This window comes from Delphinus delphis, chromosome 11, assembly GCF_949987515.2.
Source record: "Delphinus delphis chromosome 11, mDelDel1.2, whole genome shotgun sequence".
In the NCBI taxonomy this organism is placed as follows: domain Eukaryota; kingdom Metazoa; phylum Chordata; class Mammalia; order Artiodactyla; family Delphinidae; genus Delphinus; species Delphinus delphis.
Window position 1 is genome coordinate 43,603,321 of NC_082693.1, and position 67,792 is coordinate 43,671,112.

Consider the following 67,792-nt stretch of genomic DNA (forward strand, 5'->3'; position numbering starts at 1 on the left):
ATGAAGCTGAAGTGGAGCTCTGGAGAAGATAGAACGGAGTAGCTGTTCTTTCAAGTCTGGGGCTTGATCCTTGGCGCTCCAATTCCCATTCAGAGGAAAAGACACCTCTGATGTTTTGCTCTGTATAAAGTCACTGTGTCTTAAAAAAACATGCATCTTGAGCAAAATTCACTGTTTTTAGTCAACAGCAATTGGTTGATATGTGTGGGGAGATTTTTGAGTTTGGAAGAGCTGCTGGCCACTTAATGGTTCATCTAGGCATGTGGTGAAATTACTCTTCCAAACTATAACACAAAAAGAGAAGTAAGCGGTAAGCTGGAGTGTAAGATTAGGTCAGCAGGTAGAATTTGGGATTGGCTGATGTCAACTTATTCTGACCGGTATCACATGTGGGTTAGCAGCTAGAGAGAAAGGAAAAAAGTGATTTCATGTGTCATTCAAGGACCAGGGAGTCAGGACAGAGAGTAAGCCTGTGCTCATTACTTTTTGCTGAGACAACCTCTCATTATCTCTATTTCAATTTTTAAAACAACTAAAATACTTCACCGCTGTGGAAAGTACTGAAAACAGTGTAATATATGGCCATCTAGGAACTTCCTCAATTTAGCAAATTTAACATTTTCTGTTTTTGCTTCAAAGCTCTCTGGGTTTTTTTTGGGGGGGGGGGTTGTTGTTGTTGTTTTGCGGTACGCGGGCCTCTCACTGTTGTGGCCTCTCGCGTTGCGGAGCACAGGTTCCGGACGCACAGGCTCAGCGGCCATGGCTCACGGTCCTAGCCGCTCCGCAGGATGTGGGATCTTCCCAGACCGGGGCACGAACCACTGTCCCCTGCATCGGCAGGCAGACTCTCAACCGCTGCACCACCGGGGAAGCCCCACATGTAGATGTATTTTTGATGTATTTGTGGGGAGGAAGGTGATCTCCACATCTTACTCCTCTGCCATCTTGAAGGTCCCTCAGGTATCTTTATGTTAATGAGCTATCCTAGAATCTCTGTGAAAACAAAGCTGGATTTATAGTGATTTAACAAGTGTACACCTCTTAAATTAATTAATAGATCTTCATAAACCTTTAAGGAGGCATTACCAAGCAATCTTGAAGTATTTCTGTTCAAAAATTATTTCAATGAGCACCTAGAAGGCAGCCAAGAACATTTTCTATATGATTAAAATACATTTTTCTTGAATTTCAAAATGTGCTGTGCCACGAGTGAAATATTATCGAGATAAGAGTAAAGCCTGATAATTCAGATTTCATTGCTTTAAGAAAGATCATGGTTAAATCAGACTGGTAATATGATAACTGATGTTTAAAATAGTACTAATGATGTATATTGTATGATCTCTTTTTTCTCTCTTGTTCCACTTCTTAGAAGAATTCAAAATTATAAAAATGCTCCATTGTCTCTATTTTTATTATTTCTTGCCTAATATGGACTCTTTATAATTCTATGAACAGAGGTGAATCTTTTCTTAGTTTATATTCTATACTTTTGTACAAAAGCAATATAAATGATATTACTCTATTATATTATCCTAGGTTAGGTTATCCTTGAAATATTAATATGTTACTTTTATTGCTATAGCATCAAAAAAGTAACATTTGACTTGGCTTAAGAACAAAATTTCTTCTCCTTCTCCATCTTCTGCTCCTCCTTCTTCCTCTTCTCCTCCTCCTCCTTTTTAAATAGAAGCAAAGTGCAAGCCCTATTAGTCTTGTGTCTCTTTGCAGAAAGAAGTTTTGTGAAATGATTTTAGCATGTTTCAGAAGTGCTTTCTATTCTAAATCTTCTTTTCCTGATTGCAAACCAACACATGATGGCTGAAACTGCTCCCTTCAGCTTTATGCCTAAAAAGAGTCATTCTATTAGTTCTAGAATAAAAGATAATTGTCTTCATGTATGTTAACCTGTAAACTTAATTCATTCCCTCATCCTCTAATAAAACCAAATTGCTATACAATTATTTGAACGTATTTCAAATATGTAGTAGAGCAGTGGAGTGAGGATGGAGACTGAGAATAGTATTATTTTGTTCCCCCCTTGATTTGAATTTATATGAATTAACTTTATGTCATTTGGCGGGGGGGCACGCAGTGCGTGGCCTGTGAGATCTTAGTTCCCTGACCAGGGATCAAACCCAGGCTCTCGGCAGTGAAAGCGTGAAGTCTTAACCACTGGACTGCCAGGGAATTCCCTCATGTCCTTTTTTGAGAAAGTCATTGGGAGAAACAAGTGAAAGAAGCAGAGAAGATCATGAAGGCTTTAGGATCCAAGGGATTTTTGCAGACCAGACAAAAACAAAAAATAAAAGCTCTTACAATTGAGGGAATTTTGAGAGTCAAAAAGAAACTCAGCATACTCTCTCATTTTGATTGTTACTATGTCATTCATTTTAATTTGGTAAAGACATTTTGTGGATCGTTTGTGGATCCACTCTCTGGAAGGATACATGACATTTGGTTTAAATGCCACCTAGAAGAAAAGATGTCTAAGATTATCCCTAATTGCTAGACGACTTAATTGACAATGAATGTGTTGCTTCATAGAGAAATAACAGAAATATTTCAAATTAACCGAAGTTGTCTTGGTTACTTAACAGGTCACCCAAATGCAAACAGGTTAATTTGGATGCTCCTGGGAAATCAATATTTATTTGTTCTTAAAACTACTGAGCTCTAACCATCATATTAAGAGTTCAGTAAAATTTGCTACCTAATCTAATATATTCTTTTACACAGTTAACATTTTTGATTGGTTCCTTATAATGAAACTTCAACTTTTTTTCTCTTATTTAGAAAAGTTTGAGATGACATGGATGTCTTGACAGATTTATGTAGAGAAAACTAGGATCAATAAACGTCACAGGGGCTTCCCTGGTGGCGCAGTGGTTGAGAGTCCGCCTGCCGATGCTGGGGACACTGGTTCGTGCCCCGGTCCAGGAAGATCCCACATGCCGCGGAGCGGCTGGGCCCGTGAGGCATGGCCGCTGAGTCTGCGCGTCCGGAGCCTGTGCTCCGCAACGGGAGAGGCCAGTGAGAGGCCTGCCTACCGCAAAAAAAAAAAAAAAAAAGGCACTGGGAGAAAGGTCCATTTGCATCCGCATTCACTGGTCCACCAGGCCCAGCCCCTGCGAGGGACTGCCTGGAATACAGATGGGCCACCTCCCGCCACAGCCACTTAGGGCTTTCAGGGCACCTCAAGAGGGGACTACAGGGTCACTGTTCCCCGGACCACGAGCAGGTGCAGCTAGACACTGGCTTGGTTGCAAACCGAAGCAAGTTGTCTGTCTAAACCGCAAACTGAGTTTCAAAGACAACACTGCTGTCTGTTTGGCAAACCCCCAAGAGGTCCTTATCTTTCTTTGTGAGGAAGCTTGGAAGGAATATGGATGACAGATTCTGACAACTGTTGAGTCCGACTGTGTGCAGATCCTGACCTCCCTAGACCTTGCATGGATAAAGGGGGCACTACGGGTTTTGCCCCACTTTACAGAAGAACAGAGAGAGGCTCAGGGAAGTGAAGTAACTTGCCCAAGAGGAGAGGAAGAGTAGAGATTTGAACACAAGACAGCCTGACCCCTCTGGGTAATGGGGTTATCAAGCATCTTGCTCAGTGGTCACCAATAATGAAGTGACACTTCCCAGGATGGGAGAAGGAGGGCAAACCTCCGTCAGGAATCAAGAAATGGGGAGTGACCAGTGTCTGCTGATTAATATTATCCGCCAAAATGACAGTGAGCCAGAGATGCAAGCCAGCCCATGGCCTGAGCAGTAGCGGACCCCTGGGAGCCGCCCCCAGGCAGCTGGAACTGAGACATTTCAATCTCAGTTTTTTTCCAGGAAATGCTCAGGACCTCTCTGAGTCTCCACGTGTTTGGCTGTGAAACAGAAATACTACTGCCTTCCAGAGTTCCCGTGAGGATGAGCTGAGAGAAAGCACGTAAGGCACCAGCCTGGTATTTGACGCCAGCTTTGCCGGCACCCAGACAGAGGCTTGTCCGCTTTCTCATCTCCAGCTTGCTCTCCACTCACCTTAAAACTACAGGTCCAAGTACAGAAAAGTGGTTTCTAAGAGAAGGGCCTCTCCTTGTTTCCAGGCTTCCTACTCATATTGTTGGGAAAACATCTCAAGGTCACACAGGACTTTAAGAAACAAAACTAAATGACAGCAGTCCCACCTGTAACTGAAATTTGTGGTAATAATGCTGAATTTTTATTTCAACACACAAAATCTGCGGCAGCCTTGTTCCGAGCGCGCGTGGGACTTGGGGGAGCACGTATTCTGCAGGAAAACCCAGAGCTCCACCCCGCCCACTGCCTAGTGGGGTGGGAAACCTCAAGTGCAGCCCAGTCCTCGACTCCTGCACCAATGACCGTGGCAGCAAAACCCTGAGCCAGACAGGGTCTGTGTCTCCTTGTCCAAAACATGACAGAACTTCCCTGCAAATATGCTCTGACACTCCGGCACTTCGGTGGCCTGCAGAGAATCACTCTCGCCAGTGTTATCGATGACACAGCTGAAAACCAGAAAGAGTTCCTTTCCTAGCCACAGGACTACTGCAATCCCCTGCTTCATACTGTACCTGGGGAAACCGAGGCCCAGAAATCTGAACCTCACAAGGCCCCCCAGAAGGTGAGGCCAGAGAGGCTGGGGCAGGGACTCCTCACTCCCCAGACCATGCAACCCTAACAAATTAAACCACTTCACTTTGAGCTACTCCCACTGGCCTTAAGGAGCCCACGCTGGGAGCTTGGGGTGTACACAGAGTTATAAAGAGAAACCCAAGTTGGAGCCTCAGATTGCTAATCAGTAGCAAAATATCCCGCGGACCCTAGTCCTGCCCTGAACTCACAGACTGAGAAGGTAAAGGAAGAACTGCCGGGCTAGCACCCGACCTTCCCGGGCACAGACCCCCGCCCCCACGGCAAGGCACCTGCACAGGCCACTTGGCCATCGAACCAAACAGAGAGGGTCCGGTCCCCACCCCATCCCCAGGCTGTCTCTCTGGGGAAGAACAGTCATTTAAGATGACGAGATACATTTTCTCTGAACTAGGAAAGCCTTCAAAGAGAACCAGAAAGGGCTGTTTCATCTCCACCTTCAGGCACATATCCAGGCAGCAGCAATTACCACCAGAAGCAGGAGCCAATCCACCAAAAATGTGGAAGGACACGGAGGCAGGAGAGGGGCGAGGCAACAGGGAGGAGTTACTGATCAGAGGGCTGGCAACTGGGGCCCGGCTGCTCCGCCCCTACAGAGCCCTCTGCCCTGGGTCGGACAGTCACACGGGTGTGGGAGACGGTCGCCATGCTTTCCTGAGGCCAAAGGTCCTCCCACACACAGCCTGGCCGCCCACAACCGTGGCGCTTCCCGTAACGTAACCAACAGTTTACAAATCCCTTCAGAGGCTTTTATCCACCTCAAATCCAGGTGGTAGGGATCATCGTCTCCATTCTACAGAGAAGGAAACTGAGGCACGCGGAGATGAAAAGCCAGGATCCATTCCAAGCACATACTCCTCTGCGAAGTCTTACAGTCTCGGCTGAGAAAGGTCCCCGGACCCTGAGAAGCGCAGGATTAAGAGCCAACCAGGAAGGCTCTTAGCCCTGGTCCTCTGGCCCAGCTGCCTGTGCCCGTTCCCAGCGGGCAGGCAGCACGGAGAAGCCCGGGAGGCATTCCAGCCCCAGCACACACGTGAACGCTGCTCACGTTTGGAGCTGCCTGTTGTCCTAAATAAGAGGGGAAATTTCACTTTTGCGCAAAAGGCCTTTCGGGGTTTTGTTTTGTTTGTTTGTTTTTCCATGAAAAACTTCCCGCTCCCGGACAAGGGTTTCCAGGCTGGGATGCGGCGCCTCCAGCCAGCCCCACAGTTCCAGCCTCTAATACTCATAACTCCGCCGGAGAGAAACTTTTCTGGGGTCTGGCGGGTCCCGGGCCCACTGCTGATTCCACGCCTCCATCTTTTAACCAGAAAATCACCACCCAAAGCCCCACTGCAGGTGGGCTTGGGATCTCCCTGCCCAGAGCCGGACGCCAGCTGGAGGAGGGCTCTAGAGTGGCGGCCACCTGTGGGGGAAGGGGTTGTGCGCCCGAGACCCGCGCTGCCCGGCCAGTGCCTTCCTTACCGTGCAGGCCGTTGGGGATGCTTCGGTGGTGAGATGGCGCCAACAGGTCGTCCAGGGACATGCAAGTGGCGACGGCCTTGTTTGCGGGCCCTGTGCGGTCCGGGGGGCAGCAGCGGGGCCGGGAAGTGCTGGTGGGCGTCTGGGCTGTTGCAGTCGCCCGTGTCTCCCGCCGCGTCGCCCGCCATTGGCCCGCTCAAGCCGGCCTGGCTATCGATGGAGCTGCAGGAGCCGCCGCCCGCGCCCCGCGCTCCCGGTCCAGCAGCAGCAGCTGCTCGGTGAGCTCCAGGTTCCCGCGCAGCAGGGCGTCCGGGTGCGCCTCGCGTTCGCGCAGCTTCCGCGGTCGCGGGCCACCTCGTGCCACACGGCGCCGTCTGCGCGGCGCCCCAAGGACTGCCACAGGGCGCAGGCCTGCGCTCCTTCTGCAGGTCGTCATCCAGGAAGCAGCAGGCTCGCGCAGCCGCCGGTTCACGTCGAGCGTCAGGCCGCCGCGCTCCAGCACGAGGCCCACCTCCTCGGGCGCTGGGCGCCAGCTCCTCCTCGCTCCAGGCGGTGTCGCAAGAGCTGAGCCAGGTGCCGGACCAGGAGCCCTTCTAGTTTTCCAAAGACCGGGTGAGTTTACTAATTAATAATTTTATCTCTTATTTTTCTTTTTGCATTATGATAGAAAACACATTACTGGTCAGAGAGACATTTAGGTCCCTTGCAGAGGGAATGGCCACTACTTCGGTTTTCCTCCCCAGGAGAGAATTTCTCTCAGGACCCATCACGGGTATGCTTGCTTGTTGGTCTAGTCACTAAAAAAGTACAGAGAACTAAAGAGAGAGAGAGAGAGAGAGAAGCTACATAATTTTCCCTAGTACTTGTTCATTTTAACAAATTTAACTCATGATCTAAACAGTGAAGAAATGCAATCCACGTTGCAAAATTACTTCCTGTTAAACAAATATTTGCTTCTTTTCATACTTTTGTTTATTCATGAATTACTTGATTTCATAGTTGGTAGAGGGTTTACTCTACTGTAAGGAGTACAAGGAATCATATCCAGTCATGAGACTGTCTCATATTTTCCAAACTCTTTACTTTTAGATGGTTTTAGTTACATTTCTGTCTTTTAAAAGAAAAATGTTTCTGTTGAAACCAGAAATGTGTTTATGTAACAAATGAAGTGGCTTTGAGTTTCATTTCTGGAGAATTGTCATTTTAATTTCGTGCTACTGTGTTACTGTGGTTTTTCATGGTGTTTGATGAGTTGTTTCTCTGCTGGTACATTTGAAGTAGTGAACACCTTTCTTCTTTAGGAAAAGCTGCTTTAAAAAAAAAAAGATTATAATGATTCAACAGGTTAGTAATTAGCGGTTTTTCTCTTGTTTTCAGTAGGTGGTACTATAACACCAGTTTTCGGTCCCTCTTACCTGAGCTGCCTCTGGTTATATTAGAGATTTGACACTTTCCACCCTCCACTACCTCCGCCAGAGGTAGTTGCCCAGTGCCCTCATTGTTGCTGCTTGTGCATCCAGGGTCACTGGTGCCTTGCTGCTGCTGTGGCGAATGTCACCACCTGGGGTTCTGGGATGGCTGGCATCTCTGCTACCTTCGGGGTCTCCTGGGATGCAGGCTCCACCACCCCAGGGGGAAGGCAAAAGTTTCGGGGAAGCTGTGGTCACGGGTTCCTCTGCTGCATCTGGAGTTGCTGAGTTCACAGGTGCTGCTGCTGTGGGCAAGGGGCCAGAGTCACGAGTGCCTCTCCAGCTATAGAAATGGGGTGGTGGGCTCTGCTGTTGCATGATTTCTTGTGGCTGTGGTCGCTATTGCATCATGCAGGCCTGAGTCATGTGTGCCACCTTCCCTGCAGCCACCGGCTTCCCTGGGACTACAGGCTCAGCTGGGGGTCTGGGACCACATGTGCCAAATCTGCTTATCCCCTGGCTCTGCCTCCTCTGTTTCCCGCCTACCCACCCACCCCCGCTTTAGATGTGCAGATGTGTGGCTTTCTCTGGTGTCCTGGTGTGTTGGGCAGAGGTACCTTTGTTGAATTATGGATGTTTTACTGGTTGTAGATTGAAGGGGAGAAACAAAGAGAACGTCTCACATCACTATGGTGCTGACTTAAAATTTTTTATATGGTGTATCTTATTAAAACTTTGATTTTTAACTTTTTTATGTAGCATTTGATAGCTGTGACTTTTCAAAGCTTCAGCTTTTCCCCCCACTCCCACATATATAGTAGACACCATATTTTGAAACGGGAGGGATTTATCTCATTTACATTGACTGTAAAGATCTGTTATTGTTCTTTACTTTTGCCATTTTAATATCTTTGTTCTATGTTCCTTTTTTTTTGTATTTTGCTTTTAAATAAATAATTACCCATTCACTTTCACCTTTGAGAAATATAAGCTTAAATTATATGCATCACTTATGTTTATATATAGGAATTTACTCTCTGTTTATGTTTGTTTACCCTCTCTTATTTAAAATTGAATTTTCTTAAATATTTGATCTATATATTATACAGTTAGAACTACAGAAGACTGTATTAGAATTTTTCTTCAACCACCAAACATAATTTAGAAAACTCAAGAGAAGTCTATTATATTTACCCACAATGTAGTATATCATCTACAATATATTATATATTATGCTTTGAATTTCAGTTTTTCTATGAAATCTCTTATAGCTGAGATTTTTATAAATCAGATTTCCTTTTCTTTGTCACAAATGTAATTCTCTTAAAATAAAGGTAGTATATCTCATTTACATTCATTGTTAAATCTATTTTACTTCACTTTTGTCATTTTTTATATTTTCTTATTCTATGTATGTTCCTTTTTTGTACGTTGTTTTAGAGAAAATAATACTTCTGCTGTTTCCATCTTTGAGAAGTATAAGCCTATATTACATCACTTGTGTCTATAGTTAGCAAATGTATCACATATTTACCTTTCGACTTTTAAGATTCAACAAATTATTAAAACTCATCTTTTACTTTTAGGAAAAGTATTGTTCTCCGAGCCTTGTAAAATTACACATATCTGTCAGCTGTTCTTATATGTAAACAAATGATTTGGAATGTAACAGATCTTTTTCCAGAAAATATTATTGTATCACTTAACAGATGAGAAATAGAGGTCATTATAATTTTATAGATATTTAACTTATATACTTTACATGCCCATATATAGAAATGTTTAATTTTTATTTTATTTATTTATTTATTTATATTTTTTTTGCGGTATGCGGGCCTCTCACTGCTGTGGCGTCTCCCGTTGCGGAACACAGGCTCCGGACGCACAGGCTCAGTGGCCATGGCTCACGGGCCCAGCCACTCTGCGGCATGTGGGATCTTCCCAGACTGGGGCACGAACCCACGTCCCCTGCATCGGCAGGCGGACTCTCAACCACTGCGCCACCAGGGAAGCCCCCAAATTTTTAAGATGTCTAAAAACCTCAATGAAAGTTTTCACTGAAGTTCACAGAAATGCAAATGGTAGCAGTACCAATCATACTAGTAATCAAAATAAACTATTTAACACTTTACTATTTGCCATGCACTGTGCTGAGCAATTTTTTAATATTTATTTATCTATTCAACAAACATTTCTTGAACATCTACCATGTGCCAGGCACTATTCTAGGCACTAGAATACACTAGTGAACAAGACAGGCAGCATCCTTGCCTTTATAGGACAAGTATTTTAGTGAAAGGAGAGAAACCATAAACTAATAAGTTGATTTCAGATGATGCTAAGTGACCATATAGCAAAGAATGACTGGGAAGGCTACATTTTATCCTCACGACTATCCTGTGAAGCATAGAAATGATGGAAATCATTGTTTTACACATTAGGAAAAATTAAGGTATAAAAATGTTAAGAAACCTCCCAAGATCTCACAGATAGTAAATGGCAGTCAGGATTGGATCTTGGAGCTTTCTAGCACCAAAGCCAAGCTCTAAACCACTGTGCCATAGTGCTATCTGTAACCAGCCTTCTGGTAAACCTTCCTTAGCCAGCTCCATATTCTCCACTCCTAGACTTGCTAATATATTAAGGAACCCTATTCCACTCTTTAATGTCCCTTATTCCCAAGGACAGACATGGACTCCTCCATCCCCAGCCTTCCATATCCTCTTTTGCACTTACAGGAAGACCAGCATTCACGCGAGTACTAAGAGTGAGTTTCTGCTCAAAGGACTCACATCAGAGGAAATTACTTTTTCCCAAGTGGCTTCCTTCTTCCTAAATGGAGATGATCAGAGCTTTCTACTTAGATCCTGACCTCCACCTGCAGTTCCAGCCCTGCTTGAATAGCACCTGGGGATAGAGTTGCCAGATGTAGCAAATAAAAATATAAGACATCTAATCAAATTTGATTTTCTGATGAACAAAGAATAATTTTTTAACGTACGCATGTCCCAAATATTGCTTTCTTGAGAAAGATAAAATGGTGCTAAAAATCCTTCTGGCCAAATATTTCACAGAACACACTTATACCAAAAAATTACTTGTTGTTGGGCTTCCCTGGTGGCGCAGTAGTTGAGAGTCCGCCTGCCAATGCAGGGGACGCGGTTTCGTGCCCTGGTCCGGGAAGATCCCACACGCCACGGAGCGGCTGGGCCCGTGAGCCATGGCCACTGAGCCTGCACGTCCGGAGCCTGTGCTCCGCAACGGGAGGGGCGGCAGCGGTGAGAGGCCCACGTACCGAGAAAAAATACCAAACAAAAAAACACACAAACAAACAAACAAAATTACTTGTTGTTCATCCGAAATTCAAATTTAACAGAACATCCAGTATTGTTTTGGCAACTCTGTATGGGGTTCCTGAAAATAGGGGACCTCAGCCTCCAGAGCTGATGGTCACCACCTCAGGTGAAAGAAGCACGAAGCCACTTAGGGCTGAGCCCGTCCAATTTCAACACATCCTCCTCCTCTTGCCTCCACCCTTAGCTCAGAACATGAGGAAAAAGTCTCTCCCCTTGTCTTGTTCAGATACCAACTCTATCAGGAAGTCATTCCTTGAGTCTAGCTTTGATGCCTCGTGTTGCACTCTCAGTCCAAGTGTGTCTCAGCCAGTCCTTGGTAGACTGAGGGGAGGTGAGTTCATGTCCTTCTCATCAGGTCTTTTCTGCATTACAAGATCCTAGACATCCATTCCTTCCCCACCCTGTTCTTCCCTGGGCTATCTAACCCTTCCTGACCCTTAGTCCATTTCCTTGCCCTGAAGATTGGACTGCCCTCAGTTGGACGGTAAAACAACAAAAATTCTTTTGGACGGCAATTTGGCAGTATGTTTCAAAAGCTCTGAAATTGTGCGTATGTTTTGACTCAGCAATTCCATTTCTAGAAGTTTGTGCTCTGAAAAGCATAAGTATACAAAGATATAACTGCAGTGATATCTATCTCAGCAAAAGCAATAACAAAAATATTTAATTCCAATAATAGAAGATTGCTTTAAATTTTAGTATCCAACTATATAGATATTAAAATAATGCTTTAGAAGCCTATTTATATGGTAAAACATTACAATATATTTTGATAAAGTGGAAAACAAAAGTCGTGAGCAATTCACACAATATAATCCCATTTTTTTAATTTTTAAAAATACGCATATATACATATACAGAGGGAAACCAGACCACAATAAGTTCCCAAGGGCATTATTAACACCAAAGTATTAATAGTTACTGTCTTTTCTTCTGGACGCAAAATTCCCTGCAATTAACAGTGTTACTTTAATAAATGAAAATCAATGCTATTTTAAAGGCCCTCATGTACTGTGCCTTGAGAGTGATTTTCCTGCTTATATTACACTGTCCCTCTTGCAGCTTAGTGCTAAAGGAGAGTTTATAAACAAGCAAGAATGGGCTGCCCAAGAAAAGTAAAATGGTGTTAGATCCTCCCGGCAGGCAAATTAAGGTGGCTTCAAGCACAAATAGTGGACAGTTTACAAGAAACAAAAGCATCATCGTGGGAGTCCAGGAGCCAGACCAGACCTTCTGATCAGAGTCAGAGTCTAGAGATGTATGTGCATTTCTACCCTAGGATCAGAGGAGGTGAAGAGGAAGTCAGTCCATGGGTGAGAAAGAAGCTAAGTAGAGAATATCAACATCTCCGGGATCCCGGGAGAGAACCTGTAAGTCACAACAAAGTAACGAGACAGATGCTTCCAGACCTAAAGCAACACCAAGCAAGACTCGGCACCTGAAGCACCAAAGCCAGGTCAACTATTCCCTGCCCTGTTCCTACCCCAGGTCAGACCTCGCACCTGAAGTAAAGGAGCTCATGTGGTAGCGGAGGTGACTGATGGGAAAGAGAAAGGCTTCCAGTGAGGAGTCTGGGAGAAGGGGGAGAAACACTGTCTACAGGAATCGTAGCCCAGGAAGGCGCCCTGAACCTCATGAAAGACCAGAATTGCTCAATCGTCGCACAAAACGGGCACCTCCTCAACCTCCCCCGAGTGCATATCTCTCCAGCTTTGTACCTACAAACAAGTCAGGTCAAGGCCGTAAGAACAGGCCCCAGAAGCCAAGCTCTGAGCAGCAGGTCAGAGCCCTGGGCCCTCGAGCTGGCACCCACACCACCCAGAGCAGGGACTCCAGCTGAGCCCTCCTCCTTGAAAATCTCCAAGGATCAGGCCCTTATCTCCAAGAACTTGAGGGGGTCAAGGGCTCCAGACATATCTCTTCACGAGCTGCCTCATTACCCCGTGACCTCCTTGTTTCTCAGAGTGTAGACCAAAGGGTTGAACATGGGAGTGACAGCTGTGTAGAAGACGGCAAGGATCTGGTCCCCGTCCTGGGAGGAGCCTGCCCATGGCCTCATGTAGGCAACAGTCCCCATCCCAAAAAAGAGCATGATTGCAAGTAGGTGGGAGGAACAGGTAGAGAAGATTCTTCAACGTCCCTGGGATGTCGCGACCCCAAGGATGATGCTAAGAATACAGGCATAGGAGGCTACAGTCAATGAGAAGGGGGTCAGGATAAAGGCTATCGTGAGGGCAAGATTGCCCACTTCACCCCACAAGGTGCTCAAGCTGGCCAGCCTCAGCACAGGCAGGATGTCACACAGGAAGTGATGGATGGTGTTGGTACCAGGGAAAGGCAAAGTGAAGATGAAGGTGCCGGTGATGATGCCCATGTGGTAGGAGGTGCCCACCATGCGCACACACACTCCCTGGCCCCATCAGGGTGGAGTGATGCAGCTGCCGGCAGACGGCAGCATAGCGGTCACTGGCCATGGCCGTGAGCAGGCCGCGTTCAGCGATGACAGGGAGCGAGAAGTACAGCTGGGTGAAGCAGCCGGTGGGCGGGATGGCGGGGACGGAGGAGAGGAGGTCGGCCAGCATCCTGGGCACGATGGTCTTGGTGTAGAGGAGCCCCGCCACAGAGAAGTGGCGCAGGAAGAAGTGCATATGGGCGAGTGCAGGGCAGCGTCTGCCAGGGTGAGGAGGGATCAGTGAGTTGCCCAGCAGGGTGACCCGGTAGACCAGAAGCACCCCCAAACATGTGTTTTTGATCTGTTGATCACACAATAAGAAAAAATCATATATGAAACATGAAAAGAAAAAGATGGAATTTGTTTTAACATATTTTGGTATTTTTAAATATCTGATTTACTTTCAACCAATTATGCCTACTTGTGCCTTTGGAAATGTTTTTATCAGTAGTTTAATTTTGCAATTTGGTGAATAGCGAATGTTTCTGATTGTCAGTGCACATTTTTGAGACATATGCGTCATAGAAAGGCTGTGAGAAGAGCACTTAGGTTGTTTCCAGGTTTACGATTTGAGCATTTCTACAAGTTCCTGTAAAGTTCTGTAAAATTTTAAGTTCTCTTGCTTGAAGTAAAATTTCTGCAATCAATCTTAACCACAGAATGCATTGCTTCGTTCTCAGAAACTAGATTTTAGGTAGATTGGTGGCTCAGTGGTTGAGAGTCCGCCTGCCGATGCAGGGGACACGGGTTCGTGCCCCGGTCCGGGAAGATCCCACATGCTGCGGAGCGGCTGGGCCCATGAGCCATGGCCGCTGAGCCTGCGCATCCGGAGCCTGTGCTCTGCAACGGGAGAGGCCACAACAGTGAGAGGCCCGCGTACCGGAAAAAAAAAAAAAAAAAACTTCTTTTAAACCTCATTTAACACCAAAGTCCTGGCTGCCTTAGGTATTTTTGCTCTACCACTTTAAAATTTTTAAGTGAAATAAAAGATAGTATTTGAATAAAATAAAATAATAAAATAGTTATAAATAAAAAACAGGAAGGAGGTGGTAGAGAGTCCGGGCAATGGACCCAAAAAGGCAGACTTCTTTCCGGAAGAGCAGTGTAACTCTGGAGGTATTCAAAATGATATCACATCTCCCCCGTGTGGTGAATCTCTGAGTAGCCACATTCCAGGTCATCCCCTCTCTCTGAGCTGTGGGTGAGGAGATGGTAAAAGGAAGGGGACTTGAAAGATCTACTTGTCCAGACTCCAGTCTACAGAGGAGGAAGCTGAGATCTGGAAAAGCTCATCTGGTTCATCCTGGATCATTCAGTGAATTAAGGGCAGAGCCGAGCACGCCTGATAGGGAAGAGCCCACTCTCGCCTCAGGTAGGATGTTTCCATCAGATCCATAGGTAGGTGAGGTGATTTCCGCCAGACCAGATCTCACATTCCTGGAATACACCTGCTTGCCATTCCCCTGCCTGAGAACCTTTCTCCTCTTCAAGTTTGCGTCCTGCCCACCTTTCCAGGCCAAGCACAGACACACACCCTCTAAGAAGTCTCCTCTGCTTCTCCCAGAAAAACCACATCCCCTCCACAGCCTTCCATGCTGTATCATTTCAAAACTTAGTAACTTGAAACAACAAGCATTTATAAACTCAATGTTTCTGAGTCAAAATTCCGAATGTGGGGGGCTTCCCTGGTGGCACAGTGGCTGAGAATCCGCCTGCCAATGCAGGGGACACGGGTTCGAGCCCTGGTCTGGGAAGATCCCACATGCCATGGAGCAACTAAGCCCACGTGCCACAACTACTGAGCCTGTGCTCTAGAGCTCGTGAGCTACAACTACTGAGCCTGCGTGCTGCAACTACTGAAGCCCACGTGTCTAGAGCCCGTGCTCCACAACAAGAAAAGCCACCACAATGAGAAGCCTGAGCACCGCAACAAAGAGTAGCCCCTGCTTGCTGCAACCAGAGAAAGCCTGCGCGCAGCAACGAAGACCCAACGGCAGCCAAATAAATAAAATTTTAAAAAGATATCTGAAGGTTGACAACTGTAAAGTAAAAACATTAAAAAAAAAAAATCCGAGTGTGACTTAGCTGGGTGCCTGTGGCTCTCATAAGACTGCGGTCAAGATGGCAACCAGGATGCCCTTATCCCAAGGCTCCCCTGGGAGAGGGGCTGCTTCCAAGGCTCACTCCTGGGGCTGCTGTCAGGTCTCAGGCGCTCACTGGCTGGGGACACCCATTCCTTGCCATCGGTTCCAGCTTATACCATGGCACAGCTACCTTCCCTCCGAGGGAGTGAGCGAGGGAGAGAGTGAGAGAGCGTGAGTCAGCAAGATGGAAGTCAGAGGCTTTTTGTAACCCAATCTCAAAAGTGGCAGCCCATTACTTTTTTTTTTTTTTTTTTGGCCGCACCTTGCGACAGGTGGAACTTCCCCACCCAGAGATCGAACCCAAGCCTCCTGCAGTGGAAGCGTGGAGTCTTAACCACTGTACCACCAGGGAAGCCCAACAGTCTATTACTTTTGCTGTGCACAATCAGTTAGAAGTAAGCCCCAAAATGTCCAGGTTACAAAAGACCGTGCCTGTGATCTTGATCACTCTCTCTCACGCTCCCTCTCTCGCTCAGAGGAAAGGCATCTGCCACGTTGTGAGCCCCAACGTGTCAAGGACCTGGTGTGTCCGTTTACTCAAGGGCAGGGGATTACATGAGAGCCTGAGCTCCAGGAGGTAGAGTGGCTGGGGGCCAGCTGCGGGGGCTGCCTGCCACACGTGTGCAGCTCTGCTACAGTGGACATTGCCCGAGCATCTGCTGAGTCTAGCCCTAGTTGAATAATCACTTCAGTTAAATCCCATCATCTGTCTAGTGAACCAGGTGTTATTATTATCTCTTTGCAGATGAGAAGGCTGAGGCCAGGACATGTGATAGGTGTGACTTGCCCAAGTCCCATTAGTCAGTAATCGAGCCAGGACCCAAACCCAAGCCTCTGACCCCAAGTCCAATGCCCTTTCTACCTCAGCTGCCTATCACTGATCACTCTCCAGGTTAGACTCCTGGTTTCACCACCAAGCTGTGTGACTCGGACCTCTCAGAGACTCGGTTTTCTCATCTGTAAAACAAAGATAATTCCTACGTCACAGGGTTGTTGTAGGAATTAAATAACATAATGTATGAAAAGCACTTAGCACAGTGTCTGGTATATAATAAAACTCAGCCTTGTGTCACATGAATCGGGAGAGGGAGAAGGTGAGTTCGCCATGTCCATTTCCACCCTGGTCTGGGAAGACAATAAAATTTCAAAACCAAAAAAGAAGCTACCCAAAGGATACCAAGGTTGAAGGAAAAGTACCTTGAAAGTTACAACTTTGAGTAGAGAGGAGCTTCAGGAGGCCCTCCGCTCCCAGCCTCTAGGGCAAGGAGCGGGTTTTCTTCATCATGTCCTGTGACCTTTCTCATAACAACATTTTTATTCAGATGAAAATAGAAATTGGTTGGCTGCAGTATCTGGGGTGTGGGTTGATGGGTGGACATGAGGGGAGCCAAGGAGAGGGAAAAAGAACTGAAGAATAATAAAAAGAGAAACGGGATCCGTGGCTGTGAGCCAAGCCCACAAAGATTAGAAGATGAAACGGGTCTCAAGTTGCAGCTGAAAACATCAGGTTAGACCCAGGGAACTAGAACTATAGTGGCCTCCAGCCTAGAGATCACAAAGACACACGTAAGTCTAGGAAATCCATGTATCCTGAACCCCAGAGCTTCCTGACTCTCCGGGGCTGAGCTTTCACTTCGTGGGGAAAATGGGTAAGTGAAGATCTCACAGGTGCTAAGAGCTCCTGAGAGAGTGAGCTTGGGGCAGGAGACTGGCTCTCCAACCCCCTGAGATCCTTTTAGCTCTGAAAGTCTAAGGAGCGTTTTACGTACATCCACATGTAACTTAATGATTAACAAATACTTTCTCCTCTGGGTTGCTGTGTAAGTTTTAACTAATTCCTCGGGGTCAGCCAGGTCTCCCTCAGGTCTGCCCACCAGCCCCGCAGACCCCAGAGCCTTGGCAGCAGTAATGACCTCAAATGAGAACATCTCCACAAGCACAATGGTAATCACAGCCACAATAACTGAACAATTAATTTTGTCCCTCAACGTTAAAAAAAAAAAAAGAAGAAAGAAAGAAAGAAGAACACAGGGAACTATACCCAATATTTTGTAATAACCTGTAAGAGAAGAGAATCTGAAAAAGAATATATATATATTAAAAAAAGAATATATATATATATATATATACACTCAGTTATATATGTGTGTGTGTGTAACTGAATCACTGTGCTGTACACCTGAAACTAACATGATACTGTAAATCAACTATACTTCAATTTTTATAAATAAATAAAAAGAAAAAGTTTGCAGCCTAGCAATGAATAGAGCAATTCAGCAATGTCATGATCTCATTTGGTCCTCGAATCAACCGTAGAGACAGGCCTAGCAGGTATTACTACCATGTTTTAGTAAAAACAGAAAACTAAGGAGCTACGACGTGACTGCAAAGTCACTTGGCCAACGAGGGTGAAGCTGGGACTTGAAACCTAGAAGCCAAATCTCTGGCTCCCAGTCCAAGACACTCTAATACACTACCCAGTCCTGCCCAGCTGGGAATCCCTCCATTACCAGCTCTGTCCCCACATCTGTGACTTGTCCTCTGAAAGCCCAGCTGCTTCCAACATCAAGAGGCCACAGTGTCTTACACGGCAACCCAGGAACAGCTGACCTCCTCTAAGAATCCCCCTACTTTCTCACATCCTGCCCCCTCAGCATCCAGCCAGGCTTCTGGATCAAGAACGAGGGCATCCTTTGGGGAGGTCATTGGCCCCTGCCCACAGTCCTCACGATGCGTCTGTAACCTACCCACCACTCTGCCCTATGAACTTCCATCCCAGAGCTAAGGGGAGACTCGCTGTTTATATTTGTCGATTCGGTGTTTCGTTTCTTGTTGCCCAGCATAAATAGCTTACAAAGACATAACAAACAAACCAAAAAAAGGGGAAAAGTAGGAGCAAAGGAAATAAAGAGAAAGAAAATAAATTTTTAAAAAAGAAAAAGTTAGGGATATAAAATAGAGCCAAGAATGAAACTTTAAAATGCAAAATATAAGACCTATGCCCTTCCTAAGGTTGGGCCACAAGTTTGGCTCAAAACTGTTTAGCAGCCAACCCAGAAAGGAAAGTGCAGTCAGTTCCAGAGTTCACAGTGTCCATGAGATAAAACCGAGATAGACTACTCAGGGCAGTATAACTGTTCTTGGAGCTAAGACCAGACAGAAGGCTCTCCCAAGGACACCCCTAGAGAGATGATTGTGGTTCACGTCCTTACCATTGCTTTAAAAGGGAGTTTCTTGGGATGGATTCTAACAACTGCTCTCAACACAGGCGATGCCGTTGCACCAAAGGACTTTGGCAGCTGTGGGAGGGACCGGGTGCACCATGTACCCAGCTCTGTCCTCATGGACTTTGATCTAGGGCAGGATTTCTCAATCTTGGTATGATTGACATTTGCGGCCAGGTCGTTCTTGCTTGTGAGGGGCTGTTCTTGCCTTGTAGGATGGCTAGCAGCACCCTTGGCCTCTGTCCACTAGATGCCAGTAACACCCTTTTCCCCAGTTGTGACAAAGTGTCTCCAGACCTAGTCTGACCGCCCCCAGTTGAGAACTACTGACCCAAGGGTAGAAATCATTGCTTCTATTTTCTTTTTAATGTGGAGAGACAAAAGGAACCTGGTTTTATTTTTATTATTTTTTACAGCTTTATTGAGTGCTTATTTACGTAATACAAAATCCACTCATTTAAAGTACGCAATTCTTGGGAATTCCCTGGTGGTCCAGTGATTAGGACTCAGCGCTTTCACTGCTGGGGCCCGGGTTCAATCCCTAGTCAGGGAACTAAGATCCTGCGTACCGCATGGCACAGCCAAATAATTTTAAAATATATAGTTTAAAAAATATAAAGTGCACAATTCAGTGGGTTTTAGTATATTCACAGGGTTATGTAACCACCACCACTACCTAATTTTAGAACATTTTCATCACTTCAAAAAGTTACTCTGTACCCCTTAGCGGTCACTTCCCATTCATCCCTCCCCCAGTGTCTCTCGAATGGATTTGCTTCTTCTGCATATTTCATATAAATAGAATCATGCAACATGTGGAGTTTTGTATCAGGCCTCTTTCACTTAGCGTAACGTTTCCAAGTTTCATCCATGTTGTAGCATGTATCAGTTTATATCCTTTTTATTGCCAAATAATATTCCATTGTATGGATATGTCATATTTTATTTATCCACACATCAGTTTAAGGGCACTTTGGTTGTTTACACTTTGGGGCTACTATGAATAACTCTGCAACAAACCCTCACAATTTTTTTTTTGAATTATAGTTGATTTACGTTGTGTTAGTTTCAGGTGTACAGCAAAGTGATTCAGTTATACATACATATATATCTTTTTTTTCAGATTCTTTTCCCTTATAGGTTATTACAAAATATTGAGTGTAGTTCCCACACGTACAAATTTTTTTTTAATTTATTTATTTTATTGATTTATTTTTGGCTGCGTTGGGTCTTCGTTGCTCTGAGCAGGCTTTCTCTAGCTGCAGCAAGCAGGGCCTACTCTTCCATGCATGGGCTTCTCATTGTGGTGGCTTCTCTTGTTGCAGAGCATGGCGCTCTAGGCGCGTGGGCTTCAGTAGTTGTGGCGCTTGGGCCCAGTAGTTGTGGCTCGCGGGCTTAGTTACTCCAAAGCATGTGGGATCTTCTCGGACCAGGGCTCGAACCCGTGTCCCCTGCATTGGCAGGTGGATTCTTAACCACTGTGCCAGCAGGGAAGCCCATGTACAAATTTTTGAGTGGATATGTTTTCAGTTCTCTTTGGTATATACCTAGGAATGGAATTGTTGGAATGAGCTCTATGTTGTGGTGGTGGTGTTGTTTTAAAAGGAAGATGTATTTATTTATACTCATTTTTTAGATACCACACATAAGTGATATCATATGATATTTGCCTTTCTCTGTCTGACTTCACTTAGTATGATAGTCTCTAGGTCCATCCACACTGGGCAGCTTCAATCTTAAAATATTGTCACTGATTATTTGACCAATGCCCTGATGATAGGGCTTTCCTCACTGACCAGATAAAGACAAGGCCTGTGAGTGGGGCTTTTCCAGGGATCTTCCAGAAAGGTCAAACAGTGACAATTCTCTGGGGTTCTGCTCTTTGGGGAGTGCTTCAGGAGCCCGGCAGGACTGGAGTTGCTTGGGTGTGGAGTGAGGTCACAGCTTTCTGTGATATTAATAAGTTGGCCCATAAGACTGGCACTCACGGTTTTCCATTGTTTTTAGTGCCTTTCTTGAAAGGGGAAATGCAGTTTCTGCACTGTTTCAGAACATAGGAAACCATGAGTTAACTTTCTACAACTGTCATAACTGATTTCACATCCTATCTACAATCTGCATGTGGCAGGCGAGGTCACCCCAAGAGTGAGAGAGGGCTAGTGTTCTTCCATTTTTCAGACTGTGGGTATATTAGAAAATGAATGAGTGCCAGAACAGAGTTACTAAAACATTGGTATTTTTTTAACATCTTTATTGGAGGATAATTGCTTTACAATGTTGTGTTAGTTGCTGCTGTATAGCAAAGTGAATCAGCTATACGTATACATATATCCCCATATCTCCTCCCTCTTGCGTCTCCCTCCCTCCCACCCTCCCTATCCCACCCCTCTAGGTGGACACAAAGCACCGAGCTGATCTCCCTGTGCTATGCGGCTGCTTCCCACTAGCTATCTACTTTACATTTGGTAGTGTAAGTGTATATATAAAACATTGGTCTATTTTTTATGTTTATTTTTAACCAACCAAAACTTCTAATACAATCAATAAATGCAAAGACAATGTGACCTTACTTGGCAATAATAGCAAAATCTATACTTGAGGGCTTTCAGGAATACAAGGCCCAGGCCAAAAAGCTCTCCTGGTTCCCTGCGTGATAACAAGAGCCTTCCTTTCTGTCCTCATGGGAATTTCTCTGCTCCCCATGGGAGGTAGGGAGTGAGAATTCAGATAAGTCAACCTCCAGTTCTCTCTTACCAGGAGAGCACCTGTAGTAGGTCAAAGTGATGCCTCCTCCCAGCAAACCCAAAGAGGTGAGGAGAAGTTCATCCCCCCCATCCACGGCCATATCTCAGCCCCTGGCAGCATCCTTCTGCCTCTCCAGGCTTCCCCAAGTGAAAAAAAAATCGCTCCCAGTGCTATAATGGATATTTACACCATTTCTTTCCTGTCTGGCCAGGGAACTCTGGACAGAGCAGTCCAGAATAAAAGGACTAGACGGCAGCTTTATTTAACTCATCCCTGTATCACACAGCAAAAGAGTTCTTAAAGACCCAGGACTTAAGAAGAAAAAGGTTTCTTCTTCCTCTTTCTCAAACCATGTTCAGATTTTAGCCAAGTGTTGCTAGAAGCTCTCCTCTGTCCAGATTTTACCAGATCCAAAGTGGGGAGGAGCTCTCTGATTGCATGAATGGAGTAGGTTTGCGTGCGGTAGCCAGTTTCCTCACAAGTTATCTAAAAAGCAAGCGCACCTCACTGTAGCAAGGATTAATTTTTCTCTAGCCAGTAAAATCTGGTTTCACATTAAGAATATATTGCGGGCTTCCCTGGTGGCGCAGTGGTTGAGAGTCCGCCTGCCGATGCAGGGGACACGGGTTCGTGCCCCGGTCCGGGTAGGCCTGTGAGCCATGGCCACTGAGCCTGCGCGTCCGGAGCCTGTGCTCCGCAACGGGAGAGGCCGCAACAGTGAGAGGCCCGCGTACCACAAAAAAAAAAATATATATATATATATATATATATATATATATATATATATATATATATATATATATATTGCCCCTCACGTTAAGATTTGGATTCTATTCCTTACAAAATGACAACCTATGCTAGGGAACACATGACTTCTTCCCAAGCCTGCATTAGCTCTGCTAGGTCACACATCCCCTCCTAGGTCAGGTGCAAACTTCAAGTTCCCATCCACAACACTCTTCCCTGAGAGAAGAAAAAAGGAGAGCTCAGTAAAAGCAGCTATCTGGCTTTGATTGAAGCTTTACTCTGATCTTCCACATCTTGATGTTTACTAGGCAAAATAATAATAACCATACAGTGATATCTTAGCTCTGAATGATGCAAGTGGTTTACAAAGCACTCTCACTTGCATTATTTCATTTGAGCCTCATCTGAGAGGTAGGGACAACATATTTTTCCCTTGGAACAAAGGAAGAAACTAAGGCTCAGATAAATGACAGGCTACTTAGCTTGCAAATGGTAGAATGGGAACTAAGTGCAGAATTTCTGACTCACAGTTCAGTGCTTTTTATATAGCATATCACTGTTTACAGAGTGTTACTTCTTTAATATTGTCATGTCGGGCTTCCCTGGTGGCGCAGTGGTTGAGAGTCCGCCTGCCGATGCAGGGGACACGGGTTCGTGCCCCGGTCCGGGAAGATCCCACATGCCACGGAGCGGCTGGGCCCGTGAGCCATGGCCGCTGGGCCTGCGCGACCGGAGCCTGTGCTCCACAATGGGAGAGGCCACAGCAGTGAGAGGCCCGCGTACCGCAAAAAAAAAAAAAAAAAAGAATTATGGGGGTGGATGGCGGTGATGGGTCCACAACAGTGTTAATATATTTAATACCACTGAATTGTACAATTAAAATGGTGAAGATGGTAAATTTTGTTATGTGCATTTTACTACAACCAAAAAAAAAGAAGAAGAAAAAAAAATTAAATGATACCACCAAAACAAAAGAATAATTACACATTTTAAATAAATGAATAGCCATTCCACATGCAGGTATTTACACACAGGAAATGTAAGCATATATCCACACAAAGACATGGACATAAACGTTCATAGCAGTTCTATTTGTAATAGACAAAAACTGGACACAATCCAAATGTCCGTCAACAGCTGGATGGATAAATAATTTATGGTAACTCCATAAAATGGAATACCACTCAACAATAAAATGAATGTTGATTTTCTTTTCTCTAAACAAAACTTCCTTCAGCCACTACGCATGGGCACTCTACAAGAGGGAAAGTCCAATAGCCTCAAGTCTCACGAGGAGCATTTCCCAGGGTCATTGGTGGCCTCTGGGGGAGGACGACTTTAAACAAAGTCCCTGGTTGGGGCGGGTGCTCTGTCCAAGTCCACTGCCTCTGTCCTGCCGGTCAAACCCACTGTGCCCCGGCCAGCGCGGGGCTGAGGGATAAGGTCTGGGACAATTCCTGAGTCAGGCAGGGATGAGCTATTTCAGGAAAGTGTCTCCCACACGGCGCTGCTGGAGGCAGGGCAGCCCCTGTGCAGCTGCCCAGCAGAGAAGTTTTGTGACCGCCCCCCTGGGGTTGACACATCCTTCTCTGTGTTTGGCTTCTATCTGGGGCAGAGGCATGTTACAGTTTACAAAGCCCTGGGGGTGTTCCAGGGGCACCCAACCAGAATTTCCAACTTGCATAAACTGAGCAGAACCTGAGCCCGGAATGAGGCCGGGACGTGCCGCAGGCGTCTGCTCTGCCGGGGCATTTGGCCCCCGTGAAGCTGTGATCTGAGACGTAGCTCCCCTCCCCCTTCCCGCGTCCCTCTGAGATGATCAGCACACACCAGCCTCTTCAACTGGGCACAGCGCTCCAGAACTCAGGACACACCGGCACCACCTGTTTCTTCGCCCCCACGTAATAAAATTGGTTGAAGAGCCTACGGGATTTGGGGACCGGCGCCCTCTGGAGAGATTTCATACATCAACTCCTCCCCGGCAAAGAGGAAACGGCCAAGTAGGAGACAGGGAACAAAGTCCTATCGCTGGGCGAAAGGAGACTCGAGTCTGCAGCGGCGGAGCAGAGAGACAGGCCAGCCACCCAAGGGAAGCTCCACTCAGAGCCAGGCTACCATGGACACCCTGGTCCGACTCCTGCAGCTGCTGGTGCTAATCCTGACCCTGCCCCTGCACCTCATGGCTCTGCTGGGTTTCTGGGAGCCCCTGTGCAAGACCTATTTCCCCTACCTGATGGCCATGCTGACAGTCAAGTGCAACCGCAAGATGGACAGCAAGAAACAGGAGCTCTTCAGCCAGATAAAGGGGCTGGCAGGAGCCTCGGGGAAGGTGGCCCTGCTGGAGCTGGGCTGTGGCACTGGCGCCAACTTCCAGTTCTACCCATGTGGCTGCAGGATCACCTGCCTGGACCCGAACCCTCACTTTGAGAAGTTCCTGACAAAGAGTATGGCCAAGAATAGGCATCTTGAATATGAACGGTTTGTGGTGGCTTTCGGAGAGGACATGAAACAGCTGGCCAGTGGCTCCATGGACGTGGTGGTCAGCACCTTGGTGCTGTGCTCGGTGCAGAGCCCAAAGAGGGTCCTGCAGGAAGTTCGGAGAGTACTGAGGCCGGTGAGCAGAATGGGAAGTGTATGGGCACGGGGCAACAAACGTAGCATCAGCCACCCCGGTGTCCAGGGCACCCAGGATGGGGAATCTCAGACACTAGTGCATTAGACACCCACCCACCGCCACCTGCTGGTGAACAGGAGATATGACCAGGGCCTGGATGGGGCAGGACAGGGTGCTGTGGAATCACACAGGTGATCCGCCTAACAAAGGGGGAAAGAGGGGTGAAGGACACCTAGGGATGTGGTGTTTAAACTGAGATCTGAGGGGTTAAGCAGGGGGTGGAGGGAGTGGCGGAAACAAAAGAGTGTTCTAAGTAGAGGTATTGGGGTAGTGGAATCCATAAAGTTTGGAACTGGGTGTGGACAGAAAGGAGTTTAGGATGATTTCCAGGTTTCTGGCATGAGCGACTGGTGGAGGGAGTGAGGGAGGGTAGAGAGAAGTACCATTTGCAGGACAGAAGAAGCCTGTTTGGGACTTGTTAGGTCTGTGGTCCCATGGAGACAGCCGGGCAGAAAACCCTGAGGCACTTTAAGTCCAGATCTGGAGGTCAGAAAAAGACGTAGCTGGAGATTTAGATCAGCTTGTAGCTGGTAAATTCCAAGCGCGTTGGAATTTGAGACCGAAACAGGAAAGGCCGTAGAATATCTGGCTTGTATCACCTGTTGGACATTTCCTTTTAGATTCATGCTCTCTGGAAGGTTTAAATTCATTAACGTTAAGAGTTACTTGTAACTTTTGGTTGGTTTTTTTGTTTTGGGTGCATGAGATCACCTAGGGAGGGTACAGTGAGGAGGGAAGAGCTGGAGGAACCCCAGCTCACTCAGGAGCCCAGTGCACCCTTCCGTGGGATGCTGGCTGAGATGTCCGGGATGCAGGCGTCTTGGTCTCGGGAGAGGGCTCAGCGCGAGCATCTCTGTATCCAATGAGATCTCTGCTCCTGGTTCCCCACCTCCCCATCTGTCTGCCCTCGGCTACGCTGGCCTTCGGGTCATTGTTTAAAAATCTCTCACCGGTCATGGCCCCTAGGTCACAGGAGGCTCTTCACACTCACTTTGAGTTGGGGGGTAAGAGCCGGGGGATGCAGAGAAGGTCACAGAGCCGGACGGTCTCCCTAAACTCGCAGGCCAGCACCTCCCACTCCACCAAGAGGTTCTGACCAGGCTTGGTCAGCGGGATGGAGGCGAGAGTAGAGGAAGGTTGCGGAATGGAGCAGGTAAGTGACGCTCTCTCTTCTCTCCCAGGGAGGAATGTTTTTTTTCTGGGAGCACGTGGCTGAGCCGCGTGGAAGCTGGGCCTTCCTGTGGCAGCAGGTTTTAGAGCCCACCTGGAAACACATTGGGGACGGCTGCTGCCTCACCAGAGAGACCTGGAAAGATCTGGAGAATGCCCAGTTCTCTGAACTCCAAATGGAACGACAACCCCCTCCCATCAAGTGGTTACCTGTTGGGCCCCATATCATGGGAAAGGCGGTGAAATAAGCCCCTCCTTCTCCCACCTCTCCGCGGGGAGCCCCTCTCCTTCTCTAACTTCAACCCTTCCTTGTGCAGTGAGAAAGCTCTATTCCCACCCTGACTACGGGGCGGAAACAGTTACACCCTGTCATATCCCTAACTGCAAATTCCTCGACTGGGTCTCCCAGTTTTTGCCCACTACCCCTAGGACAGCTCCCCGTCCCTTCCCCGCGTTCCCCCCACTTCTGAGACCACACCCACGTGCCCCCAGGACCTGGTCACAAAAGTCACCAGTATCCCTGCCAGGCGCCCTGCGCTCCCTCCAACCACCACCTTTGTCCTGGGCTGTGGGGATGCAGAGAGAACCAGTCCTCTCTGGAGACCCTGCAGCACTCAGCAAAGAAGCCAGAGGCTTCGTCCTCACATCGTTTTTAATAAATAGACAAAACCCACTGATGGATGCAGCAAACTAAGGTCAGAGGAGAGGGGAAGCCAGGGAGGGAAGAGCCCCTGAGTCAGCGACATAACCTCCTCCCCACCCTCTGGGCTTAAGGCACTTTCAGGGAGATAGGTCCTCGGGGTCTCATTATACAGGGTGAATGGGAGAGGGAAGGATTAGGGTCCCTTCTCCCCACTTTTGCATCAGGACACCACTGCCCTCCTCACCCATCCCTGATTTACCCCCTCTCATCTCACAGCATCCTAAGGGGAGGTTTGGGGGGGGGGGTGTGGTCCTCACGGGGAGAGAGGTCTGTGCCCCTGAGGAAACAGATCCTGCCACATCCTGATGGGACACCGGCAACCCAGCCTGCCCCCTTCATCCCTAGGAGCCATCTCTGGGGAAGGGGTGCAGGGGACCCATGGGCCAGGCTGGGAAGGAGGAGGCTAGGCAGTGCCTGGCACAGGGTGCCCATCGGAGCCCGGCTCCGGGTGCCCATCCGCAGCCAGGATGGGGTGTGCATCGGGCCCTCCGCCCCGGGGGCCGCCCCAGTTATTCCTCAGGATGGTGCCCGTCTTCTCTTCCTTGAACTGTTGCCGGTCTTCCCGTGGGATCTTCACCGCGTGGTACTGGGGCACAGTGGCTTCGGGGTACCGCGCCCGCTTGAAGAATCCCATCTGGAAGAACAGCAGGCCAGACATGAGCAGGCTGCGGGGCTGAGGTCCCTGGAGCAGATGCCCAGCACAGCCCAGCCTCCTGCCTCCACCATCCCTGGGACAGAAAGAACCAACAGCAGCAGAAAGGGGCTGGCTGGGCAGCAACTCGTGCAGGAAGCAGCCCTCACAGGTGCCACCATCAGTGCTGGGTCCCCAGGTTCTCACTGACAGCAAGAGAAAGACCAGGAGGGGCCTGAGGTGCAGGACCAAGGACATCTCCCTTGGTGCCTGAAAGAGGGGGTTGAAGGTAGAACATCAGGACTGCTGACCCCAAAGGTTTCCACACCCCCAAGATTTTTAAGAGACCCAGTAGCATCCCCTAGAACACAAACAAGAGCAGAGGGAAAACGTGGCTTCCTAGAGCCCCGCAAACTCCAGAATGATTCCTCCCAAGCCTCCTACGCACAACCCCTGTGTACTGAGCAGCATCGCCCTTAGGGCGGGCCCTCTCCTCTATGAATACGGTAGCCTGGCCCCTCGCTAAGTCATGAACATGCTGGCCCTTACCTACCAAGACAGAAATGTGCCCCTTGCACACTCACACTCAGGACTTCCCAGGACTCCTACATGCTGGACTGCACAGCACCTCCTTGCACATGTGTCTCTGCACACTCATGCCCACAGAAAAGACATGCACGGCACCTTCCTGCACTCCCCACATGCTCACAACCCCAGGAGCCCACCCAACCCTTGTGCGTGCCCCAGGCCGTGCACACTCACCCTTAGGGCCTCACCCTGACAACCACCTCCCCTCAGTTCCTGGAACTCACACCGCCCTCATGCAATCTCCTTTCTACACCCTGCACATTCCTGGTCGCCTGAATGCTGGGAGCTCGACCCACACTCACATACATACCCACACACGCACACACACGCGCACACACACATGCTCACACACAACGATTACCCCACGGTCCCTGGACCCCCAGCTTCCGCAGCTGAGGGCTGCACGGCCAGACGGGCCCGGTGGAAGTTGGTGGGAAAAGATGAGCTCTGGCTGTCCCGATGGAAGAAGCCACACTGGGACGTAAGGGAGGAAGGGAGCAGAAGAGGTGGAGGATGGGAAGACTGAGGAAGGATGGGCGCCTCTACCTCTGCCTTGTCCCCCTTCCATGGGAGCAGGAAGCAGAGATTCTGGAGCCAGTTTCTCGGAGGCATCAATCCCCCCTAAGAATGGCAAGGTCCCCAACAGTCTGGATGCCCAGAGGCCTGGTCCACTGATGACTCACATTTGCCAGAGGGTGTGCTTGGTCCTGGGGAGGCCCCAAGGGCATGCATGGCTCCACATGGCCCAGATGTGGCATGTGGTTCAGGGGATGACTGCTGGTGATGGACGTGATTCTCTGTACTGACACGCGCATGAACGGGCTTTTAATGTGGAGCCCCAGACGCACACGTGATTCTGGCTACACTCTGTGTGTATGAGAATGGCTCCAGGTAGAGCCTGGTATATGGAGGTTCCGAGTTCAGTCCTGGCAACAGTCCCCTGCAGGCAGTTCTCCACACTGCTTGGCTTTCTTGGCCACAGTTTCCTTCCCAGCCTTACCCACCATGCTCTAGTTAATTCAGACCACACTTCCCTGCCTCCATGGCTTTGCCCCTCATAGTCCTGTAAGGCCCACACCAACCCATCCCTCTCCCCACATCCAGATCCTACCACCCCACCTTCTAAGGCGCAGCTCCAGGGCCACCTGCTCTCAAGCTTTCCCTCACCTGAGCTCCCACTGCACTTTCTTGACTCAGTCCACTGCCTCGTCCTGGACTACTCCCCTCCCCAACTAGACTATAAAACCCCTGAGAACAGGATCTACATCTGACTTATCTCTGAAACATCCAGGGCCTGATAGAGACCCTGGTACACGCAGGGTAAGTGCTCAATGCAGATTTGCTGAATAAATGGGAGACTGGGTGAGAGAACCACACCATGAAAGGCCACCTGCCTGACAGGGGAGCCCTGCTCCCAGCGGCATCACCCTCCCCAAGCCTCACCTTCCACATCAGCAGCACCAGCAGCGCCAGCACCAGCAGCCCGGCCAGTACAGCCAGAAGGATGGCCCACCAGGGGACTCCTTCTGCCACCACAGCCACAGGGTCCAGGTATACCATCACTGGGATCTGGGGAGCAAGGGGTTAAGGGAACAAGGGCTGGAGCAACGGGACAGAAGAGCTTCCCCTGCTTCATGCCCCCAGCCCAGCAGCTCACCACTGTGGAGGCATCTCTGAGCAGCAAGTTCTTGATGGAGGACTTCACGGTGATGTTGGCTTGAACAATCACTTCCAGGGACTTCACAGCTGAGTACTCCTAAGGGAGCAGGGAAGGAGACCCTCCTCCTAAATGCCCCCACGCCCCCACCTCCCCCGAGCTCCTGAAGTTGTAAACGGAATGGTGCCCGACACGGAGGGTGTTTCTGCCTGTCTTGGGTTGAGAGTGTGCTGCATTTGGACAGGAAGGAGGAAGAAGGAGAAGTGAGCCCCAGGGCGGGGGTTGGGGAAGAGGATGCCCAGCCCAGTGCCCCAGCCTGACTCTCACCTCCAGGAAGGTGCTGTTCCAGAGGCGGCCCCAGACATGCAGCACAGCTGCACGGTCAAAGCTGTAGAGAGGGCAGCTGAACACCACGCAGCTGGCCGTGCCCCGGGTGCAGTCCTGTGGACCAGGACCCGCAGGGCTCTGAGCTGCTTGGCCCCAGCACCCTCACAAACGTGGTCACACAGACACTGTCTGCCCAGAGCCTTCCCTCCATCCCTCCATGAGCCCCCATTTTCCCCTGGCTCTTCATTCAATATCTCTCCCATTTTCCTTACCTGGCTTCAAACTCCCCTCCTCCAAGAAGTCTTCCCAAACTAACCCTGTGGTCCAAAAGAGCAGCCTACCCCAAATCTGGGCTATTTGGCTTTGAAATGCATGGGGAGCAGGGAGGAGGTCTCTTGACAGCAGCAGGAAGAGTATCTTCCCCAGTAGATGCTCATGTTACCTAATGACAGTCCCATATATTGAGCATCTATCTGCAAGGTACTTATCTCATTTAAATTCACAACTGTCCTGCAAGGTGCATATTATTATCATCCCCATTTTTCAAACTAGGAAATTAAAGTTCAAAGAGGCCAGGTGACCTGCCTCAGGTCACACAGCTAGCAAAGCTGGGAAGGGGTGGCACGGATACTTGAACCCAGGTCCAGAGTGGGCAAAGCTGCGCTCCTCCGTGAAGCCCAAACTCACTGAATGAGCAGGAGGATGCCCGGAGCTGCTGGGGGGACAGGGGACTTAGGCCCTTCTCCTTCCACGCCTGACCTAAATCCATTTGGCCCAATCCCACCTAATGGCCCATTTGCCTAAAAATTAATGTTCTATCCATCACGCTGCCTATACAGAAGAATGGCCACTTTCGAGCAATTCAAGAATCCTTGGTCAATTTGTCTAAAAGTCATTTTAAGTAAAAGAATCCATTTCAAAGTTCTTAGCAAAAAGGGTGGCCTTTCAGAAGAAATCATTCACCTGGAGAAAGCAGGACTATCCATGTAACGGGGAAACAGCAGTTACACAAGCTCATACCACCCCTGAGGTGACTTCATTTGCTTTCCACCATGCTCTCAGGGGAGCAGGGAAGCTGAGGGCCCCCAGGAAGGATGGGCTGTGGCAGCGGAACTTCCTCCCAGACAGATGCCACCAGAGCTGGCCCAACTGCTGCCTCCCCCTGCCAAGGTCTCTTTGCCTCTTTTTGCCTCTATTGCCCATCCTTTCCGCACCTGGGATTCACCTTCTGCCACCAGGCCAAGCACCCCCCGATCTGTGCCCCCCCCCCCCACTCTCACTGCCAGCGCCATCCTAAAAGGGACGAGTACACAGAGTCTGCGCTAATCCGCTCAGTGAGCCCCGCCAGGAACAAAACCACGTGAAACAAGGAGGAAACGGGGAGGCAAAAGGGCTCGAAAAGGATAGGCTTAATGAATCACATAAATATACTATCGATTCAATTATTAGAACTTTTAAAACCTTCAAGTGTTTTTTGACATTGTGAAAATCAAGCAGGTTTCCTTATGCAAACTGACTTTCTGGCCTAAAAGAATTCAAAAGAATAACAAACAGATCTCAGAGATGGCTCAAACCACCCCCTATAAAATGTGACCTTTCATACACACGCAGGGAGAATCAACCGCGTGGGTAACGGGCTATGGTAAGTGCCCTGCTCTGGAGTGAACACCTGGTGGGCGTGGGGGAGCGGCGGCGGCGGCAGCTGCTTCACAGGTGTGATGTGAAGTGCCCTGTCACCTTGCCCCCGGTGTCTGTGACCATCACAGCTATTGACAGGCCACCCGGCACCCTGAAGCTCCCTGCCCTCCCCTCCCCCCGCCATCCTCTGTCATACCACGTGCCCCACCCCATCCTGCCTGGGCCACGTGTGCCCCGCCCTCACCAGGGTGACGTTTTTCTTCTTCTCAGCAGAGGACACTGGCCACCAGGACGTGCTGGGCTCCGGCTGCTCGTGAGGCTCCCGTGGCTCCGGCTGCCCCAGCTCCCGCCGCCTCCTGTCCCTGCTGTCCACATCCTGAGGTGGGGAGGGGGCCCAGTGAGGGACAGGTGGCACCTCCTCCCCAGCACCCTCCTCCTGGCCCCCGACCGGCCGCAGACCCCCAGCCCCATGGCATCCTTCCCAAAGTCTGACCACGCCCCACCCTGCTTCTGCAGCCCCACCCACCTCGCCTAAGCCTCACCAGGTGGAGGACGTTGGGCCTGGGGGAACAGAGTCCCCTCGTCCCCGGCCCCTGCCCGCCCTCCAGCTCCACCCGCATGGGGTACAGCAGCCACTTCCCGTTGGCAATCTCGTGGGGCCACATGATGTTGAGGAAGGCCGAGCCCAGGGTCTTGAGTGACTGGCCTTGGTTGGAGACCTGTGGGCACAAGAGAGTGCAAAGGACAGGTTCTAAATCCCCAGAGATGGAGGGGACAGGGCTGCGGGGAAGCCTCAGGAAGCATAGCTTCAACAAAGACTCAGGATCCTAGATCCAGGCACCATTCTCTGCCCACCCCAAACCCAGGAAAACCTGGAGATGTCCCCGGGAAATGCGGGGAGGCCCCAGCCAAGCAAGGGCAGGGTTCTAGGGAGAGACATCAGCCCTCCCCCCCTGTCCCCATCCACCAGCAGAGGCCCCTGGGCCCTCATGGCCTCCCCAGACCAGCAGGTGAGATGTCCAGTCAGGAATGAGGAGGAAATGGTCAACTGAGCCCTCAACACAAGCACCTGCACACGGCCAAGGCCCAGGAACTGGGGGAGGCCTCGAACCAGGTGCCAGATGGGAGAAAAGCCACAGCCCTCGGGACATGTCTCAGCTTCTCCTCTGTGCCAAGAAGGGAGGGACCTCACCGGGCCACTTACCGTAACCTCATACTTGACCTTGCTGCCCACGTCCCGCTCAGACTGCATGGCGCTCTCGCCCCGCACCACACCAGAGAAGAAGAGCTGCTGGGGAATGGCCACCCTGGTGAGGAGGGGTCAAAACAGGGGCTGAGGAGGCCTGGGGCCTGATGGAGGGTCAGGAGGGTCAGGCCAGGTGAGGCAGAGCCCAGGCCTGGGTCTGGGGGTAACAATGCCCACCCCTCTGGCGGAGGTGCCCCCCTGGACAGGGCTTACCCCGTGATGGACAGCGGCAGCTCGATGAAGACACGGGCTCGGGCAGAGACCGGCCGCAGCTCCTGCTCGCTGATCCTGGAGTGTGGCAGGGGCAGGCGTGGGTGGCGGGCACAGGCACCGCCCCAAGGGATCAGGTGAGGACAGCAGAGCCCTTTCTAGGTGGACTTCAAGCCACTGCCCCCACCCTCACCCACCCTGCCCCGCCAGCCTTACGTGGCCAACAGCAGCTCCACCTCCAGCTCTGTGGTCTCAATGGTGATCCCTGAGGTGCTAAGGATGAGGTAGAAGGTGGCCTAGGCAAAGGGTGGAGCAAGATTAGAGTCCGGGAGGGCGAGGGGCTTGAGGAGGGGTCAGGGGTGAGAGAGCCACTCGGATAGGGATAAGGGCACATATGCCGACCTGGGCACCTCTCTTCATGGGGTTCCCCAGCTCACACTCAACATGGGAGGCGTTCTCATTGGACAGGCACAGCGGCTTCTCCTGGAGTGGGGAGAGAAGGAGAGATCAGCTTGGGTTACTGGAGCCCCCAAGACCCCACCCCTGCCCTGCCCCGGGCCCTCACCGCAGGGTCCAGGGCCCGGACTCCTGAATAGTGCAGAGAGGCAGGGAGGGTGACCAGGAGCTGGGCTTCATGGGCGTCATCCCCATCAGCCTGGGGCTGGGCTGGGTCCGAAGGCAGATTGGTGACCTTCAGCTCCAGGCCGATGACTGGCTGCCCACTCAGTGCAAACAGGGCTGTCGTCCCATCCGCATCCCTGGGGGGTCAGATCCCGCTCACTCTAAGACCGGAACACCTGCCCCCGCCTCTCCCTTCCTCCTTCCCCCGCCAGTGCATGCTGCCTGCCCCCACTCCCTGAACCTCTCCTCCCACCCTGGCTCTCCCGAATCTCCGCACACGTTGGTCCAAGCCTCAGACTCAAGAGAGTCAAGACTGGGAGTCAGGGGACCTTTGTTTCTGGCCCCAGCTCCAGCACTTACTGACCTTGGGCAAGTAACTTAACCTCTCTAGGCCTCCGTTCTCCATCTCTAAAGTGGGACTAGGAATATTTCCTGCTTCATGGGGTTGTGAAGACTTAACAGTGAGATGTATGTGAACTGTATAATTTTTTTTATATGGTGAAGGCTTGTCACTCCCTGCCAGAGGAGCCCCTGTGGGCACCTCACTGCCCTCATCCTGCAAACTTCTGAGCTCTCGGCAGGTTCTCCCCACCTTCCACCTTCCACCCTCTCCCTGCAGGCTCAGCCCCCGCTCCTGCTGGCCCTCCCAAGGGGACTTCCTTCCGTCCCTTGATCTCCTGCCTTCCCACCCCACCTGCTCCCTCGCTCCCCCTCACATGGGCAGAGGCTGAAACTCCGTGTCGCTGACACGGGTGCAGAACCGGGCGTGGACCAGCTGCAGGTTGCTCTGACACACCTTGTCTTCACCACAGCCTTGCTTCAGAAAGTGGATCTGGGGGGAGATTTGAAGAGGGGGTCATTCCCAGGGGGTGCATGTATCGCCAAGGCGTATGGCGGGGTAGAGGATCACCGGAATAAACAACCTGAGTTCAACCCGCAGATCTGCTGCTTCCTAGCTGTGTGACACCCAGCTGGTCACCTAACCGCTCTGAGCTGTGTCCTCATCAGTAAAATGATGGGAGTATTACGATGCCGTGGTAGAGAGCAGCAGGCTAGTCCACAGCGAGGCCGCATTTCCTTGGCCTTTCTTGCATGTAACTAAGTCCCAGACTTAGAACGTGAAGAGAAGTAAAGAGCATCACTTCCGGACTGGCCGTAAGACCCATACAAGGAAGTCCCCGCCCCCCTCCAACTGATGGGATAGAGGTGACCTAAGGACCTTGGAGGCCACATTTGAACATGGCAGACCCCCAGCACCCTGGGCCCCTGAATGACTGCCTGTCCCCTCTGACTAGGAACGTGTGATAATTTGGGCCATTTTACATCTGTGGCCCGCCTGTTACAGCATCTAGAGATATGAGGAACAACTGGGGTAGCATGAAAGAATTTTGCAAGCTATGAATGTCACTGGCGAGGGATTCACGATCCCTGTCCCTCCCAGCTTCTTTTCCTGGGCTAAACCAGAACGCATGCTCACCTCTGTCCGCTGGGTGCTGGGCTGGTGGGCATTGAGGATGGGGGCCACGGGGGGCAGCCCCTGGGCAGGAGCCTGTCGCCGGAGCCGAGGGGTCTGGAGACTATAGGACAGAGTCACCACGATGGCCCGAAGCTTGTCTTTGACATTCTCCTGGGGAAGGGAAAAGATAGACGTGAATGCAAGAACAACCCCCAGACCCCAGCCCTGCCCAAAGCCCCAGCCAGACCTAGGGCAGATCCTGGAAAGAGGCTCAGGGAGACGAAGGAGAGAGGTGGAGAACTGGGCTAGCGGGGGGAGAGCAACTGGGGTGGAGAAGGGAAGACAGCCAGGATTTAGGGCTTCGGGGACCAGACGAGAAGACGGAACCTGCCGTGGCCATCTCCAGGGCGTATAGAACTTGACAGGAGATGCAAGAAAACGGCAGGTAAAAGAGAGGCCCGAAAGGGAGCCTTCCCAAAAGTCGAGATCTTAGACTGAGGTGTGAGTGTGTTTGGGAAGAAGATGAGAGGAAGCCGGGAAAAGAGACGATGCGATGACAATGGCCCTCAGAGGCCAAGGGGTCAGCGTCCACCTGGAGCTGAAGCATAGTGTCTCCACAGACTCGGTCATGCTGGTGTTTCAGCCACACGGTGCCCGAGGCCTGGTGCTTGGGGTCATCTGGGCCACGGCTCAGGAAGGTTACACGGGGCACCTGTCCCCGGAGCCTCCGGTCCGTGTCCCCGTCTAACGTGTACTCCAGGGCTGTGGCAGGTGGGAGAGGAGGGGCGGGTGAGCTGCAGAGCAGCTCCAATGGGCCCTTCTCTGCACCCCGGAGTGACCCACCCTGACACCCAACGGGGTGAGCGTGGAGGGGCCTCACTCACCCACAGCGGGGCTGTAGCTGCTGGGCGATGCAATGTAGCTGAAACAGACCCTGAGGTCCATGCTGCGGGGACGAAGACAAGGCTGACAGGCCCGAGCCACACCCCAACCCTGCCCACTCCCGCCCCAGCCCCAGCCCCAAACTGGGTAGACAGGGGAGAACTGGACCCTGGAGGCTCCCCTCCACCCTCCCCTCGGACCTCGCCTCACCAGACCGAGTGGCCACTGGCGCAGTTGGGCTGTTCTAGGTCGATGCTTCTTGGAAGAATAGAGACCTCGTGGGAGACGTGGAGGACAGGCCTGGCCCTGGGGAAGGGGGAGTCCAGGGCACAGGAGACATGAGAACATGAGGCTGGGAAAGAGGGGAGGCGGCAGATCTGGCACTGCAGAGCGGCTGGGCCTTGGGGAGGGGGAGGCCAGCAGAGGAGGACGGCTCACCTGAAGAGCACGGCAGTGTCGGCCAGGGAGCCCACCAGCAGGTCCGGGTAGCGGTTCCCATCCACATCCAGGCCGCCCGACAGAGAGTAGCCAAAGCTCCTTATGCCCACAGCCTCGCCCTCCAGCACCTGGGGGACCAGACCATCAGCCTCCCCACCCATCACACCCCAGCCTCTGCCTCCCCCGCCCTCTGCTGCTGTGCCCCCTGGGTCCCCCAGACACCCATCCCCTCATCCCCACCACTCCCCTCACCTGGGAAGGTTTGACGACAAGCCCCAGGCTGCTCCCGTGGTAGATAAAGACTTTCCCATCCCCGTCGAAGGGAGCCCCTACAGCAAGGTCTGCAGGAGTGGGAGGAAGGCAATCAGACGTGGGGGCTGAGGGTGGGAGGCCTGAGGTCCAGGCCCCTACTTTCCCTCAGTCACTCAGTTCCATACCCTGTGTTTTCTATTTTATTGAGAGGCTACTAAGTCCTGGGCACCTTACACATGGCATTTTTAATCCTTTCAGCTACTCTCTGCAGGCATCACTAGCTCAGAAAGGGTCCTTGCCCAAGGTCACAAAGCTGGTAAATGGTAAAGCTCAGGCAGGAGCCCAGGTTGCTCCTCTCCCTGAGCCCTCAGAAGACCTTCCCCTTGACCTCAGAGGCACTTCTGCACCCCTGCCCCTCCCCCTTCCCTCCCCCCCTTCCCCAGCCTTCCCTGTCCCCAGTCACACCTGGGAAGCCATCTTGGTTGAGGTCCCCCAGGACAGCCAGACTGATCCCAAACATGGAGTCAGGAGAGCCGCAGAGCCGGAGAGGGGAGACCCCAGCCCAGTGACCCCCCTGGTTCATGTACACATACACGGCACCCCCCAGTTCTTCTTGGCGCTCAAAGAAGTAGGGGGCACCCACTACCAGATCTGTCCAGCTATGGAGAGAGAGAGACAGCCAGTGGAGTCAGGAGGAGAGGCCAGAGGCCCCTCACCCCTCCTAGACCCAGCCGCCCCCAGGCTCCCCCCGCCTCAGCCCACTCTCACCCGTCATTGTTAAGGTCAGCCACCGCCAGCGAGTAGCCAAAGCCAGAGGTCAGGCGCTCCCCGGACAGCATAACTTCAGGCACCAGGCGACTGGCGCTGTCTTTGCGCAGAATGACCACAGCACCCTTGTGGTTGGCACGGGGGGCCCCTGCCACAAAGCTCAGCTCCTCTGCTCGCACCAGACTCTTCCCCGAGTCGATGGAGAAACCTGGATGGGGGCGACTCACCAGTGAGCTGTCCCCACCAGACTCCCAGCCAGGGTAGGTCACAGCTCCTCCCACCCTGCCCCTCCCTAACAGGGAGAGGTGCCCCCTGAGGCATCACCACCACAGCTGGACCACTCCTCTTCCCCTCCAGAGGCCCGGAAGCCCTCCCCACCCAGAGACTAAGGTCTGGCACGAGAAGCGCGATGAGGTCGGCCTCAGGGACTGGGGAGGAAGGAGGAAGGCAATGGCTGAGAAGGCCAGGCCGCTGGGCTGGGGGCTGAGGCACCGGCAGGAGCTGGGCCAGGGCGCCCCCATATGATTCCCTGGAACTGCTCTCCTCTCTGCACACCCAGGAGACCCCCATCCCACGCAATGCACCTTCTTTGCCCCCTACGCCCACCATCCTGGCAGGAAGAGGAAGACTTCACACGGACGGGAGAGGAAGAAACGGGGGGGAGATGGGGAAGAGTTTGATTCACGCAAGCTTCTCCCAGGCCTCGTTTCCTCCTCTTCTGCAGAAGGACGCGGATGAGAAAGGAGAGGGACTTACCAACACAGCGGGACCTTTCTCTGCACATGCCCACCATCCATCCCTCAGAGAAAGTCCCCCAGAGGCCTAGCCTCCTCCCTTCCTAGTACAGCCTCAGCCCATCTGGATCTTCCTCCATGGAGACCCCCGTTCACAGCCCCGAGGCTTCCCCCCTGGGGCCTCTTCTCCTTGGGCCTGGTTACCGCGCTCAGCTCTTGTCTGTAACCTGGGCCCAGTGGGTGTTTCTCTGGGTACGTGTTGGGGGGCAGGGCAGGAGAGGTGGGGAGGCCAGGCCAAGCCCCCAGGGCCCAGGAGGACGTGGAGGGGCGCTTACAAACCTAAGTAGCTATTCAGGGCCAAGTCTCCGGCTGGTCCTGGGAGCCGGTCAGCAGGGTCCAAAGTTTTATACACCAGCTGGTCAGGGTCTGAGCTATCAATGTTGGTCACAAAGAGCAACCCTGCGGGGGGTGGGGCAGGGGAGACACCAGGGGAGGGACATCCAGAGGAGGGGCCACAGAGTGGGGAGACAGAGGCAGACAGAAAGAGGAAGAAGTGGAGAAAGAATACGAGAGAGACAAACAGACCAGAGAGATAAGAATCAGAGACAGAGACAGAGTGAGGGACAGAGACAGAGACGGAAGGATGGGAGCATGGAGAGAGAGGACAAGAGAGAGAAGCAGAGGGTTAGAGCGGCTCCGGGCCGGGGAGGGGTCCCTACCAAAGTAGCTGTTGGCAGGGACAGGGATGAGGCGGGGGTCCTGCTCCTTCTCACCCCCCGCCTCGTAGGGCCCGTCGTCCAGATGTGCCAGGTCCGCTGAGCCCTGCACACAGAGCTCCACCCTGGCCGTGCCTGCAAGGACAGACCTGTTAGTGCCCAGGGCAGGGAGCACAGAGCACCCGCAGGCCGGGCGCTAGTTAGACAGGCACCCAGGGAAGCCCCTCCTCTCCTTTCCAGCCCTATCTCCACCCCCTCCCGGCCCAAGCTGCCTGGGGTCCCCCAGACTTGGCATCACACTCACCGAGTGTCAGCCCGGCCAGCGGCAGCGTGCGGAGATGGGAATGGGAGTGATGAGGTGTGGGCTGGTGTGTTGGAGCATGCGGGCCCCGGCTGGGCATGTGGGAGCTCATGCCAGCATGTTGCGGAACTCTCGGCCATGCGGAGGAGAGGCGATGGCCCCATTCGTGTGCGTGCTGGCATGGCTGTGGTGAGAAGCGTGGCAGGGCCCCAGGGCTCCACGGCAGTGAACATGTGGGCGTGCTTGGCCACATGCTGCCCCCAACCCCCTCTCTGAGGTACTGGACATTTTGGTTCCCTTCTCCCCTCCCCAGGGAGTCACTCACCCTTCCAGTTATAGGTTCCTGGGGCCCCAAAGAGGAGGTAGTGGCTGTCGGGGGAGAAGGCAGCAGCCGTGCCCTGCTGGCAGAACCCAAATTGCTCGTGGCCCTGGGGGCGTCCCTCACAGAACTTCCACTCCCCACCATCCAGCTCATCGCGGACGGCCAGATCCTGGCTTAGCACAAAGCAGCGACCAATCACGTCCCTCGTCTCCAGTGTCTGGTCCACACGCTGCCGCGCCTCGTATCGGTGTGCACAGGTCTGTGGGAGAAAAGGAGAGGGGGTCATTCCACTGTGAGGGCCAGGACCCTGCTCGAGCCACACTGCCCGTGTGCAGACGTTTGGCAGACACTGGTTCACTTGCACACGGGTGCACGCACGCAGGTGCGTACAGGCGCGCGCACACACACAGACACATCTGCCAGCATCACTCGGGCACCGCCCCCCAGCCCAGTGTAAGGCAGGTATATATATAATCCCCTGCCCTATCCTCTCTGCACCCACTTCTTCACCCTGGCAGGAAGAAACGCTGTTGTACATTCTGCCCGGGCACCCACAGCACAACTAAGCCAGCACCCAGAACTCGTGTCTCCTCGATCCCGCCAGATGGGACTACCCCCAACATGCCCAGCTTGGTACTGCCTCTGAACCTTTCTAAGCACCGCCACCTTGTCTGCAAAGAACTCCCTCCCTTCTCCACTCTCCAAGTGTTGCTTATTCTGGAAATCCTGGCTCAAATCACCCCACCTGCAGGAGTCTTTGCTCTCCACTCCTCCCTTGAACTTGTATAGACTGGGGACCATACCACTCACTTAGCATTAACCATATTCTGCCCCATAGAGACTTATTGTTTGTGCACGTTAGTGATAACACAGAGAGAGAGAATGAGAATCTCTGGAACTATGCAGGAGGCTAGCTGAGAACCAGGCTTTTCCCTGAGTTTACACGTCCTCTCTCAGTAACTAGCACAATGCCTGATGTATAAAAGGTTCTCAGTAAGTTTGACAAATCAGTGCATGGATGAACGGTTAGATATTTTTAAATTTATAAGGACAGGGACCATGTCTTACACCTTTTTGTATCTCTCTGAGGTCCTCAGAAGCGGACCATCATACCATATTGCCAGCCTGAGTTCTGTAAGCACATCTGTGCATATGCACACACCATACACACACACACACACACACACACACACACACACACACACACCACCCTTGCATAAGTCACAAGAAGTGGTACCCACTGCAATTATATTACCGTTACAGAGTCAAACTGTTTTTCCTTCTTTTTAAAAATTAATTTTCATGACCTTTTTCAATAAAAATAGTAAACATTAAAAGTCAACAAAAAAAAGATATGGTACTCACAACAATCTTGCCCCCAGGTCCCTGGCTCCGAACACTGACTCCCAACCACTGGTTCTCCTTACTCTCCTTCTGCACGTCAGCTGGAGGCGGGACACTGGGAATTAGGGGAGGAAAGAGGAAGCCAAGTCCTCCCCTCCCCTCCTCCTGGGCCCCCCACCCCACCCCCACAGGGCCCTCACCTCCCCGGTCGATGTCCACTCTGTAGCAGTCAGTCTCTTCCAGGCTCAGGGGGCAAGCGAAGAGGCCTCCAGTACGATTCGCCTGCTGCCCAGGCAGGGCCAGGGCCTGGGGAGCGCCCACCAGCAGCCTGCACGGTGGGGCAGCGGCAGGAGTTGGTGGCCACCTCCCCAGAGCTGCCCAGGCCCAAGTCCTCGGTACCAGGCAGAGTGTTGAAGGACTAAGGCAAAGGGCCAAAAGCCGGTTTTCCCATGTCCTGATACGGGCAAATTAACACACTTGGCCGTGCAGTCATCACATTACGCATGCACATACCATCTGGATGAAGAACCACATACATAGTAGATACACACACACACACACACACACACACACACACACACACGCGCCACCCAAGCAGCCTGGCCAGCACTGCTGGTTTGAAAGAACCGCCTGTTCCCAGCACCTGTTCCTGACCAGCCCTTCCTACCCCCCACTCCCTGGCCCCATCCCCAAGCTCTGCCCTCCTCCCCAACCACAGTTCAGTTGAAACCTTCCAAGAAATGCCAAAAATGCTGGGAGCAAAAGTAACAGCACCATGAGGTGGACCAGGGACCAGCCTTGGGGGGCCAAGCAAGAGACGAGATATGGGTCCGCCTCCCTCACCCTCTCCTCGGGGATCTGTCAAAGACCCACCGCCCAGCAACCGTGCCAGCCCAGGATTCTATCAGTCACACCGGCTGGCATGGAGGTAGGGGCAAGTTTCTCCTTCTGTCTCCAATCCTAGCCCCGTTCTCCCCATACATCCTGAATCCCCTACCCCATCCTTCCTTCTGCTCCCCCTGTCCATGATTTTCCCCATTCCTCCCCCCCGCCCCACCCCGGCCCAGCCTGCTCTCCTACCTCCCCCTCAGACGCTTTCCCAGCTACAACTTTCTTGGCAGGACAATTTTCCATGATCACAGCCAAGGCTTCTTCCCCAGGGGAGGACTGTGCTGGCAATGGAGGTTGCCTGGGTCCCCTGGGGAGGACCCCCAGGCCAGGAGTGAAGGAGAGAGAGAGGTGAGGTGATTGGCACCCAGCTGGCTACAAGGATCTTCTCTTCGCAGAAGGAGACTCAAAAGCGTCAGCAAGACAAACCTCGAGGCCTCTCTCCCCCGCTCTTTTCCTCCATCGCCCTCGCTGGGGCGCAAGGCCCAAAACTGTGTGGGGCAATACTGCAGACAGGCATCTGTGGGGCACTGTGCCAGTTCTGATGGGGCACAGAGCCATTCTCCCTTCCCACAGCTCCTCCTCGTCTCTTAGCAGCTGTCACCCCGTGTCAGAGCCAATGTCACGAGAGAGGGGGATGGGGAGTGTCAGGGAAGAGAGCATACACTGGGCATTCGTTAACAACTATTTATTGAGAACCTACCATCTGCCAAGCCCTGTGTCAGGCACTGGTGATACAAGGAAGTAATATTTATTCAGCACCTACTATAGGTCAGGCCCTAGGCCAGATGCCAGGGATATGAGGAATTAACGTTTATGACTCTCTACTAGGTGCCGGGCACCAGGCTAGGCATGTTACCTGCATTATCTCATTTAACCTGCACAACAATCCTATGTGAGGATTCTTTGCTTCTCTTTCAGATGAGGAAACTCACTCAGAGACATTAGTTGGATGCTGGAATTCAAACCCACACATGCCTAATTCCAATATCCATGCCTTTTCCACCCAATGACTGGCCACCTTCCGAAAAGGAAGACAGGGATGAGGAGAGGAGGGTACCCAAGCAGAAAAAGAAGCTAGGTGGCATGGCCAACCTTCAGACACGTCCATGGTGCTCCCACCTCCAAACACAGAGATGGGGAGCCCTTGGAGGACTGGGGCTGCCTCATTCATCTTTGCATTTGCCCCCTAGGAGGTGCCCATATGGAGGACACCTGGACCCACACATTATGCAGGCTCACAGAGACACGCAGTGTCTCAGCTGGTCAGTGCAGAACTAAGCACCAGGAGAAGCTAACGGTCGTGTTTAATGCTCACATCTCCCCTGGAGGTCATGAGTAGGGAGTAGAGAGGAGGGGAGGGGTCCATATGGAGGAAAGAAGCTGAGTGCATAGCTATGACCGGACCATCCCACCTGGAACAAGAGTTCCCACACACAGCCTCTCCAGTCCCTCCACCTCTGCCCCAGCCACACACTCCCTCCCGGCTTCATCCCATGGTCCCCAGCCACCCCAGGCCTCTGGACAGAACAGTACCCACAGATGCAGCCACTGCAGAGAGAAAGGCAGCTAGGAGCCAAGGACTCCCCGGGAGCCTGGCTAAGTGGAGGTGAAGGAGTAGCCCAGTACCTCTGCACTTCGCAATTCCCCGTTCACTCCAGGCCCCAACCCAAGTCCAGCCCACTCTGACTCTCTCAATCTGGGTGGCCCTCTGGGGAGGGTGCTTGGCCTGAAAGGTTGGCTCAGCCCGGGGGGTGCTCCAGCCAAGCCTTTGGATCCAGGCTCGCTGGAAGGCACTAAAGCTACGCTCCAGCTCTGTGGATCACCATACAAGAAAAGAGGTACCAACACTTTCATAGCACCCACTGTGGGCCTCGCACTATTCTCAGCATCTTACATGTGTTAACAACTCTTTCAATGCTCACAACAACTCTATATGGTAGTACACTTGACGGTATTACGGTTGATGGAAATAAATGAGGCTGAAACCACAGAGCAAAGAAGGTTACACTTCAAAGTCTCATCCGGGGCCAGATTGAAGGACATCAAACTTGGTGATGTCTTTCGATCAGCGAGTGCTGGGGAAGGTGACCTGCAACCCCAAAGCCAGGGACGTAGCGAGGTATCTGGCCTCTCACAGGCCACCAGACAGCAGAGCGCCCCCTGCTGGGACAAGAGCAGGGTGAGGCGGTCAGGCCCCTCTGAGAAGGCCCCCAGTTTGGCTCAGGGGCCACCATCAGAGACGAGGGGGAAATGACAAGAGACCAAGCTATTAAAAATAACCTAGAATTTGCCTGGAAATAGCTCAGAGAGCTCAGCATGTCCTAAAAAGGCCTCCAGTCCTAGAACTCTAGCACATGGGGGGAGGGGGGAGGGAGGGAGACAGAGATGAGGGAGGAAGCAGATAGAAGGCTGAAGAAGAGATGAAGTCGGTAGCTTTCCATTGCTCCCAAAGTTTGGGGGACTGCTTGACCCTGCTCCCTGATGACAGGGATAATGGAAGAAGAATCAGAGCGAGCCCCTCCTCCCTGAGCAGGGGAGAGAAATGAGCTCTTGTCCCTACGCTCTGCCCCCAGGCCAATAGCAGTGGGGAGAAGATAGTCCCAGTGGACAGCACTGATCCCAGTAATGGACACTTAGTGTGGCTTAGGCACTGGCCTAGGAGAGAAAAGTCCCCAGGCAGGAAGGGGTGGGCCGCTTTCTTCCCCTTCCTGCCTGTCTTTTTAAAATCGTATAAGGAGCTGGGGCCAATAGTACAGGAAGCATGACAGTCACAGGCCCCATAAGTGTGTCTTTCTCCTACGGGTCCCGAACTGATTAGAAAATAACCAGAATTGTCCTCTGCCCCTCACTCTCCCTGCCTCTCCCCACTGCTGAGATTCCTGGAGCTGGAAATTTCCTGAGGAGGAGGAAGGGGAACAGCCTGGCCAGCATCCTTCCTGGATCTCTCTCACTGCTGCGGCTGCTGCTACAACTTTGGAGGCTCTGTTGTCTGCCACCCTCTTATCACCAAACCACATAGTTCAGACTGCCAGACCCTCCCAGGTCCTCTCCCAGCCTTCCTGTGGTCCTGAGCCACAGAAGCGGCAGCCCAGTGTCCTGATGCTCTCTTTCCATCCCATGGCAATGGCCTGGCAGGAAGTTATTTCTGGAGTCTACCCTCCATCCCTTCACGGCACCTTCAGCATCTCTGTCCTTTCCCTCTCCTCCTGACCTAAGCAGAGGCCAAATGCTCAATCTCCCTCCCTGAGGGAGTTCAGCCCCCAGAAGGAGGGGAGCCACAAGCCCTGGGACTGGAGCAAGAATGCAAGTTGGGGTGAAAGGTGAAAGGAGACAGCTCGCAGCCAAGACAAGGACCTTGTTCTCCAACTTATCCCCAAAGCAAGATGCTGGGTCTCAGACCCAAGACAGGCAAGGCTCCAGGCTGGGGTGTGGGTTATCTGTAGACAGCCTGAGTCTTGATGGGGTTGGAAGATTGAGAGATGGGGCGGGCCGGGGGGGCACCTGTGGCTCGGGCACGGGGATTCTGCGCGGGTGTGGTGACTCACCAGCTTTGGGGTCCGGGCTGCAACTGCCGATGCAGAGCCACAGAGAAGCCAAAGAGGCTCCCTGGCTCGCCCTCCTTGCGCAGGGCGCCCATCACGTCCAGATTGAAGGCGACAGCCCCTGGGAAGAGCAGTCCGACAAGCAGGGAGCCAAGAAGGTAACAAATGCCAGGGGCCCCCCATGGATCGCGGCCCGGAGTCCCTGCCATGGGGCGACCCCCGCGCGCGCTCCGGGAGAGCGCAAGGAAATCCGCTCGCGCCCCGAGTCCCAGGTCTCCCGAGGCGGGTCTGTGGTCTCCGAGTCTCGCTGGTCCTTCAGGGGGTCTCCCAGTCTTCCGCCTCGCCACCCCTCTCCCGCCGCTCCGCCGCCCCAGCACCAGCCAGGACGACTGCAGCGGCCGCAACCTCTGGTCCACTCCGGCTCCCGCCTCCTCTCCCACGGGTGCCGCCCCGGCCCCGCCCTCGCCCCGCCCCTCGGCCTCGCTGCAGGTGGAGGCCGCCGGAGTCGCAGAGGGATGCCCAGGAGGGTGGCTCCGGGTGGGAACCCTCCCAGCCCCACCCCACCTCGGGCGCCGCCCCCACCAGCGCTCTCCCTTTCCCCCGACTCCTGCCCTAGCCCGCGAGCGGTGGAGGCGGCGTCTGGGAACGGGGAGGGAGTGAGAAATACGGATAGAAAGGCGCCGAAAAAGACGAGCGGCGGGGGGCGGGACGGGTAAGAGATGGGAAGTGGATGAGGCTCAAGGGCAGTCTGGGAAGAGAGAAATGCAGAGAGAAAGATGCAGATGAGTCCGGAGTGGTCCCTTAATGCTACCTTCTCCTCATGGACACACAGAGCACCTCTCCTGCTGTTTGAATCAAACCATTTCCCATCCCATCCCATCCCACCTCTCAGAGTCCTGCCTTGGCGACGGCTCTGCTAGACACATACATCGTCAGCGTTCAGAGAAGCAGAGGAAAAGAGAGGCGAGAAGAAAGAAAAACTCAGCAGGCCTGGGGAGGGGAACAAAGGAGGCAGGTAGAAAGAAAACTGAAAGAGAAAAGAGATTGAGAAAGAAGGGTAAGAGTTCGATCAACAAGGACGGAATGAAGGGAGAAAACAAGGAAAAGACTGAGGGTGATATAGGAAGAGGAAATTAAGCTGGGGGGAAAGCATGGACTGTCAAAGAAGGCCAAAAATGTGAGAGATTGGCCCCAAGAGGGAGAGAGATGGGAAAGATGTCTCTGGCTTCCAGATCCTTCCCAGAACCGTACATTTCCTACCCTCCAAAGGGGAAGGGATTGGAGGGGACAGGGTCCTGCACTGGCCCAGGCAGGATCGGGGTGGGGCTTCCCAGGGATGTGCACAGGGACTTGCCCCTCTGCCTCTCCCTTCCCCCCAGGCTGAGACAAAGGCAAAGGGGGGGAGGACATTTTCCAACTGTGCTATTTATAACTCTAATCCAGAAATGGGGCCAAGAAGAGAGATAGGAAATAATTTGACACAACTGGAACCTCACTTGCTGCCACATCCCGTTCCTGGTTCTCTTTCTTACTGGGTGTTGGTCTTGGGTATACCCATCTTTCCATTTTTCTCCCTTCTCTCTCTCACCCTCTGGTTTTGTCTCATCCCCAGCTCTGTCTTTATCCCCCTTCTTGTCTCTGTCACTTGGAATCTTTCTAGACTATTTCTCAATGTCTCTAGTATTTCCTTTGCCCCCCAAACACTATCATATCCTTAAGACTCTCTGTTCTCCCTCCCTGTCTTCAAAGCTCCAGTATGTGTTCTCCCTAATTCCTTTTCCCATGTTCCCTTTGCCTCTCTTACTTCTTTTTCCAGGATTATACTTAAATTTTTTTTTTAATTTTTTTAAATAGGCTCTCACTCTGCTGCCCAGTGGGACAAGCCTTGCCCTGTGTAAGTTTCTACACGTTTGAAAGTTTGGGCCTCCATTTCTGCAACACTACACTTGTGGCCATCCCCTCCAGGGGACCAGCACACCTCTAAACAGGTGCTGTCCAGGTAATTCAGCAGGCCGGCCCCTAGATCCTACTTTTATCATCCCCCAGGTATGCGCTCTCCATTCCTTTTCTATCTCAGAGCCCAGACGATGGAGAAGAGCCGCTAGGAGACTGCAGAGGAGTAAAATCAGGATAGAACCCAGACTCCTGACTCTCAGCCCAAACATCCGACCGGGGTCAAAATGCCTTCAGAGCCCCAGCTGCCTCTCTCTCTGCACCTGCAATCCTTGCCTCCCTGCATCTCTATTCCACTGGCTCCTGCTAAATCCGAGGCTGAAATCAGACGCCAAGAATCTGCTTCTGACCTCCTCTGCCCAAATATTTGAGAAGTCACCTCACCCGCCACAGGAGGAAGGAGCAGGAAAGAAGAGAGAGAGACAGGCCACCCAAAATTAGCCTGGCTATAAATAGCCGAGAAAGGGAGGGCGGTTCCCTTTCCCAGACCGGCCCCAGACCAGCCTAGTAAGTGTAGATGTGCAGATTTTCCCTAAAGGAGAAATGAAACCAGATTGTTGGAGTGGGGAGCAGTATTTCAGGTTAAGGGGGAATGAAGAAGCCGGAGGAATCCAGAGAATGGAACAAGCTTAATATTCGAATAAACAACCTGCCAGAGAACTTTTGTATTTGAGTTCAAAGTTCAGGAATTCATTAAACTAAAACCAATGCTGGGAATTCCCTGGTGGTCCAGTGGTTAGAACCCCGCGCACTTTTACTGCGGTGGGCGCGGGTCTGATCCCTGGTCGGGAAGCTAAGACCCCACAAGCCCTGCGGCACGGCAAAAGAAAAAAACAAACACCAATGCTGATACTATGTGTTTCCACTAATATAACAAAACTGTGGAGATGAAGAACAGATTGGTGATTGCCGGGGTACAGGGATGGGGGAGGTGGGGGTGTGAATATAAAAGGATAGCATAGGGAGTTCCTTCCTGGGGATGAAGAGCTCTGTCTCTTGATTTTGGTGGTGGTTATCAAACCTATCCGTGGGATAAGATTGCATAGAACTATGCACATACACAAATGAATGCATGTTAAAAAAAAAAACTGGGGAAACTTGAGTAAGGCTTGTAGGCTAGTTAACAGTATTGTACCTATGTCAGCGTCCTGGTTTTGCTACTGTGCTACAGTTATATAAGATGCCGCCTCTGGGGGAAGCTGGGTGAAGGGGTACACAGGATTTCACGCACTATTTTTTTTTTTGCAGCTTCCTCTGAGTCTACAACTATTTCAAAATAATTTCAAAACATTTTAAACATTGATGGATTCCAGACCCAGCAAAGACTTTGGCCCTTGTCTGGCAGCCCCTCCCCCTCTAACAGCCCTCTTCCCCTCTGACAGGGATCCCTGTTTTTCACCTCCCCCAGATCACACGTTTCCCAGCTGCTGTCTCTAGCTTAGGAGCAGACACTTCCAGGACACACACTGCAGGGTTAACTTCTCCCTATACCTCATCCGGCAGCAGAGCCTTGGAGCATATGTCCCAGGGTCAGCCTCTTCCTCCCCAACATACATGAGGACTTTCTCACCCCACCCACCTCTCCAGCACTGGAATCCTCCTGCTAGCCTCTGAATTCTGGCTGGAACCAAAGTTCGAACTATGGGAGCGACTGGGAGAGAAAGAATATAAACGTGATTGAGGACAGCGGGGAAACGCCTTGACCGCTCTGGTCTTTGAGGATCCCAGGGAAACCCCTTGCGTCTTGGGGAGAAGGACTGTGAGGTCACTTCCCACAGTGAGCCATTTAGACTGTCTTGAGGGCCCCTTTTCTTTGAGCACTGGCTTCAAGCCAACATTTGGAACTTGGCCACACCACCAACGGCCCCCTCTTGAAGCCCAGCCAGATTTCCCAGTATGAGAAGCCTTCTGCACTCACACCATGTCCTCCCTCAGTCCTCACCCAACTCCTAACAGCTCAGCAGCATCTGGCCCTAAGGCTTGGCCCGGCTAGTCAGCTTGGAGCTTGCTAATTAAAGCTATCTGAAAGACACCTCAAAAGAACAGGGAAATGAGTGGACGAAAAGAGTATAGAGTTGCATTCATTTATTCTAAGAGAAAAATAATCTGAGTGGGAAATTGTAAGCAGAGGTGGGCAGAAAGAGATTTCAAATTTCAAGAGTCATTCTCCAGATATTCATGCAGCCAGTGTCCACCTCTACCAAAGGCAGGTGGAGCTGAGTTTCAACCACAGTAGACACTGAGGTTAGACAGTGAGCAACAAGGGCCCAGAAAAAGAGTAGGTGGAGGATGACCCTGGAGAGATCAACTGGAGTCCCCAGATACAGGCACCCATGTCCTCTGCCCAGCTCTAGGGCAAAGGAACAGCCAGTGTGTGGGAGAGGAGGGCGGGGCTGATGTCCGCAGAGTCCTGGCAGCCTCTATACCGTTGTGAAAATGTCAGGCAGTTGTACCAATGGGGTGAGGGTAATACAGGATGAGCCTGGCACTCTCCATGAGTCATCCTGATCTTAACAGTACAGACTCACCACTGAAACCCCCAACACCAACCCTCCCTCGTTAGCCCCTGCCCTCTGTTTCACGATCCGCTTGTCACCATTCTCTGGCACGCCGGCCAACCCCTGCCTTTCTTTCCCAGCTTTGCGAGTGAGGCACCAGGCATCTTCCAGTCTGCCTCTGTTTTGCTGGCTCACTGCGGTTGGAAGCGAAAGCCAGAGTGGGGGAGGACTGGGCCAGGCTGCCCTGCAATGCTCTCACTCTTCCCGCTTCTATTGATCAGCTCCTCTCTGGAGCGGAGCCTCTTCCCAAACACTCCCCCCACTACCAGGATTCCCTCCAACTGATGCCCCACAAGCATAGAGAGATATAATGACAAGAGACATGGGGCCGTCCCCAAAAGTGCTTCTGGGCCTCCCCCTCCTGGGTTCTCTCCCATGGTTTCTATAGTATAGTACAGTGGTTACACTCAAGCTCTGGCCTCAGATAGCCCAGATCTGTATCCTAGCTAGACCACTTATGAACTCTATTACTGCACTGCTCTGTACTGCAGATTCTTCCTCTGCAAACTGGGGATGACAGTTATTATACTTCACATGATTGTTCTAGGAATGAAATAATACACGTAAAGTGATTCACACATGGTAAGCACTCAGGATATGTTGTTAAAGAAGTACACATATAAGCAAAAACACATACACACAGTATCCAACACTTTTTATTCAGAGTTTTTATTTTGGCACTTAATGTTCTGCTTTATGCTGCCACTTAACCATTTCAACTCACTAATCCTTTGACACTTGTACACATCCCGGGATTTAAGATGCTAGTCTGCAAAGAGTTGAGTGAACTAATCAGTAATCTTCAGCTCTGACTCAGAAAATTCAAGAATGTTCTATTCTAAACCAATCAACGGGACTTCCCTGGTGGAGCAGTGGTTAAGAAGCCTGCCAATGCAGGGGACACGGGTTCGAGCCCTGGTCCGGGAAGATCCCACATGCCGTGGAGCAACTAAGCCCGTGTGCCACAACTACTGAGCCTGCGCTCTTAGCCCACGAGCCACAACTACTAAAGCCAGCATGCCTAGATCCCGTGCTCAACAAGAGAAGCCACCGCGATGAGAAGCCCACGTAACGCAACGAAAAGTAGCCCCCGCGCACAGCAACTAGAGAAAGCCCGCGCGCAGCAACTCAGAGCCAACGCAGCCAGAGATAAATAAATAAATCAATCAGCATCCATTTCTCCTCCCCCTGCAAGTAGATATAATAAAGTCAATTTCCAACTATGTAACTGAATCACAAAGTGAGAGAATGCCAAAGTTGGAAACAGCCTTAGATATGGTTTAGTGCAGTGATTCTCAACCTTGGATGCACACTAGAATCACCTGAACAGGGCTTCCCTGGTGGCGCAGTGGTTAAGAATCCGCCTGCTAATGCAGGGGGGGGACACAGGTTCGAGCCCTGGTCCAGGAAGATCCCACATGCCACGGAGCAACTAGGTCCGCGCACCACAACTACTGAGCCTGTGCTCTAGAGCCCGCGAGCCACAACTACTGAAGCCCGCGCACCTAGAGCCTGTGCTCCACAACAAGAGAAGCCAACAAAATGAGAAGCCTGCACACCAGAACGAACAGTAGCCCCCGCTCATAGTAACTAGAGAAAGCCCGCGGCGAGCAGCAACGAAGACCCAACACAGCCCAAAAAATTAATTTTTTTTAAAAAAAGAATCACCTGGGCTTCCCTGGTGGCGCAGCGGTTGAGAATCCGCCTGCCGATGCAGGGGACGCAGGTTCGTGCCCCGGTCCGGTAAGATCCCACATGCCGCGGAGCAGCTGGGCCCGTGAGCCATGGACGCTGAGCCTGTGCGTCCAGAGCCTGTGCTCCGCAACGGGAGAGGCCACAACAGTGAGAGGCCCGCATACCAAAAACAAAAAAACAAAAAATCAGAATCACCTGAACAACTTTTTAAAAAATAATTATACCAGGCCTCCACCCTCAGAGATCTAGTTAATTGGTCTTCGACCAAGGCATATTTTTTAAAACTTCCCCAGATGATTCTAATGTATAGACAGGGCTGAGAACCACTGATTTAATCCGATCTTCTAATTTTCCTAAGGAGAAAACCAACACCCGGACTGGACAAGCAACTTGCCCAAAGTCACCCGGCATGTCAGTGCACAGTACACCAAGAGAGAATGTTGTAATAGCAAGAATATGTTGCTGATGTTTATAATTTTTTCTTGTTGGGGTTAATCCCAGAAGCATTTCTCTTTAGTTCAGAGAGGTATTATATAATTTACCTTTTACTTTGGCAGCAGTTTATTCTACTGGTAAGACTGAAATAAATGGGTTTGCATTCCCTGACCACAAAAGGACAGAGATGGAATTGCACATTCACCACACATAGCCAGCCAAATTAGCAAAGCTCCCTAGGAGGCCGCTGGAAGGGCCTAAAATGTTTCTTCTGGACAATGAGCAGCCAGAGCTGAGGGACTTTGGTGGGGTGGTGAGAAGAGAGCGAGCTGGAAGAGAGGAAAGCATTCCCCCCCTAGAGGGAGGAGCTGAGGATCAACTGAAAACCGACCAGAGCTGCCAGGAGGGAACGGCCAGAGAAGGCAAAGAATTTCAATGAGTCCTGGGAGCCTCTGCTCCCGCAACAACCGAACCGTGATGGACAGCCTGGCAACAACCACCCTCCTGGGAGCCTGAGATCCAGAGGAGATTAAAAACTGGTTCTGCAATGTGGGTGCGAAACCCACATTCCCACACTCACCAAAAGTGAGCTCCCAATAAAGACAAGAGCTCACCTGGCCCTACTATCCCCTCCCTTCCCAGCCAAGATCCTCATTACCTACCACCCCAAGTCTCAAAAGGAGGGCGGTTCCGGGCCTCACGTGACACTGCAGTCACGTGACCCCGGGCCCAGCGGGAGCCGAGCAGCTCGTTCCAGTTCCGGGAGCCGGAGGGGGCCGGGCGCGCCCTGCCCCCAGCCCGCCGCGACCATGCTGTCCCGCCTGCTGAAAGAACACCAGGCCAAGCAGAATGAACGCAAGGAGCTGCAGGGTGAGCCAAATATCCAGTCCGCCGTTTTCTCTCCCGCCGCGGCCTAGCCTCAGCCCGGAGCCTGGACCTTGAGTAACGGCCCAAATCCAAGGAAAGGCGCAGGCCAGTGGGCACGGGCATGTGGGAGAGGGAATTAGAGGAGCTTTTTGGGGAGCTCCGTTCTCTTGCCAACGGGCCCTGGTCTGTAGCAGCGCTCCAGTCCCCCGCGGCAACGCCCCCCACGCTGTCTCCGCGGCATCCTAGCCCCGCCCTCTGTCACGGAACGCTGTGCCGATTGGTCCACGGAGCCGCTCATCCTGGAAGTGGGAAGGAACGCTCCTGAAAGGAAGCGGGTGTTGGGGACCCAGCAGAGCTGGGATTCTTGGAGGCCTGAAACCACCGAAATGGGGGTGGGGCCCTTGTTTCCTGAATCCGGGCTGGGAATCCCGGAGTTACCAATCCTAAAGCCAAGACATGGGGAAAAGCGTGCCTGAGAGGCTGGAGTCCTGGGCGCTGCCACAGACTCGTTAGCGTCCCCGGGCGAATTGCTTCCCTTCTCAGGGTACCAGTTTCCTCACCGCTAAAATGAAAGGGCTTGCTTTATGTTTTGCAAGGTCCTTTCAGCTCTGGCACTCTGAGATTAGTTGAAATGTTCCCACAACTAGCAGAATAGTAATGAATGGGTGGGGGAACCTTAAGCACCACCCCTCAAAAAACCAAGCCTCCATTCTAATCTCTTTTCCCCCTCCACCCAGAGAAGAGGAGGCGAGAGGCTATCACTGCAGCGACCTGCCTGACAGAAGCTTTGGTGGATCACCTCAATGTGGGGTATGAACCTCTTCCCATCAACACCAACCCCGCCCCCCCCAAGTTTAGGCACTGGCAAGGTCTAGCCCTCAGACTGCTCTTGAGGAGATGAGATGTTCTGCTCATTCCCCTATCCTCCTCCCACCCAGCTTAACTTTTATGGAGAGAGGCTTGAGCCAGCTCTGACCCCTAACAAGGGCAGAGAGGAACAGCTGCGGTGGTTGGAAAAGCAGCCAGATTTCCCCTTCCCAACAATAACTTCCCTGGTGCTCACAACGTGATGCCGTCTGGCCACCTCTCTTCACCCGTCCAAGTGCAGCTGTCACTTCCAGCAGGAGGGAGAGCACCGTCCTTCACCACAGCTTCCCAGCCCCTCCTTCTCCACCTCCCACCCTCTGGCAGACCTGGAGAGCAGCTGGCAGGAAAGAGATGGCACAGCTGGTGAGGGTGAGGGCAGAACCTATGCCAGGAGCCACCTTAGAGCCAGGCTGTCACTTCCCTTCCTTCTGGGTCTCCAGAGACCACCCCTTGCCTTGGTCCTAAGTGAGGATGCCAGTAATGACCAGTGACTTGGGAAGGAGCAAAGAACATTGTCTCTTGACCTGAGTGACCCAGAAAAGTGGAGAGATGATGATCTGATAGCCAGGCCATCTGTTGGGAGAAAGGAGGCAGTATGATGCCTTCCACCCCAGGGCAAGTCGAATAGCTTGGCTGTGAAGTCAGAGGCTGAGTCACCTAAGTGAGCCAGGCAGGAACTGTCACCTTCATTGCTCATCTCGGGAAGATTAGAGGGAGAGAAGGCTGTGGTTGGGGCCTCTGATCTCCCTTCCCTCCAGGCCTCTCCCTCCACGCAGTGTGAATGAGAGAAAGCAAGAGGTCAACAGGGAAAATAAGGAGTTCAGGAACTCCCGGGGGAATCTTGAAGCATTGGGAGCACCCTGCTATGACTGTTTCAGCTCCTCCAACACTCCGTACTGTGACCCAGCTGTCCCCCAGAGAGAAGGGACAGGGTCTGTGGCTTCCCTCCCTCCCACATTGGCGCCTCCTGGGCTCTGCTCTGTGGTTGGCCCAGGCTTCTCCTGCTTCTCTTCCTTTGCTAGGGGCCACCCCACTTTCAGCTTAGAGGGCAGCTAAGCCAAAGCCAGATTAGAAAGGGTTTTGTGTTGCTGCCCACGGCTCCTCTCATTCCCCAGAAAGGAAAACAAAGGCTCAGTCTATCTCAGCCCCTGTCAGGTGTCCTTCCCACTCTCTAGACACCCCCCCCCCCGCCCCATCCCCTTGTCCCCTCCAGTCCCCACAGATTCCAGTGGGTGGGGGCAGCGGATGTGGAGTCTCTCAGCTGACCCAGAGCTTTGGGGTGGGGAATGAAAGATTCATCAGCCAGCAAGGGGGAACAGTTATTGCGGGGTGGGGGGGGTGAGCGGGGGGCGGGGATACCAGCCTTGGGGCAGTAATGTAACTGCAGGCAACCATGATCGAGGAGAATAGAAAACCAGTTGCCTAGAGCAGAAGGAAGAGAGAGAGTGTGTGTGTGTGTTCGTTCATCTGTGTGGGCGAGAGGAGGACTGGGAGAGAGAGCCAAGAAGCAGCCCTTGGGATATCTTCCCTTGACCCTGAGTTCCTGGGGAGGGGGTTGCTCTCCCATCCCACCCTAGATTCAGGGAGGAGCCCAATTTCCCTTCCCAACTTCTCGCACGGATCTCTGGCCTTCCAATCATTGCCAGATGTGTCCCTGCCGCTGGATTTCCCAAGCTTCCCCACGCCCCCTTTTCCCTCCCAGCTTCTTCCTCAGTGATACCCCTCAGCCCCACCAGGTTAACCCTCCCTTTTCTCACCCAGCTTCAAGAACTCCTCTGGGGGTAGGAAATGGTATGTTTCTGGTCAGCTCCCGGCTAGGCTCTCCTGGGAATCCTGGGAATGGAAGGAAGGGACCGGGCTCATTTGCATGTACATCGTAGTCATTTGCCTCACATCCAGGAATGGCCAAAATCACACGTTTTTCTCCAGCCTGACTCCTGACCGGCCTCCCACTCTGGCAGTGGGGTATCAGTTCTGGAGACCACTCCCCACCAGCTGGGCGAGTTGACCTCCTTCCTCCTGCAACCTCTAGCGTGGCCCAGGCCTACATGAACCAGAGAAAGCTGGACCACGAGGTGAAGACCCTACAGGTCCAGGCTGCCCAGTTTGCCAAGCAGACAGGCCAGTGGATCGGGATGGTGGAGAACTTCAACCAGGCGCTCAAGGTAGGCCACGCTCCCTACGTCTCCAGCCACATCCTGCGCCCCCACTGGCTGCCTCCAGTGCGGTCACCTCAGGCCTGGGGTTGAGGAGGAAGTGGGGATCGTCCCAGAAACCCCAGAAATCTATGGCCCCAGTGTCACAGAAGCTAGAGAAGTAAAAGCAGCTGGTGGGTCCACACGAAGCCCTTTGTAGGGGATGGAATGAAAGTACCCCCATCCATCCCCTAGAGCCACACCCCACCCACCCTGACTCCCGGACTCCGCACCCCACCACCACCTTCCAGGAAATCGGGGATGTGGAGAACTGGGCTCGGAGCATCGAGCTGGACATGCGCACCATTGCCACCGCGCTGGAGTACGTCTACAAAGGGCAGCTGCAGTCGGCCCCCTCCTAGCCCCACTGCCCTCCCCTCCCACATTCCTCCTACCTCCACCAGGCGGGCAGGAAGGAGGGTGACAGGCCATGAATAAAACACAAGCCTCCATTTCTCTGTGTGTGTCTCAAGGAGCTACTAGCTCAGTGTGGGCGGTAGGAATGGAAGGTTCGAAGACTCTTCCTCTGAGCAATGGTACCTTTTGGGTAGAGGCTGGAACTAGCTTCCTCTTACAAGCTCAACTCTCTTCTCCTCCTTGGGCCTGGTACCTGATGCAGGTACTGTTGGGTAAGCAGAGGGTGGGAGTTTCCCACCCCTCCCCAGAGAAGGGCAGGGGGCCCTGTCCCAAGCTTCCTAACCCAGGACTTCCATTTCCCGCAGAGGAGAAACAAGACAGGGAGCAGGCCTGGTCCAGCTCTGGCTCTCTGCCTCTCCACGTGCTCACGGCCTCTCCCAGCCTGGTGCTAAGCAGTGTCATGAGTCTGGACCAGTTGGGAGATTAATTCTTGGGCATGGGAGCACTTCAGGGCAGGGAAGGGGGAGGAGTGACAGGTCCAAGGTCACCAACAGAGAGGGGCAGCTGCCATCCTTGATAGATCCCTCCTCTTAAGAATCTGTGACAGGACTTCCCTTGTGGCGCAGCGGTTAAGAATCCGCCTGCCAATGCAGGGGACACGGGTTCGAGCCCTGGTCCAGGAAGATCCCACATGCCGCGGAGCTACTAAGCCCGTGGGCGACAACTACTGAGCCTGCGCTCTAGAGCCCGCGAGCTGCAACTACTGAAGCCCGGGCACCGAGAGCCCGTGCTCTGCAACAAGGGAAACCACTGCAATGAGAAGCCCGCGCACCGCAACAAAGAGTAGCCCCCGCTCGCCGCAACTAGAGAAAGCCTGCACACAGCAATGAAGACCCGACGCAGCCAAAAAATAAATTTAAAAAAAGAACAAAAAACAACAAAAAAAAAATGGGGCTTCCCTGGTGGCGCAGTGGTTGAGAGTCCACCTGCAGGACACGGGTTCGTGCCTTGGTCCGGGAAGATCCCACATGCCGCGGAGCGGCTGGGCCCCTGGGCCATGGCCCCTGAGCCTGCGCGTCTGGAGCCTGTGCTCCACAACGGGAGAGGCCACAACAGTGAGAGGCCCGCGTACCGCAAAAAAAAAAAAAAACGACTAAGCCTTGTGGAATTCAAAAATTTAGAAAAAAAAAGAAAAAGAAAAATCTGTGACAGAGGTGGTCAGGGAGCCCCACTGGAAAAGAGAGCCAAGCAGGGCACTGGGCGCTTCTGGCCTGTAGCAAGCCCTGGCTTCAACCCACAGGCCTCAGCCTCCCTGGCTCCTCCTCCCCCACCCCGCCCCACATGCACTTAATACTTCTGGCACCCAGTCCACCTGCCTCGGACTTTGGCCTCAGTGGTAGCTAGTGGGAGCCTGGGAAGCCCTGGAGCAAAGTTTCTCAAGCAAAGCAAAAGAAGAAACTTCAGGTGTTGTAGTGCCTGCTAGCTTTCCCCTGAGAAGGTAAGCAGGGTACTGGGAGCTCGGGGGCTATGAGAAGACTGGCAAGATGTTCATGTATTGATAACTCAAAGCCTAAAGCTTTTCATGCGCCTCCTCACACTTTATCCCTTTTGATCCCCCGCGGTTCCCAGGTGGGTGTGCTGAGTGTTAGTCCCACTTGGTAGATCAGAAAACAGGTTCCGAGACACAGTGAGGTGCTCGGCCTCACACAGTAAGCTTGGAGCCAGCAGGACTAAAATGCAGGGGCTCCGTATGTGTCTCCAAAAATAAGGCCCAGCTGGTTTAGCAGGAGGTAAGAGGTGATAACAAGATCCCTCTGCTCCTGTGTGGCGGGTCTGCACACAGGACCCAGCTCATCTGGTTTTAGTTAAGTTACCCACAGATACAGGGTCTGCCCAGATCTTCGCTTTACTTAGATGAACTGTAGTTTGCGAGTCTCAGACTGCTCAAACCAGAGACTTCCAGTTAGGGGGAAGATATGAGGGGCGAGGGCTGGTGGGCCAGAGTAAACTAGACAAGTCTCCCTGCCCAGCTTCGGCTGCCACCTGCAGGTCACTTGGGGTCCGGCCATGTGGCTGCCTCTGCTTCTTGGAGTCTCGCTCTGGGCAGCACTGTGGTTGCTCAGGGACCGGCAGAGCCTGCCCGCCAGCGATGCTTTCGTCTTTGTCACCGGCTGTGACTCGGGCTTTGGGCGGCTTCTGGCACTGAGGCTGGACCAGAGAGGCTTCCGAGTCCTGGCCAGCTGCCTGACCCCCTCAGGGGCAGAGGACCTCGAGCGGGTGGCCTCCTCCCGACTCCACACCACCCTGCTGGATGTCACAGATCCCCAGAGCGTCCGGCAGGCAGCCAAGTGGGTGGAAACACACGTCGGGGAAGCAGGTGAGTATGGCAAGGGGCCACCGGGAACGGGGCGTAAGGTGTGCACTCGCAGGGGCTGTGGGAAGCTAGAGGGACTGCGGGGGAGGAGCAGGGCTCAGATCCTCCCGGAAAGGAGAGGGCCCATTGGAATGCCTCACCTACCCTGTGCCTGTCTCACCTCCCCACAGGGCTTTTTGGTCTGGTGAATAATGCCGGCACGGCTGGCATCATCGGGCCCACACCTTGGCAGACACAGGAGGACTTCCAGCGGGTGCTGAATGTGAACACACTGGGTCCCATCGGGGTCACCCTCGCCCTGCTGCCCCTGCTGCGGCAGGCCCAGGGCCGGGTGATCAACATCACCAGTGTGCTGGGCCGCCTGGCAGCCAATGGAGGGGGCTACTGTGTCTCCAAGTTTGGCCTGGAGGCGTTCTCTGACAGCCTGAGGTGAGGGGTGCAGGGCCCTGCTCCCAGTCCGGGGGGAGCCACTCAACAAGCAGGTTAGCGTCTGCCCTGCAGAGCTGATGAAAGCAGGGCGTGGTGGAAACTTAGAGACAGTTTAGGGCTCGAGTTTGTGGGTTCAAATCCCAGCCTTCTCTCATGTGAGCTTGGTGACCTTAGTCAGTTACTTCTCTTTTCCCCAGTTTGTTCCTCCTCTGTTAAATCAGGATGAGAAGGCCCGCCACATGGGTGAGTAAAATGAGGTACATGTGAGGCCCCAACAGAGCCTGGCACGTAGAAAATGCCCCCAAAAGCCCGCTCTCATTCTTATTAATGTTATTATTACTAATAACAACTATTACTTACCATGAGCTAGTACCTCTACTGAACACTTTCTCATTCAACTCTCCCAAAAATCCTGTAAGGGTAGGTGTTAACACCCTTAGGTAACATAAGTTCCCCAAGACCACATGACAGTGGGAGCACTGCCACGTATGCCCAGGTCTGCTTGCCTACAGACCCTGGTCATTACATTCTCCTGCCCCTCATCTTTAAACAATAATGTTCAAAGTCCCATGAGAGCACAAGGGAGACTTAAGGATGACACAGGAGCAGAGTTTGATTCCCCCAAGCTGGGCCCACCTCCTGAAGGAAGTCTTCCTCTGTCACCATCACTCAGCAAACGACATCAATGTCTACTTTTGTCCCTATGCCTCAGTCTTTTAATTTTCCAATCAGCATCACAGAACACGTACTTTATACTTGGACTTCTGCAGTCTGTGCCGAGTACTCCCGCCTTCCCCCAGCAAACACCAGTCTACACCCTCCATATCCAGCCGTTGGGGCTCAACCCTGTGTTTTGGGATCTGGGGACTGTGGTTCTTCCAGTTCAGGAGTTGGCAGATTGTGGTTCTCAGGCCAGATCCCGCCACTGGCCTACAAGCTAATAATGGCTTTTACATTTTTAAATGGCGACAGTGTAAATGGTTATATAAGTAGCTACATAATATCATTACTTTTAGATCTGCAACGTGGAAAATATTTACTGTCTGGCCCTTTAAGAAGTTTGCAAGTCCCTGCTCTAGATGCTAGAAGAGAATACAAAGGAAAACAAACCTCAAAAATACCTCCTTCCCTCTGCCCCACTTGCCCCTCATCCCAGGGCAGCGGGGATATCCCTTCCTGTCATGACCACTGACCCTGTGATGCTTTCCTATCTTAGCCTCCCTACCCATGTCCCTGAAGTCCTCTCCCTATAAAGACAAGAACCCAGAAACCTCCCTCTGCCCCCACTCCAGGCGGGACGTGGCTCCTTTCGGGGTACGAGTCTCTATCGTGGAGCCTGGCTTCTTCCGAACCCCCGTGACAAACCTGGAAAGTCTGGAGGACAGCCTGCAGGCCTGCTGGGCACGGCTGCCTCCAGCCACACAGGCTCTCTATGGGGAGACCTTCCTCACCAAATGTGAGTGATGGGCCCACGCAGGGGCATATGAAGGGAAATGAGAGTGCCACAAAGGCCAGGCCCGCACCAGCCTGCTGGGAGGAGGTGGGTAGAGCAGTCAGGGAAGGGGTGAGGGTGAACGGGATGCCATAGAACACCCAGGCCATGTGCAACCTGCCCACTCCCCAAACTGGGGAGGGGACTGAGGACCCCTCTCACCTCTACTGGGCAGCAAGCCCCAGGCCCCAGGAGATAGGGCCTGAGGTAGGCTGGAACAGGACAGGGACACTGATTACAACCGTCCGCTGGGCCGCAGATCTGAGAGTGCAGCAGCGCATCATGAACCTGATCTGTGACCCGGACCTGACCAAGGTGAGCAAGTGCCTGGAGCATGCCCTGACTGCCCGTCACCCCAGAACCCGCTACAGCCCAGGCTGGGATGCCAAGCTGCTCTGGCTGCCAGCCTCCTACCTGCCAGCCAGCCTGGTGGATGCTGTGCTCACCTGGGTCCTTCCCAAGCCTGCTCAGGCGGTCTACTGAACTCAGCCCTCCAGCAAGAGGTTGTCGTTCAAGGCAAGGACTTTGATTTATTTCTGTCCCCCACCCTGGCACTGCCTGGTGCTTGGTACAAAACAGGCACTCAATAAATGTGTATTGGGGCTTCCCTGGTGGCGCAGTGGTTAAGAATCCGCCTGCCAGTGCAGGGGACACGGGATCGAGCCCTGGTCCGGGAAGATCGCACAGGCTGCATAGCTACTAAGCCCGTGCGCCACAAGTACTGAGCCCGCGTGCCACAACTACTGAAGCCCGGGCACCTAGAGCCTGTGCTCTGCAACACTAGAAGCCACGACAATGAGAAACCCGCACACCGCAATGAAGAATAGCGCCCGCTCGCTGCAAATAGAGAAAGCCCACGCACAGCAACGAAGACCCAACACAGCCAAAAATTAATTAATTAAAATGTGTGTTGTTCAAAACAAAACAAAAAACACTGTAGGTGGGCAAAAATGAAGGTGCCCAGTGGAAGACCCTATGTAACTCCTAACTAACCTAGGCTGACATCCTCCAGGGTCTCTGGCCCATTTAGTACCTGCAAAACAACCAGCACCCACTCGGGGGCGCAAGGGGATTGTCTTGCATCTGTAAGGCATCTTTGAAGCTGCACCTGGAGGGGTGGCCACTAGAGGGCACTGTTGGATGTTTCCTTTCTTCCTGGAGTAAGGTTGAAATTCAGTGTTTGGAGTGGGAAGCGGGGCATGGGGAGGTGGTGAAGAGGGGTCAAGGCCAAGCTGGGTGGTTTCCATGGGAAAAAAGCCAATACCCTCTTAAATTCTTCTGTTATCTAACGTAAGTCAAGAAGGATAGACACTGGCCACACAGGTATAAAAGCAACTTGTCACCATCCTGAAAGGAGCCAGGCCCCCTTGAGGGTCAGGGTGGCAAGGAGTTGCTGGGCCCTCAGAGGTGGGCAGAAGGCCAGGGAGAAGATGTCGACAGCGGATGTGGGCTGGTCTCTCCCAGGTGGGACCTTGGTAGAGAATCCCTTTGACGTGGGAAATGGCTTCACGAACACTTCAGCACTGAGCCTGGCAGCACAAGACTAGGAGACAAGGGAGGGCAGTGGGCCTCAGCCGCCTCGGGATCCCCACTTCCACTGCCAGCCCAACGAACGCCTTCAGCACAATCCTCCTTTCCTCCACACCCCCCAAAGTAGGCCTGCCTTTCCAGAGGTGCAAACAGAACGGGGTCCCAGAGGACAGGAACATGGATGAGGAGGGGGAAGGGATAAAGTATCACTCTTTAAGACAAACTGAGACTCTCTCTCTTTTCGGTCTGAAAAAATAATCCGTTTAATTGAAAAACCTGGAGTATACTACCCACTCCCCTGGATGAGGGGGCTGAAGAGACTAGACCCCCTACATCACCTCATAGCCACTTCGGATGCTCTTCACAAGGCAGCAGGCAAAGACGATACCCAGGACCTAGAAGCAAAGACAGAGATGGGGGTGAAGAGGAGTCAGGGAAGTAAGGTACCCGGGGCCCACCCAAGAGACCCCAAACACCACCAGGCCTCCCCTCCCCAGGCCAGCACCTCCTGCTCAGCACCCTCCCACTGCCCCTAGATCCCAGATGCTCAAGGGCGTCTCTCACCTCCACAAAGGCAATGCCCAGGGCTGCTGCAGCCACCACCAGCAGTTTGTCCCTCAGCCAGCCCCCGATCTTCTCCACACAGCCCTGAAGGGTGGCAGGCACACAAGACACCATCAGAAACTTCCCACCCACCTTCCTTGGACCATCTGTCTCTCCCCCACCCTCTGTACCTTTAACCCCACCCCTAGTATACCCAAATTCCCTCCCCACCCCTGACGCCCAACTTCCCAGAGCCCCAACCCTCTCCACCTCCACCCCGGGTCCCTCTTTCCTCCTGAAACATTTCCCAGCTTCCCCAAGTCCCCTACTATCTCAGCCCCCTCCCTACCTCAGTATGGATATCCTTCACGTTGAAATTAATCCCACAGCCCTGAGTGACATTGACACAGCAGGAGTCAGGGACTCGCTGGGCCACCATCAGGATCTTCTCCCAGTCTGTGTAGTTAGCCGCCCCGCAGCACTTAAACTGCGGAAAGATATGGGGGAAAAGGCTGTTAGGTGAACCTCCATCTTCAACATAGAGATGAGAATCTCCTTCCCCCATTACCCCTGCTCCCAGCAACCCCACTCACTTCTTCCTGCATACTGTCCAGGATCGATGCTGTATGGTTGTTTTGGGGATAATTCTGCATCTGCTGCCGGAAATCCTTATTAAATTCTGATATCACCTGGGAGTAGGGAGGAGCACTGTTGAGGCCAGAATTCAGGGCACCTGGGTCCCAGAGTCTCCAGGCCTCTGAGGCAAGGCCCTCCCTTTACTCCTTGCTTACCTTGTCTCTAAACACATAGCCAGCAATGGCTGCAGCCACCTCCACCAGCATGATAAGGGACAGGAAGATGGCAAACTGCAGGTGCAAAGGACGGGAGTCACGTTTGGAGTCTGGGTGAGAGGGGCCTGCCGGTCTCGGGAACGTTCACCAAGGTTTCCCTCACCCACCCACCCCGACAAGCCCCCTCCAGAGAAATGCCCTTCCGCAGTCCCAGGCACCCAGGCTGGCCCGTACCCACTCACCGTGATCATGAGACAGTAGTTCTCCTTGCAGGCTCCGCAGCAGCCCACAAAGGCCACCAGGAAGAGGAAGGCACCCACTGCGATGATGACCACGGGCAACAGGGAGCCAGGGGTGGTCCCCGGGGTGATGGTCTGATTCAGGACAAGCTGGGCCCCTATGCCCACAGCGATCAGCCCCACTGCAAAGGCCTGGGAGGAGGGCAGGTCAGGATTCAGAAGACCCACAACCCATCAGCCCTTCACGGTGGTGCACCCAGGACACAGGCGGAACCCTGCGCCATAGAGGCCGATTCTCACAGCCCCAGGAAACTTCTGACTATGGGGGAGAAGGAGGACGCATCCTTGCCCCACAGTGAGGGCTGGGAAATTGTTCAAGGCTCTCTGGGAGAAGGCAACCAGGAGGAACCACGCCTTCTTTCAAGAAGCTCCTCACCAAAAGCAAACAGAGACGTTCTCAGAAAGCCTTGACCCCAGGGCAGTGCTTAACACCAACAAAGAGCAGTGCTTCCTTTGAGCCGCTTCCTCTGGGCCTCCAGGGCTCCCAGAACTGCCCTCTCACTATCCTCCAATGCCCACCACATCCTCATCAGCTGTGACTAGGGTTCCTCAAGCCGACTAGGCCAGGGAGGAGGAAAAGGGGGTAAAAGTAGCCTGCCCCTTCCTGGACAAACGGTAGCCTCTCCAGCCAGCAGCCCAGGACGGGAGCAATGGAGGTGGGCAGAGCCCTTACCCACCCCAAGCAGCCGGCAGGGGTGATGAGGGAATGGCAAGAAATGACGGAGCGGAGGGGGAGAGAGGAGGGTGGCGATAGCATCAGGCGGTTGGCTGGTTGCCCCACTGCCCCATATCACAAGAGACTGGGTCACCAGACAGGAAGGGCCCGGAGGGGTTACGGGGAGGGTGGCCCGCCATTGTCGGTCCAAACCAGCCTCAGAGGTTCCTGAAAGCTGGAGAAGAGGACGGCCGCGCTGGCCTCGGTCGTTCCCGGGCTTTCCTTCCACATCTGGTCCCCAGCTGCCTTCATTCCTGGCCCCTCAGCCCTCACCACTCCGGAGCCAGGTCTCCCCGCACCCTGCCAGCGCGCCCTCACCGTCCCCGCTCCCCACTCACGCAAAAGGCCAACAGAAGAACGTAGAGCAAGAACTTGACACATTTCATTCCTCCTTCCACCGCCATGGCTGCCTGGCCTGGGGCAGAGGGGACGGCAGGGGGATCAGAACCTGTCGAAGGGGGATCTCGGCTTCCGAGCTCCCTGCCGGGCCTCGAGACCTTCCCTGCGGGGCCCCCATTCCAGGCCCCTCCCACCCGGAAACCCGCGGTCAGATCCACGTCTCCCAGCCCCCTCTTCTCCCCGCAGGAGAGGGGTGGGGGCGCCCGCCGCCCAGCCCGGACCCCGCCCCGCCGCCTCCGCGGCCCGGGACCCAACCCAGGGCGCCGGCGGGGGCCAGGGCCGGACGCCCACCCTCGACCCTCCAGCCCCCAGGCGTTAAACACCCCCTCCCCACCTAACTAGTCACGAGAAACAGTCCTCAGCCCCAGCCCGACCCCCAGGCCCTTTCCCCTGGGCTCTGACCACCGCCAAACAGAAGTGCGGCCGGCGCCCCCCCACCCCCACTCCGCCCGGGCCTCCGGAACTTTGCAAAGTTGCAAGGGCCTCGGGAGCGGCGAGGAGCGCGGCGGATCTTCGGAGGCCCGGGGCGAGCCCCTCCCCACCCCACGCGGAAGCCGGCGCGAGCCCCGCGTCCTCACCTGGGCTCCCCGACGCTGTGCGCTGCTCTCCTGCCGCGGCTCAGGCGCTCTCTAGCTGCGCCCCCCGGCTCTGGCCCCGCCCGGCGCGCGGCCCCGCCCCGACTCCAGCCACAGCCCCCTCCCCCGCCGAGTGGCCCCAGCCTCCCTCATGTGACGCGGGAACAGCTGCGGCCTGAGTCACCCGGCCCGCGTGGGGAAGGCCGAGCCCCCAGCCCGGTCGAGGCCACGTGGCCCCTGCCCGTAAGACAGCGCCCACCCCCGCAAAGAGAGGACGCCCAGGGCAGGACCTCGGGGTGCCTGGCGCCCTCCTGGCGCCGCCAGAAGGGGGCCACCTCGGGGTAGGAGAGCGGGATCCGGCGCCGCCTGGTTCTCTCTGGCTCAGGGAAACGGAGGAGACGTGTGAGAGCCAAAGGAGGGATGAGCGGCCCGAAGTTACTCTCTGAGCGCCCGGCCGGGCGGCAGAGCTGAGTCGAGGTGACAAGATGGTCTTCAAGAGGCCTGCATTCTCCACCCAGAGCCCACTCCCTTCCTCTCGCTCCAGCTCCATTCCACCCCTTCCCTGAGTCAGCAGAGGGCGCTGCTGGCTCTCTGGAATCGGGTGGGGGCAGAATAAACTTTCAGAAAGTCCCCAGCCTCACATCCTGGGAATCCCCCAGCGTTCTAGAGTGGGTGTTCCTGCCCCTCTCTCTCTTAGTCCCTTCTCCATTGTCTAGGGCTCCTGAGTAGTGAGCCGCGACGTGGAGGAAGCCCTTCCCAGCACCATTTCCACCCAATCATGGCACGTCAGAGTCAGGTCCCTCCCTCTGGGAGAGGATTGCTGAGGTCAGCTCCCACCCCTCCTGGATCAGCCTGTTAACGGTAGAGGTGTGGGGAGGACACTAAGGCGGGCATGGCATATATCCCCTGGATTTCTCCATCACATTCTAGCGGACAGCCCACAGGGCAAGGCCAGGAGAGGACTGGAAGGTGAGGGGGTTGGTCTCAAGCTGCCACGCACCTCTTCTGCGTGGTGGTCCGCAGAAGGAGCTGTTGTGAACAAGCAAAGGACAGAACCAACCACAACACCCCTGCCCCCCTGGCCTGGACCCAACCCCTTAGGTTCTTCTGGTCCTGCCTGAAGAACCGTTTCCTGAGCCTTCAGTACGTGTGCACAAGGAAGGAAACTATAAGAGCAGAAGGAAGGAGATCTGGGCTGGGCTGAGGACCAGTTTCCAGGATCACAATCTTCCAGCAAGACACACCAAGCCCCTTCTGGATTTTGCTTCCCAATTATCACGGCAGGCAGGCCGTGGAGGAGGAGCAAAGAAGCTGAAGAAAGGAGTTTCATCTGTTTCTGCCAGGCACGTGCTGGGCGCAGGGCCAGCGAGGTGAGGCAATTGGTGGCCCCGTCCTTTGCCAGCAGGCAGAACCGAGCCCACACTGTGAACAGAGGCAGAAACCCCTGGTGGCAGCTGGATGAGCGCAGAGGGAGGGACAGGTGGTGCCTCTGCCCCAGAGAAGAAAGAAAAAGAACAGATTTCACAGAGGTGGGTGGTGCGCTCCCAGGTGACCTTAGACAATAAAAGGGTAGTCGCTCCGTTCCAGGGACAAGGAAAGGGCCAAGTGTAAAAAAGGAGTAGTTTTCAAAGTCCATGGGGACTTCGGTGGTCCAGTGGTTAAGACTCTGAGCTCCCAATGCAGGGGACCCGGGTTCGATCCCTGGTCAGGGAACTAGATCCCACATGCCTGCCGCAACTAAGACCCGGTGCAGCCAACTAAATAAATAAATATTAAAAAAAAAAAAGTCCATGACACGTTGGGGTTGGCCAGCTCACAGGGCTGGGGAAGGATGTGGTGACAGATGGGAGTGGGGGAAGGTGGGCTGAAGTCAAGATGTAGAAACTTTAGCTACCTCACCACCAAGTATAATGCTTGGTCTTTGACTGAACCTTTGCCTGAACAAACTGTGAAAGACATTTTGGGAACAGCTAGGCAAATCTGCATATTAACGGAGGATTAGACATGAGAAAGTAATTTTGTTAGCTGTGACGATAGTATGATTATATAGGAAAATTATTTTTTAAAGTTGCATACGAAAATATTTAAGGGTGAGATGTCCTGTCTGTAATTTATTTTGGAATACTTCATAAAACAATAGATGAAGCAAAAGAAGAAGACAGTCTGGGTGACAGGACTGTTGAGAACCTAGTGGCTGTGTGGGGTGTGTTCTAGAGGCAGAGGGGAGAGGGTGGGTGAACTCTCTTGGGATTGGCCCTACCGTGAAAGGAGAGATGAGTGTCTGGAGGGTAGCTGGTACAACATGGTCCAAGGGAGAGCTGATGAAGGCCAGAACCAGGGAAAGGAGGGGAAAAGCCTTGGAAAAGCCCTTCAGAGAGGGAAGATCAAAGAATGGGGTGACTGCTTA

General features: G+C 52.8%; 6 protein-coding genes across 14 annotated transcripts; 3 read left to right on the plus strand and 3 right to left on the minus strand.

The window, feature by feature from the left end:
* Positions 1-12,786: 12,786 nt before the first annotated feature.
* On the minus strand, positions 12,787-16,129 carry OR10P1 (olfactory receptor family 10 subfamily P member 1). Its single transcript, XM_060025972.1, is given in 6 exon segments — positions 12,787-12,833; positions 12,836-13,304; positions 13,306-13,536; positions 13,539-13,575; positions 13,577-13,641; positions 16,040-16,129. Coding segments are annotated over 6 exon segments (939 nt in total).
* Positions 16,130-23,215: 7,086 nt separating this feature from the next.
* Positions 23,216-27,039, plus strand: TMT1B (thiol methyltransferase 1B). Its single transcript, XM_060024924.1, has 2 exons — positions 23,216-24,814; positions 26,056-27,039. The coding sequence occupies exons 1-2, from the start codon at positions 24,317-24,319 to the stop codon at positions 26,290-26,292; spliced, it is 735 nt and encodes a 244-aa protein (XP_059880907.1). The 5' UTR covers positions 23,216-24,316; the 3' UTR covers positions 26,293-27,039.
* A 27-nt stretch (positions 27,040-27,066) lies between these two features.
* On the minus strand, positions 27,067-45,699 carry ITGA7 (integrin subunit alpha 7). Of its 7 annotated transcripts, none has more exons than XM_060024918.1 (26): positions 45,315-45,648; positions 41,079-41,206; positions 40,900-40,979; positions 39,538-39,793; positions 38,535-38,654; positions 37,462-37,669; positions 37,287-37,352; positions 37,159-37,199; positions 36,694-36,782; positions 36,442-36,569; positions 36,214-36,309; positions 36,006-36,067; positions 35,714-35,883; positions 35,143-35,292; positions 34,382-34,497; positions 33,610-33,802; positions 33,447-33,527; positions 33,261-33,340; positions 33,048-33,122; positions 32,793-32,895; positions 32,131-32,307; positions 31,833-31,964; positions 29,951-30,064; positions 29,624-29,722; positions 29,410-29,535; positions 27,067-27,381 (listed from the first exon to the last, which is right to left on the minus strand). In XM_060024918.1, the coding sequence occupies exons 1-26, from the start codon at positions 45,518-45,520 to the stop codon at positions 27,151-27,153; spliced, it is 3,327 nt and encodes a 1,108-aa protein (XP_059880901.1). In that variant the 5' UTR covers positions 45,521-45,648; the 3' UTR covers positions 27,067-27,150. The 7 variants fall into 7 exon arrangements, with proteins under 7 accessions (XP_059880901.1, XP_059880899.1, XP_059880906.1 ...); XM_060024916.1 differs by lacking the exon at positions 38,535-38,654 and adding an exon at positions 38,915-39,046; XM_060024923.1 differs by adding an exon at positions 38,915-39,046 and having other exon boundaries at positions 37,159-37,352.
* A 6,831-nt stretch (positions 45,700-52,530) lies between these two features.
* Positions 52,531-56,339, plus strand: BLOC1S1 (biogenesis of lysosomal organelles complex 1 subunit 1). 2 transcript variants are annotated; one of them, XM_060026269.1, is made up of 4 exons: positions 52,531-52,822; positions 53,562-53,629; positions 55,719-55,851; positions 56,077-56,339. In XM_060026269.1, exons 1-4 carry the CDS (start codon positions 52,762-52,764, stop codon positions 56,241-56,243), a joined length of 429 nt encoding a protein of 142 aa, XP_059882252.1. In that variant the 5' UTR covers positions 52,531-52,761; the 3' UTR covers positions 56,244-56,339. The 2 variants fall into 2 exon arrangements, with proteins under 2 accessions (XP_059882252.1, XP_059882253.1); XM_060026270.1 differs by having other exon boundaries at positions 52,546-52,822; positions 53,557-53,629; positions 56,133-56,339.
* A 1,272-nt stretch (positions 56,340-57,611) lies between these two features.
* On the plus strand, positions 57,612-61,341 carry RDH5 (retinol dehydrogenase 5). 2 transcript variants are annotated; one of them, XM_060024926.1, is made up of 5 exons: positions 57,612-57,736; positions 58,288-58,615; positions 58,783-59,041; positions 60,334-60,497; positions 60,793-61,341. In XM_060024926.1, the coding sequence occupies exons 2-5, from the start codon at positions 58,306-58,308 to the stop codon at positions 61,014-61,016; spliced, it is 957 nt and encodes a 318-aa protein (XP_059880909.1). In that variant the 5' UTR covers positions 57,612-57,736; positions 58,288-58,305; the 3' UTR covers positions 61,017-61,341. The 2 variants fall into 2 exon arrangements, with proteins under 2 accessions (XP_059880909.1, XP_059880908.1); XM_060024925.1 differs by having other exon boundaries at positions 58,269-58,615; positions 60,793-61,340.
* Positions 61,342-62,301: 960 nt separating this feature from the next.
* On the minus strand, positions 62,302-65,476 carry CD63 (CD63 molecule). The gene is made up of 8 exons (XM_060026272.1): positions 65,389-65,476; positions 64,750-64,826; positions 63,640-63,828; positions 63,398-63,472; positions 63,200-63,295; positions 62,956-63,093; positions 62,628-62,711; positions 62,302-62,458 (listed from the first exon to the last, which is right to left on the minus strand). The coding sequence occupies exons 2-8, from the start codon at positions 64,813-64,815 to the stop codon at positions 62,393-62,395; spliced, it is 714 nt and encodes a 237-aa protein (XP_059882255.1). The 5' UTR covers positions 64,816-64,826; positions 65,389-65,476; the 3' UTR covers positions 62,302-62,392.
* Between the last annotated feature and the right edge of the window lie 2,316 nt (positions 65,477-67,792).

Coding starts and splice junctions, on each gene's coding strand:
- TMT1B (XM_060024924.1), top strand. CDS start 24,317: ATGGACACCCTGGTCCGACTCCTGCAGCTGCTGGTGCTAATCCTGACC. Junction 24,815..26,055: donor TTCGGAGAGTACTGAGGCCG/GTGAGCAGAATG, acceptor CTTCTCTCCCAG/GGAGGAATGTTTTTTTTCTG.
- ITGA7 (XM_060024923.1), bottom strand. CDS start 45,520: ATGGCAGGGACTCCGGGCCGCGATCCATGGGGGGCCCCTGGCATTTGT. Junction 41,207..45,314: donor CAGCCCGGACCCCAAAGCTG/GTGAGTCACCAC, acceptor CCCACCGTGCAG/GCTGCTGGTGGGCGCTCCCC. Junction 34,498..35,142: donor CCAGCACCCAGCGGACAGAG/GTGAGCATGCGT, acceptor ATCTCCCCCCAG/ATCCACTTTCTGAAGCAAGG.
- BLOC1S1 (XM_060026269.1), top strand. CDS start 52,762: ATGCTGTCCCGCCTGCTGAAAGAACACCAGGCCAAGCAGAATGAACGC. Junction 52,823..53,561: donor TGAACGCAAGGAGCTGCAGG/GTGAGCCAAATA, acceptor CACCCAGAGAAG/AGGAGGCGAGAGGCTATCAC. Junction 55,852..56,076: donor ACTTCAACCAGGCGCTCAAG/GTAGGCCACGCT, acceptor TCCATCCCCTAG/AGCCACACCCCACCCACCCT.
- RDH5 (XM_060024926.1), top strand. CDS start 58,306: ATGTGGCTGCCTCTGCTTCTTGGAGTCTCGCTCTGGGCAGCACTGTGG. Junction 58,616..58,782: donor AACACACGTCGGGGAAGCAG/GTGAGTATGGCA, acceptor ACCTCCCCACAG/GGCTTTTTGGTCTGGTGAAT. Junction 60,498..60,792: donor GGAGACCTTCCTCACCAAAT/GTGAGTGATGGG, acceptor GCTGGGCCGCAG/ATCTGAGAGTGCAGCAGCGC.
- CD63 (XM_060026272.1), bottom strand. CDS start 64,815: ATGGCGGTGGAAGGAGGAATGAAATGTGTCAAGTTCTTGCTCTACGTT. Junction 63,829..64,749: donor TTCTTCTGTTGGCCTTTTGC/GTGAGTGGGGAG, acceptor CCCTCCTCCCAG/GCCTTTGCAGTGGGGCTGAT. Junction 63,296..63,397: donor GCTATGTGTTTAGAGACAAG/GTAAGCAAGGAG, acceptor CCCTACTCCCAG/GTGATATCAGAATTTAATAA.